The sequence below is a fragment of the Littorina saxatilis genome, linkage group LG5 (genome assembly GCF_037325665.1).
Source record: "Littorina saxatilis isolate snail1 linkage group LG5, US_GU_Lsax_2.0, whole genome shotgun sequence".
Taxonomy (NCBI): Eukaryota; Metazoa; Mollusca; class Gastropoda; order Littorinimorpha; family Littorinidae; genus Littorina; species Littorina saxatilis.
The window spans coordinates 9,867,232-9,939,320 of record NC_090249.1 but is presented as its reverse complement, the minus strand read 5'-3'; the positions used below and the strand labels follow the sequence as shown (position 1 = coordinate 9,939,320).

General features: G+C 41.8%; 3 protein-coding genes across 7 annotated transcripts in view; all 3 read left to right on the top strand.

Moving 5' to 3' along the window:
- The window catches only part of LOC138966263 (microtubule-associated serine/threonine-protein kinase 3-like), a 211,480-nt gene extending 203,292 nt beyond the window's left edge, over positions 1 to 8,188 (top strand). For all 4 annotated transcript variants that reach the window (XM_070338411.1, XM_070338412.1, XM_070338410.1 and 1 more), the window contains one exon: positions 1 to 8,188. This exon is cut by the window's left edge and continues 882 nt beyond it. In XM_070338411.1, the coding sequence (XP_070194512.1) occupies positions 1 to 180 (180 nt within the window). In that variant the 3' untranslated portion in view covers positions 181 to 8,188.
- Positions 8,189 to 15,312: 7,124 nt separating this feature from the next.
- On the top strand, positions 15,313 to 17,702 carry LOC138965995 (uncharacterized). The gene is made up of 2 exons (XM_070338080.1): positions 15,313 to 15,645; positions 16,193 to 17,702. Exons 1-2 carry the CDS (start codon positions 15,313 to 15,315, stop codon positions 17,699 to 17,701), a joined length of 1,842 nt encoding a protein of 613 aa, XP_070194181.1. The 3' UTR covers position 17,702.
- Positions 17,703 to 19,929: 2,227 nt separating this feature from the next.
- On the top strand, positions 19,930 to 70,578 carry LOC138966262 (putative ferric-chelate reductase 1). Of its 2 annotated transcripts, none has more exons than XM_070338408.1 (16): positions 19,930 to 20,078; positions 42,802 to 43,036; positions 44,873 to 45,039; positions 48,873 to 48,961; positions 50,650 to 50,758; positions 57,102 to 57,302; positions 57,756 to 57,863; positions 58,442 to 58,610; positions 59,242 to 59,364; positions 59,956 to 60,071; positions 60,745 to 60,831; positions 62,940 to 63,008; positions 65,021 to 65,120; positions 65,756 to 65,902; positions 66,289 to 66,359; positions 67,067 to 70,578. In XM_070338408.1, the coding sequence occupies exons 2-16, from the start codon at positions 42,826 to 42,828 to the stop codon at positions 67,157 to 67,159; spliced, it is 1,860 nt and encodes a 619-aa protein (XP_070194509.1). In that variant the 5' UTR covers positions 19,930 to 20,078; positions 42,802 to 42,825; the 3' UTR covers positions 67,160 to 70,578. The 2 variants fall into 2 exon arrangements, with proteins under 2 accessions (XP_070194509.1, XP_070194510.1); XM_070338409.1 differs by lacking the exon at positions 19,930 to 20,078 and adding an exon at positions 31,741 to 32,045.
- Positions 70,579 to 72,089: the final 1,511 nt, after the last annotated feature.

Sequence of the window (72,089 nt, the reverse complement as noted above, 5' to 3'; positions counted from 1 at the left end):
CCCAACTCTCCGCTGCTTCGCCGAGCGTTGTCGCCCGAGTTGCTCCATCCCAGCTCAGCGGAGAAACCCCCCATCACCCACACCCTCTCTGCTCCCACGGACAAACCACCACCGCAAAAAATGCTCACTTCGCGAAAAGCGTCACTACAGGAAGGGAAAAGCCAGGGAGATCCGCCATAGAGGGTGGGGGATGATGGGGATGTTTTGTGTGCGTGTGTACAGACTAGCCAGGGAGATCCGCCATAGAGGGTGGGGGATGATGGGGATGTTTTTTGTGCGTGTGTACATACTAGCCAGGGAGATCCGCCATAGAGGGTGGGGGATGATGGGGATGTTTTTTGTGCGTGTGTACAGACTTTTTGATGTTCAGTGTTTTCGTGAAGAAGAAAAAATCTCATCGTGCCACAGCTTTTGTTGAAAATTATTGAATTCAACCATGACACAACATGAGTGTTTATTCAAAACTTAAACAAAATGTCAAATCTGAGTGTGTTGTACTAGTTCATGACAAGCCTTGGGTTAAGTTGAAAGGACAGTGGGCGTAAGACTGAAACCCCCAAACTATAAAAGAGAACTATACTGTAGGAGTATAAGTGTAGTCTACAACCAGCACTCTGTGGCCCTGCACAAGTGTGACAACACTAACTTGACGGTTTCACAAACAGTCATGCTTGGAGAGACATCAAGCACACAGGAGTGAGGCAACATTCAGTGATAGAAATCTCCAGTGTTATCCTGGACCATGGATTCTTTCATCCACACTTCTGGCGCTGAATGTTGTTGTGCTCGGGAGAATTTGGCGTGGTTATTCTTTTGTTCTGGCAGGCTCGTGTGATGCTTTTGATGTGCTGGTGTTGTCACAGTGAACTTTCGTCATTGCATCGCCATCTTCCATAGAAATGTCACATGTCTTGGTCATAAATATATGTTGTTTGGCAGCTGCTTGGTGCTGCTTTTTCTGATGCTCCAAAGCCAAACCCGCTCTCACATTGTAAAGAAAACATGGTGAAGAAAGGCGTACTCACTCCCAGGAGGGCCAGGAGGAAGCTCTCGTCATAATGGCTCTCATCATTATCGTGTCATGCGCATCCCTCATCCACCCATCGCGATCAGCATAAGAAGTGAACTTTGCAGGGCAAAGCACAACATTGAGTGCAATACAGACTTGGAACTAAGGCTCTGGTGGGGATTTCATGGTGCAACGCTCACACTGGTGTCTACTCTTAGTCTTGTACAGTCCCACAACTAGGTCAGTCTATTTCACTGTGTTGCTCCTCAGTGAACGGAGTATTGTATATCTTTCATTAACACAATCTGTTAGTGTTGTACAGCAGCCCATTCACACAACTAGGTCAGTCTATTTTTCTGTGTTGCCCCTCGGAGTATTGTAGATCTAGCATTAACACAATCGGAAGGGGTCAGTGTTACAACAGTGGTACCTGCTGTGAAAGTACTTTTTTGGTATAAGTCACAAGTGTGCTACATTGCAGGTGCCCTGGCATAGTCCTAAATGAACCCCATGAAAGAGACGTCACATCCTGAAAGGAGAGTGACCCTTCCAGATTCACTCATTGAGACGGTAAACACGGGCTAAATCGGGATATTGCCGGTGCCCTTTCATGTAGGTATGTTTCGGTCAAGTTTATAGACAACAGAAAGTGTCCTTTAGTGGGAGTTGTCCTGTCATGAGAAGGAACTCATACTGCAGGCACTACTGTAAAATCTACAAGAGTATGATGGAAGGAACAAAATTCTGGTTGATTTTTTAACAGATAGAGGAAAATTTGAGAGGAAAGTTTGGACTAGACGTTGAGATCAGTAGTAGTGTCAAAGAAGTGGTTCTGGTGCTGTACGGTGCTTCAATTATAGTGTTGTGTGGCGTCACACTCATTGTTTGTGTCAGGAAAAATATGGTTGGAATTAAGAAGTGATTTTGTCAATGATAAGTTATATTGAACGGTTTTGTTCAAAACATCACAGGAATCTTGTAAAAATGTAGAGCAAATAAATGTAAGTAATTTCATATGGAAATGTGCTGAAAATTTGAAGTTAGTACATGTGTTGTGAAAATGTTTTTTGCACGAAACTAATAGCTTGCAGATTTTGATTTGGAACACCCTCACTAGAGCCATTCATCAGTGTGACCGTCAAACTAAAGTTACACAATATTTACGGAGTTTGAAAGTTAGTTTAATCAAGAGGAACTTATACCAAGAAACGGATCTTCTTTACTAATCATTGTTGAGGATTTCTGAACATGTATGTTTTAATGCAGAATGTGTGTTTTCTGGGTGAGATAAAGAGTGGATTGTTGTGGAGTGAGTGATGTGGAAAGAGTCGGTCATGTGATGTGATGGTGTAGAAGGAAGGTCTTTCCAACATGGATGATCACAAGCATGAGGTTATGTTCTTTATCTTGCTACAGGTTTTTACGTGTTGCAATCACTATGTAGTCTGGACCTGTTATGTACAGAGAGACGTGTTAACAAGGAATTCAGTAACAACAAATGTATTAGGGTTTGTATATATATATTTACTGCTCACCTTGAAGAAAAGTTCTATTATAGTGTGTAGCGACAAAGAACTTAGGCGTGAACTTGTTTGGAAAGACAGTTCAAAGACATGTTGGATCAAATGAAAACAGTTCTTCTTCTTCTTCTGCGTTCGATGAAATGAAAACAGTAAGGCAGATCTCTCCAGATCAGCAAATATCCTTCAGTGTTCCACCAAGGTGCTAAACTGGCATCATGCTACAGTGGACGCCGCTTAATAAAACCGCGGTTAATAGAGCCAGCCGCTTATAAAAGACAATTTCAGACGGTCCGGATTTATCACTATATCTTATGTATTAGAAAAAGCCGGTTAATAAAACCAACCCGCCGCTTATTAAAGCCAGTTTTCTCAGAGAAATCACGTAGTTTGTGACTAAAACTCACATTGTTCTGATGTGGAAGACGACCAACAAACAAACACTCATAAAATCGTTCTTCTCTGCCGAGTAATGATTCGTGACAGTGAAATTATTGATGTACCGAAGTGATCAAAGTACATGTACATGTACATAATTAAAACAAAAGTTCAACATCCTTCGTGAAGTCTTGTTAAGATTCAAACAAGTGTAAATGACGAAAGAAAGTGACTGAGTGACGTAAACAAAAGAGAAGATTTTTTTTTCTTCTCGAAAATGACGTATTCCTGGACCGCCGGTTAATAAATCCGCCGCTTATTAAAGCCATTTTTCGTCAGTCCAGAAGTGGCTTTATTAAGCGGCGACCACTGTATCATGTAATTTTTTTAATTAACTGGGATAGATGGCATTATATGTATAGAAGATGAGAGATGTACATGGATTCATGTAAATACTACAGATGAATATATATAAATATATACAGGTGTATATTTTTATGTAAATTGTGACTTGTACATTTCACTAATAGAAATGGACCCGGAAGTGTATGATGGTTACACAATGTAAAGTTGATATGAAAGAACGGCATGGAACACTGAGATGATGGTTTTACATCGTACGGTTGATATGAAATCGATAGAACCGTATGGAATGTGAATGTCTGCAAGGAGACCGTGACAGAGTAACAGAAAAGGTCAATTGAAGAAACAATATTAATCCACAAAAGAAATGCAGAGCACAATTATTCTTGCAGATGAGAAGGATTTTGAGTGTAACAATCATGTAAACTACTTGAAATCAGAACAAACCCCAAATTTGGACTCACACAAGCAATCTGCAGCCTCGCTGCTAACTGTGTGGTGAGAGATTTTAATTTGTTTTCTGAATTAATTTTGCAGATTAACAATGCGCACACAGGTGTCGGTGACAAAACATTTCCACCATAATATTCTCACTGTCAGTAGAAAGTCCAGCAGTTCATTTGTGGTATGGAGGGATGCTCTTAATACAAATGTATCATGTAAAAGCCTGGACAAGCATGTGGTGGCTTTCATGATGAATTACACGAGAAGGAAGTTACCTTAAAGACAACCTCCCGCGGGTTAGGGGGAAGAATTTACCAGATGCTCGTAAGAGGCGACTAACGGATTCTGTTTCTCCTTTTACCCTTGTTAAGTGTTTCTTGTATAGAATATAGTCAATTTGTGTAAAGATTTTAGTCAAGCAGTATGTAAGAAATGTTAAGTCCTTTGTACTGGAAACTTGCATTCTCCCAGTAAGGTCATATATTGTACTACGTTGCAAGCCCCTGGAGCAAATTTTTGATTAGTGCTTTTGTGAACAAGAAACAATTGACAAGTGGCTCTATCCCCTCTCCCCCCTTTCCCCGTCGCGATATAACCTTCGTGGTTGAAAACGACGTTAAACACCAAATAAAGAAAGACCTTAAAGACACACTCTTTCCCGTGTAAACAGTTACACTGACCAGATGTGGCCAGGCTTTTACATGGGATAAGACCATCACTCCACTTGGTCACATACCTTTTACATGGGATAAGACCATCCCTCCACTTGGTCACATACCTTTTACATGGGATAAGACCATCACTCCACTTGGTCACATACTTTTTACATGGGATAAGACCATCCCTCCACTTGGTCACATACCAACAATAAACAGCATGTGTGCTTTCTTTGCACAAGGGGGATTTTTTTTAACCTTGGCCAGGCCGGGTTATCGACTACACACGGAAGACATCGTGGGGCCGTGCGGACCCATGCTTCTTAAAGAAGAAAAAATATGCATACCCTTCCGTAGACCCATGCTTTCCAAAGAAGCAAAAACGTGCATCCCCTTCCGTAGACGCCGTGGTTAAATTTCAGCGAAAAGTAATTAAATTAAATTATTAATTTAATTATTACCGTGCGGACTAAAGCTTCTCAAAAAAGGAAAAACGTGAATACCCTTCTGTAGACGTCATGGGGCCGTGTGGACCCACATTGTTATGTATTAATTTCGCTCCACGCGACTTGCTTATTAACTCCAAATTGAACAGATCGTAGAAAATGATGTTTAGAGCCAATACCTGAAGGTTTGTGACTTCTCTCCCTAGTTTTTATGTAAGTTCCTTCAGTTTGAGAAGCATGGCCCCACGATGTCTTCCGTGTGTAGTCTAAATTTGACCTTTGTTTTTTTAATTACTTCTCGCTGAAATTTAATGATCTTTTAGGACATAAGAGCTTTTTAGGTGTCTGAGGCATTCTTAAAAGCTCATTAAAAAAATTCCAACTGGTTTAAGAGATATTTGCAATTAAACACCCTTCTGGGTCCACATGGACCCACGACGACCGGCGAAGGTTAAGGAATTAATTTTGTTATACCACTAGTGGCTTTTTAAGAATTTACTTCATAACAAAATCCAACTCACCTCCGCAAGTGTGTTAATGTGCCCAGGTGTCTTATCTCATGTAAATTCTGGACAGATCTGAGATGGTGAGCCGAATCATTCACACGGGAAGGAGTGAGTTGGATTGTGCTCTAGCAAAAAGATGATAAGTGCAATGTTATTAAGTATTGTAATTCAATCAAGTTGACGTTTTAATGAACCTGAGATCCTGTGATTGGTCAGAATGCCCCAACTCATTAAAAATTACCGGTCATTAATTGTCGATAACCACTCGCTAAAAAAGCCATTAACCACAAGGCGAGGCGCCTTGATACAACCTCAACTAGTCTTGGTTAGCTTTGAGGGTCATTTTACAAGTAGGAAATATGAAGGCCAACGAAATACCGAGACCATAAGGTATGCGAAGTGATGACGTCAAATACGTGACGTCAGTTGATGCATGAATTCTTCCGGACTACGTCAGTCAATTCCAAAGATCGCTTTTGTGATGAAAAGAATGTGTTTTAGAGTTTGCTGTCCAGAAACCCGTCAAAAAAGAAGGGAAAATGTATGTGAAAGAAAACAAAACAGGAGCAGAGTGATAAGATAGGAATACAGAGACATATTTCTTGGGACTTGACCCTTGCAGGTAGGTGGACAGAAAGTAGTGTGTGAACAGAACAGAACCAATTCTGTCTGTTTACCATCACATGAAAGCAGGAAAGAGATGGTCGTCAGATTGAATTACAATAACATTAACATGCTTCCATTTGAAACTTCTCGGTCATCATCGTGGATTGACGCCCGACCAAAGTCTGATTGAAGCCCTCCGTCGCTTCGCTCCATCGGGCTTCAATTAGCTTTGGTCGGGCGTCAATCCCCGATTTTGATCTCGAAGTTTCAAATGGAAGCATGTTAATGTGTAATTGTTATTGCTTCCGTTTCTGATTTTGAGTTGGAATGATATAACCTGCCTTTCTTTTGTGGATGAATATATATATAGCAAGAGCCAAGTTGTTGGTGAAAGTGATGAAAAAAGGAAGGTAGAAACTTAATGGAAGAGGGCAGAACTGTTGCAGCAACTTGCGATTGAAATGAAGTCTTTCAGAGTGCCGGTGGTGCAGAATTCTGCAGGCGCAGGGAAAGCTCACCGATCCTCATCATCATAATTTATTCTTGTCTGTGATTTCTGTGTCAGTCAATTTATTTTCCTTGTGTACAGAACTGGAATAATCTCTGTTTTACGATACTTGTAATATGTGTAACTTGTGTCTCTTGTCTTTTGTACATAAATTGTGTCTACAAATTCCGTCTTTGCTTTATGGTGTACTATGCTTTTTGCTTTAGTGTGTAAACTGAAAGAATCTGTGTCTGTGTCATTCTATGTGTGTGTGTGAGTGGACATACATGAACACATTATGTGTTTTTGAGTGTCTGTGTGCATTTTAGCTTTTGTGTGCGTTTGTATACTTTTGTTTGTATTGTGGTGTCTTGTTCTGGAATGTGTACTTTACGTCAAATGCTCTTAATGTTCAAGAATTTTAGATCAATCTCCTTTTCAAGAATTTTAAATCAATCTCCTTCACCCCCCCTCTCTCTCTCCCTCTCTCATGGAGTTTTTGCGTTGTGTTCATATTTTCTCTCAAGTGTCATTGTCAACAAGCTGCTGCTAAAATTCTCAGTAGCAAAGAGTTCATATTGTTTGAGTGCAGTACTGTGACGTGCCAAACTTGGTATTTACTGTCATTTTCTTTTATTGTGGCTTGGGAAAAGGAGAAAACAGGGAGGCATAGTGTGAAAATTCTCCCAAAGAATCTGTTGTGTTGGGTGTTATATATTGCATAAAAAGAAACCCACGTTGAATCATAAAAAGTGCGATCAGTATATATTTTGCATCAGAGCACAGATTTGTAGTTTTGTTTAAATGAAAAAATGCTCTGGGTTTGGACAATATTGGCCTGGAATATTCATAATTGTGGTTGACTTGTATGTTTAAAAAAAATGGTCAAAATGGAAACAAAAGATAAGTGACAATATCCTGTTGACAACGTACATTTTCTGTAAGCTTTACATAAAAGTCAGCTACAAGCTCATAAAATTGTAATTTTTCATATTCTGGAAAGTACTGGTCATTTTGGTGTTTATTGTTTAAAAACAATCAAGATTACTTCATTCGCTGTGTAGAAGTTTAATTTAATTTTGATAAGACTATAACAATGAGGAATTTGACACTGAAACGAAGACATTCATTGAAGCTCAATTGTGTGTGTGTGAGCGTCAACCTTGCAAGGCATTATTGTGCAAATAAGATATTGAAAAGGATCATTTGAACCTCACTGTATTATGTTATTCTCATTCTTTCTCCCTTTATCTCCTTCATTCTATTGTTGTGTTACCTTCAAGTTGTTCTTGTTCTGGTCTTGGATAGATTGATTTATGTACATTCTGCTATTACGGTATTCAATGTACATTTATCAGTTTCAAAATTCCATTGAATTTGATAACGTGATGTCTTGCTGTCTTTGTGTAACGATGTCAAATGTCGCGCGCCGTTAATTGTGAGTTTTACCTTAGTATGTGACATTCGTTCAGTGTTGTTCTGTCATGATGGTCGTCTTAGACATGAGTGTGAATGGAGTTTTCCAACAAAAACATTAGGGTCAGCATAGAGTCAGAAAGATGTTTCAGTATCACTGACAAAAAGTTTACTCTCAATCTCACATAATAATGGATATTGAAATTCAGGATACATTTTTTCTTGATCCTTCTCCTTCGGATATTTTTCATTGTTCTCAATGTCTTTTTTCACAAGTACGAGCTTTTGATGCGATCATTATGTTTATTCGTTTGGTTCTTGCTACCATCAGTGGAATAAACTACAGTGAAAATTGCAGTACTGTAATGTGTGTACATGTGTGTGTGTGTTCTTACTGATTTTCTTGAGTGTGTGCCTGTGTGATCTTGCTGATTTTCTTGCAAATTGTAGGCACACAGACAGACAAGCATCACACAGAATGGAGGTTTACACAATACAAAAATAAGCTATGTTTTTTTCTTCTTTTTATTTGTGTTCCCAAGAAACAGTGCAACTCTGAACTCGGCACAGCATGTTATTATCAATAATGTCAGAAAAATGATGCGTAGGCTTAATCCCATTCAAGCAATGCGACAATGAAATATAATATGAACTGGAAAAACAAACATCAGAAGGCAATAAAAGGAGCAGCAATTAAGAACATCAATTACAACATGGTGGTATGGGTGCATCAAGATAATTACCAGAGAGCTTTGCAAAATCAATATATAAAGTGATAACTGTCTGACAAAATCAGAGATGAAAAAAAGAAAAAAGATTTACCACCAAGAAATCATTGTATACATAGAAGAATTTAAATATCATAGCACTGAAATTGAAAGAAAGCTTACTCATGTGAGTATAATTACCAGAGAGCTTTTCGAAATCAGTATTGACAGCAACAACTATGACAAAAACAGTGATGAAAATAATACAAAGTATTTGCGCAAGCAGTGTTGATTAATTAATTATCTGTATGACAAATTAGCAATGAGAACATTAACAATTATCTACTGCCCAGACATCAGGTTACACAGAGTAATGAAAATACCACAGCCTTTTAAAACATTTCTTTTAAAATTAAAATGTCCAGAAAAATGACCTTGAAAAAATAAGTATCAATACTGTTTCAAATTTGAATTAAGCTCTCAAACACTCATTCTAAAGCATTCATGTTGATCTGGAATCAATCAAACATTCACATTTAGATAATAATCAAATAGTCTAACAAATCAGTTTAAAAATATGCCCTCACCAACAATGCATTTCAGGAATTTGTGACAATGAAAAATAATTTATCATGTCTTATAGCAGCAAAGACTGGAACTTTTTTTTGCTGCAATTTGTCAATGTTTTAAACACAACAACCAACATTTGTCAATGTTTTAAACACAACAACCAACATTTGTCAATGTTTTAAACACAACAACCAACATTTGTCAATGTTTTAAACACAACAACCAACATTTGTCAATGTTTTAAACACAACAACCAACATTTGTCAATGTTTTAAACACAACCAACATTTGTCAATGTTTTAAACACAACAACCAACATTTGTCAATGTTTTAAACACAACAACCAACATTTGTCAAACAATTAACCTTCAGTTTAGTTCAAATTCAATGTTGTTGTGGTGACTTGAAAAGAATCAATGAAATGTGGTTACACCTTATATACACAAATTGAGCTCAATGCCAGCAATTTGACCTTGTCACTGAAGGATTATAATTGAGTTTTACTGAATACAGACCAAAAAAAGTTAAGCAATATACATGACAAGCTTCCCTCTAGTTCATTACACATTTCAACACCTACACATATGTCATATAACATCAAAGTGATATTGCATAATTATGTCAGTAAAGTTTTAAAAGTAGCACCAATCAAAAACGTTTAGAATAATACATGTGTAACCAGATTTGAGGAACGCTTTGGAAACAAAATCAATTTACATGTACTGATCAGCCATTTGTGACCCAGTTCCAAAAAGATGGAAACTTTAATCGATGATCATTATTTTGTTGTTATGATGGGAATGTGTTAAAGCCGGACTCACTGGACTATCACTCAGAACACGTCTTTCTCTCTCCAGTCCGCCAACAACAAATGTGACAACAGCAGAAGATATTACTGGCATGGTATTCTTTATTCCTGTGTCTATCTTCCCTCCTCTCCGCCGACCCAGCCGAAGCCGGGTGGCCACAAGCCACTTTACAATGCAAAGTTACTACATGTACATCTTCTTGTAATGTAGAGCTCACTACAAAAGACGTCCACTCTCTCTCGTGTCTCCCAAAGTTCTCCTTCACACTCTGGCATGTACACACATCATCCAACTTTAGCTAGGGTAACAAAAATCATTTCAAACAACCAATCACAATCTAAGTAACCACCCGCAACCACGACAGGTTCCGTGTTTCATTGATTAAACTAAAGACAAGAGGAAAGGGGGGGGGGGGGGGTAAACGACTCAAACAATCGATCCCAGCTGGCAGCTCTATGATCTACCCGTATCAAATTCAAAGAAACTAACACCGGAGCGCGTCAAAAGACATGGCAAGAGCATCCTCCGGGAAGCTACTCCATATAATAAAAGTTACGCAACTGACCACCTGCTGGTTCAAAGGATCAAAGACTAGTCAGAACATGGATGCAGACGACTAAGCGCGCTTAGCATATTCCGGTGACTGGACATGTGCATCTCAAAATTTAATTGAGAACAGACAATGACATTGCACAAAACATAAATCGATCGGCAACACAGTGAACTACAAACACTAGACTGGACAATACCAACCGAGTTAGAACTGCTTTACTCTTATTTACCAAAACGAAATGCAAATTAAGATTCCAAGTTCTGTTCTACTTCCCTTCAACACAAAACTTACACTAGTGACAGTCTACCCTGTCACACATGCACAAAGTGAGTATATATGACACCAATTACATCACATGAACGCGGGAAAACTGAATTTTATTGAAACTATTGAAAGTTCATGCACATCATAAATTATTTACACATGAATACAATGTATAGGTCAATCATTTGTAGATGACAATGATTGAAAGCAATGACATGGCATAACAAATAGCAATTGAGATTAGCAAGCACATATTATCGCAATCAAAATTGGAATGTCACACACAATATCCACATCTTCCCCAACCCCCTCACTGTTCCCTAACCAAACCCCCACCTCTCCTGTTATCCAAATTAACGACCACCTACCCCCGTTCTAACCCAACCTGCATAAAGCACAGATCATAATAGTGCCACCACGATTGCTGTGAAGCTGACTGAACAGGCATTTACCATGTAGGTACAAAATCAAGTAGCAATTCATTTTGTAGTGAAGAGAACATGCATCACTATTTCAATAGGTTGCAAGTCTTAAATAGCTATACAAAAATAAAACAAATAAAAAACAGAGTTATTTCCCAAAATCATCTAAACTTGGTAAAAAAATTATTGCAACAAATTTCAAGCCGAAATTAAACCATTAATCCCCGTGTCATTTCATTAAAACGGTATATGCCAGTTAAGGCCGTTCACTTAACCTTCAGGATCACTTTTTGGATTAAATATTTCTTTTACAGGGATCACGTGACCGCCGCTCAAGTAAGGGTACCCTCAAAATTGACCAGACAAAAACGGAAAACTTTGCAACTTTGACATACGAGAAGAAATTCAAACCAATTATCTACCCTGAACAGATTGTTTTGTTTCTCTACCTTGCGTATTTCGTTAGCTATGCTATTCCTACTGATGCAGGTGTCAATCGCAAGAGCGGTCAAAAACGGGACTTTTTGCATCATTTTTTAGGGGTGTCATGACAAAAAAGGCTGTATTTTCGCAATGACTTGGTGGATTGCTTTGAAACTTTCAGACTATTTTACCAACACACTACAGATACTTCGAGCGAAATGTTGTACATATTTATAATTTTTCCAACCCAGTCCCATAACTACTCTATTGTTCACTTATCTGAACTGATAAGGGTCCTCGTCACTGGCCGAGGCTGTGCCTGGGTTTGCCTTTACAGCTTCTAAAACATGACCCCCCCCCCCCCCAAAAAAAAAAAAAAAAATCAATTTCAAGCCAGTAGATTGTCATTTCCCCTTATAAAAATAACCTAAAATCTTGAATATTTTCGTAATGTATAATAATACATATAGTCAGGTCTATATATGAAGCCCTAAAAAGTATTAATTGTGAGTCTCTAAAAGACAAATACAGATAATTTGCAACGCCCATACACCTCTGTTGCAATATTTACAATTCGTCTGAGAGAACCTAAACATTTTGTGTCAAAATGTGTGTGTCGTGTTTGTGTGTGTGTGTGTGTGTGTGTGTGTGTGTGTGTGTGTGTGTGTGTGTGTGACTGTTAGTAAAGGAACGTCCCATTTTGGTAAATAATACACAATGAAACTTCCTCTTTAGGTTATTGTGACTTAATAATGACCTCCTCTCTTTAAAGATTCTCTTTTGGTTAGATTTTATTGGTGTTTAATTGAGTCTATGCTAAATGAAATATTGTTTAAACCTCGAGACTCTAGTCTGTATACATCTTCAAACTATGTATAAGCTGTAGCCTCGAATTTTAAACAAATGACTACATAAACTGAGCAAAAAAATTATTGCACCCATTTTCGTACCTCAACTTCAACATTCATTCACGTGTGATGTTATTCAAACTGTATATGCCATGAAAGGCCCTTCACTTGGTTACCTTGCACACTTTTCGGATCAAAGATCTCTGTTATAAGTATCACGTGACCGCCGCCGAAGTAAGGGTACCCCCAAAATCGAGCTGACAAAAATGAAAGGTACCAATTAAAAAATCGACAAAAATTCAGAATAGGCGCAGCTTGGGAACTTTTACATACGAGAAGAAAGAACAATTATTTATCTATCCAGAATAGGTTGTTTTGTTTTGCTATCTTGCGTATCTCTTGTGTTATGTCATTTCTACTGATGCCCGTGTGTAACGAATGAGCGGTAGAAAACGAGTGGATTTTGCGTCCATTTTGAGGGGTACCATGACAAAAAGCGCTGTATTCCAACAATGTCTTAATGGTTTTTAAACCCGTCACAGGTTTGTGAATTTACATCCCAAAAATTCATGACTTTGCATTCATACACATAAATGGTTGTTACAAGAACTGCCAAAGTTTCATTTGAGTATGACCACTGACGGACATTTGCTGGCCATGTAAACGCATGAGAAAAAATGAAACGTTCAGGCTGCTTGCTATTGACAGCGGTTATTGCTGATTGCCTCTCAAAACATGCTGCGGTCACGGATGACTGGACATGGCTGTCGCACTGCAATCCTCCCAAAATATTTGATCGTATTTACATGACTATGAAACGTAAACTAGTGATTGTATTTAAATGACAATTAGGCAGTATTTGTAACATTTATTTGTCTGTATGCATGCAAAGTCATGATTTTTTTGGATGTAAACCTTTAAACCTATGACACGTTTTAAAACATTTTCCGGACGATTGCTTATCATCTAAACCAATACCTGTAAGGATGCGAAATTTTACCGAACGTACGTCTCGTATATAGACTTGAGATCCTAAAAGTTTCAAATCAATCCATTCAGGCGTTTCTGAAATAAAGCGCTTTTTGTCATGGTATCCCTCAAAATGGACGCAAAAACCTCTCGTTTTGTACTGCTCATGTGCTCCACACCTGCATCAGTAAGAAATGACATAACACACGAGATACGCAAGATAGCAAAACAAAACAACCTGTTCTGAAAAGATAAATAATTTGGCTTTCTCCACGTATGTTAACAGTGCCAAATTAAGCCTATTCTGATTTTGTGTCGATTTTTTATTTGGTACCTTACATTTTTGTCAGGTCGATTTTGGGGGTATCCTTACTTCGGCGGCGGTCACGTGATACTTATAACAGAATTCGTTGATCCGAACCGTGTGCCAGATAGCCCAGTGAAGGGCCTTTCATGGCATATTAAGTTTCAATTAAATGACACGGGAATGAACGTCTTAGTTGGGGTACGAAAATGGGTGCAATAATTTTTGTGGCTATTTTCAGTTGTCATGATTATATCTTTTTCTACAAACTTTTTCATTTTCTATTGACAAAAAAGATGCACACTTGTCTTGTCTGAAAGTCATAGAAACTACAAGTGTATGAAATTTGGATTAAAAAACAATAGTGAAGAAAGTCGCTTACTCATAACGATGGAGCAATTTAAAGCGTAGTCCTTAAAAAAGGTCTCTTCAGTGAATTCTTCCCTTTCCAGTTGAACAGTTTTGAATATTCACGACTTGTGGGACCCCGTGACCCAGCATAATTGTCAGACCCAAGGTGAAGGGCATACGGTTTGTGGGGGGGGGGGGGTAGGAGGGGAGGGGGGGGGGGTGTGGAACCAGAACTTCCGGTTAGAGAACCGGGACGTGGAAAAAACACGTGGGAAACTTGACTTGGATTACTTTGAAAGATTGATAAGCAAACAGAACCCCTGTACACTGTAACCCAGCTGCAGCCACTCACTTTGCAAAATCATTTCCTCCGTGAAACATCCTCGCATATAATTCTCACATTCTAAGTTCAAATAACCAAAGGGAAGTAAGCGCTCTAAAGTGCATACGACATGTGTAATGGAGTAAGCGAGAGTTATACGGAACCAATCTCCTGGCACCTGTGGGAATAACAAGCATAGAAATGAACAAGCGACTTTCATACTCATTTGTTTAAGATTATCACATTCTAAACCGCGTGGGAAACATGCTTCATTCTTTCCGATTCTTTTTCCCGCAGAGACAGCGACAGATTCCCAGTGTCAGTGACTTTCAGCTTGGGAAAAAACGAGAAGGGATTACGTCCCTTTGTTTAAAAACATGACGTAATGTTACATTTGACGCGACTGTGACGACACTTTTCTTAATTCTCGTCTGAAAGTGGGTTTTTTTTCACGTCAGTGTTTTCTAACCGGAAGTTTGAGCTCCCCCCACAAAATGAGAAGGACGAGACTAATAATGGCGGCCACCATGTGCTAAGTCCCAAACTGACCCCACTACAAGTCGTAAATACAGACACGCTGGTCTGAGAGAACGTTGAGCTTCAATAGTCAAGTCTCGCCCTCTCTTTTCCATGCTGTGAAATGAGTCATAAGTCATAATACTCAATGGGCACAGTACGTCATATAGCCTATGTGAAATTCAAAAAGAATGTCACGTCCAGACCAAATCTGACCCAGTTATCACGTCATCATAACATACCGTGACCAAAATGACGTCACTACCACACTTCGGCTTCTCTCGGCGCCCATCGTTCGAACAAGTTGTTTTTTTCCAAAATGAAAAGAGCAGGGTGTTGACCATGTAAGAAGAGAGCAGAGTAGTGGTGCGTCCACCAGGAAGGAGGCGCGGTCAGGGAAGGGAGGTGACCGAAGCATCAGACATGGCAGGACAACAGTCAGATCTTTCTTCAGTGCCGCCGAAGACGAACCATCTAGGTGCCACAAAGTCCGATACAACTCGACCTGGCCGCAGTTTTGTTGAGGCTGCGTGGGAGAAGTTCCACGGGGAAATGGCCGCCGACGACTGCCTCGGTATCTACATGCCCAAGAAAGGCCCTGCCAAGATTACAGACTCCGGTCACCTGATTCTGCCGTGGCGGGTGCACCTGACCGATTGTGGGATCACGGTGGCCGGTCGTCATTCGGACGTGGCCGGTATGTGCTGCAACGTGACGGAGCTTGACCTGACCCACAACGATATCACGTCTCTGGAGGTACGTGACTGTGTGTCATTTGTTTCCTCCTCTCTATTCTACTTTGTCCCTTGAAGGGTTCATTTGCCCTGCGTTCTGCTTGTTTATTTCAGTAGTAACTGAGATCTGGTACAGGTTGGTCTTTTACAATTCTACCAGTCAAAAGAGGAAGCGATTTAAATCTGTTCTACTGTTGGCGAGGGGTGGGAGGATGAAGGGGGCTCCAGAACTGATTTGACGGCTTATTGTGTTACCGTCGTTTTTTCAGACTGTCTTGCTTCACGTTATGCTCCCAGACATGCCCTAGTTCTGTATAGTGAGTGGGTGCTTAGTTGTTGTTGTTGTTGTTGTTGTTGTTGTTGTTGTTGTTGTTGTTGTTGTTGTTGTTGTTGTTGTTGTTGTTTGTCTTTTTGTTCGTTGGGTTGGTGGCTGCTTTGTTTACGATTTTCCTGTCCACCGCCACGGTTCTTCTATATATCTGGCATAGTAAAGATTCAAGTGGAAGGGAGAGATAGCTAAAGGCTGTGTTTACGAACTAAAGACACATGTCCGCGTGTTGACTTTGCAGGAGGTGTTGCATGTGATCCGCTGCATGCCTCAGCTCACCTTCCTCAACCTGACCAAGAACCCCCTCCGCGCCTCCACCGTCGCCATGGCAACGCACAACATCTCCACCACCACCGAGGACACATCCGGCTCCCCACCGGCTTGCCGCTGTTCCAACGTCACGCCCAGCGGTACGAGCCCTCGAGCCAGCCAAAGAGAAGCTGTAGCACATACATCACTAGCTTTGAACAATGCTTCAGTGACAAGCGGCCAAGTCAGAACAGAAGAGGTCGTTGAAAACGGTAACAAGGTCAGGCATAACTTTGCAGCAGACTTTGAGGATGGGAAAACGGTTACCATAACAACCACAACAGTGATAACAACGGTCAGCACCTATAGACAAAGCCAGGAAAAGAACGGGGCGTTTGAAAGCGCCAGACCAAACGCAGAGTGTGCTCAGGGTAGAACGGTCACAACCACCACCACCACCACCACCACAACCGTAGCAGCATCCACATCAATCGCCTCAAGCAACGAAGACCTTGCATCCGAAAACCTATACTCAAGTAAGCACAATACGATGAGAGAACCAGAAACAGACAAGGAGCATGTAAATAAAGAAACAAAAACAGAGCATTCCAGTTTTTGCACAGTAAATCAACTGGTTCTGAACGACACAGGCATAGCGTGGAAAGGCATTGCATGTCTTCTTCGCCTCTTCCCCAACATCGAGGAGCTCCACCTCAGCCTCAACAACTACACCTCCGTGGACCTGCCACCTGACTTCGTCCATCCGTCCCTCGCACGCCTCTTCTTTAACGGGAACCCGGTGAACGACTGGTCTCACGTCAGGAGCCTGGGTCTGGCCTTTCCCAACATGAAGCAGCTTTTCTTGGCCGACACAGATATCTCTTCTCTGGAAGACGACGTGGAACACCTGGCACAAGCGTTCCCTTCTCTGGAGATGCTAAGCCTCAACAAAAGCCTGCTCGAGGGTTGGGAGGAGGTAGAACAGCTCCGCCTCTTCCCCACTCTCACTGACGTCCGTGTGTTGGGCATCCCGTTCTTGGAAGAGCAGGGGAGTTCTGCTCGGCGTAAACAGGTGGTTGCCAGGCTCCCCAACATCACCAAACTCAACGGCAGCGGCGTCACGGAGGAGGAGAGGGAGGATGCGGAGAGAGCTTTCCTTCGTCTCTACATGGACAGCGAGGACAAACCCGAGCGCTACTTTGAGCTGGAGAAAGTATACGGTAAGCTCGACCCGTTGGCCAACGTCAGTCTGTCCAAATACAACGTGGATGTTGTGATGGGAGAGCGGAGAGAACACTTGGAGATCAACGTTGAGCAGACAGTGAGAGATCTGAAGAAATCCTTAGCGGACTTCGCTGGTTTGCCAACGGCCAAGTTCGTTGTATATTACCGTGACGTCAAGGCGGACCGAGAGCCGGTTAAACTGAAATTTCCGGACAAAACGCTAGTCAGTCTTCGTTTGTCTGATGAGGATGAGTTCATCATAGAACCAAAAGAGTAAAGGGTTGTGTGTGTGTGTGTGTGTGTGTGTGTGTGTGTGTGTGTGTGTGTGTGTCACGGTCTGTGTGTGTGTGTCACGGTCTGTGTGTGTGTGTCAGTGTGCGTGCGTGCGAACGTGCGTGGGTGCGCGTGTTTGTGTGTGTGTGTTTGTGGGTGTGTGCAGTGTTTTGAAAGTTGCGCGCGCGCGCGCGCGTGTGTGTGTGTGTGTGTGTGTGTGTGTGTGTGTGTGTGTGAATGTGTAATGAGACATCCAGCAATACTCCAGGAGACGAACAAGAAGGGAAAACAACAATTAAGCGCGCACACGGCACACACTGACTCACACACTGGCACGCACACCGTACCACACACGGCACACACACACACTCGGCACACACACACCGTGGCACACACACACATACACATACATTGACACACGCATGCGCACACACACACACACTGACATACACACTGACGGTGACACACATACACACACACACACACACATGATCTCGTCTCAGTTCTTTCTCTTCTCAGTTAGTCACTGGCACATCCACTGACCGTAAAAACCACACACACACACACACACACACACCGGGCCGTGACGGCACACTCCACACACACGGCACACACACACTCAGTCGAACACACATACGCACGCCGCGTGTTCAAGTAGTCAAGTTATGTATTTGTCAACCAACCGGCTCTATGTCTGCCCCCACCTGAACAACAAAACAAAAGTCTCAGTGGTTGTTAAATCATTGTCACTCAGTCTCTCGTTTAATTTTGATCACGACCTTGAGGGTGTTCAGTTATGGGTGCGGTATTTGTTAACAGAATGTTTTCTTGATCAGAACCGTCTATTTCGTTTATTTGACTGACTTCATGTACTTTTGTCAGTCTCGGTGCCCATGCACCTGTGCCGTGATCATACTGACTGACTTGACTTGGCCCGACTGAGAAACATTATAAGATGTTTGGTGTCATCAGGGCCGGACCCAGGGGGGGGTTCCAGGGGTTCCGGAACCCCACCCCTGTAAAAAGCATGTACCTTGCTTTGACTTTTTCTTGTTTTAGCACCAAAACAATGCTGCTCTTAACCCTCAAAACAAGGCCCAGAATGCACCAGATTGCACAGATTTTAACCGTTTTTCAAAAATGTTCCGGGGGAGCATGCCCCCGGACCCCCCTAGTTCGCAGGCGCGCGCTTGTGGCTTCGCCACTTCGCTGATTTGCCCCCCCCAAAAAAGAGGAACCCCCCCCCTTACACTGAACTCATTTGGTCCGGCCTTGGTCATTATTGTCATTGTTGTCATTATTTTCTCGAGTTTTCATTCATAAATGATACTGTTTCCCATTACCACACATTATAAGAGGCAGGTCATATAATGTGCGTGCACACAGTGCACAGGTATATACGCGCTTGCGGTGCGCGCCAATTTCAAATCTCTTGCAAACCTCACGTGTAGGCCGCTACGGACTTTAAAAAAGCCCCGCTTCGCCGGTGTCGCGATTTCATCTTTCGCCTGTGTACATATTTCCCCCTCGACATATACTCAAGACTGAAATGTTGTTTCCTGGTAAAATTAAGAAGTGAAATTATTTAAGGACGAAAAGCATGTCAGTTTCTTGCATGTGAAGAAAATTGGTGGTAAAATGTAATAGATTTCAACCCCAAAATCGAATTCTTCGAAAACGTGTACTGAGTGGTTACTTCCCTTGAGTAAGAAGGAAACATTTTAGGATGAATCAAATTTCTAAGTTAAATAAAACAAATTGGTTGGACAAATTTGGCCCCATGAATGTAAGGTACACAAGGTCGCTCATCAGTACTATCGAAGGGTGTTTTTTTGTTCAGTGTAGAGTTTATACTAGATCAACGAGGCCGAGAAGCGAAATATCAACACGGCGAAAGATGAAAACGTCACACCGGACCTGTCATGATTGACCATACAACTCTTGCAGTTGGGAATGTTGGAAAGACAGAACCAACCAGCCAACTACTGAACAAACAAGAAGATCCACAACAACAACAACTAGAATAAACGTAAAAACAATAGGACTTGAAACGCAGTAAGACGGAGTCACTGACTGGCAGGACTCGGAAACCGTGAGGAGAACGGCGTTGTGGGCCCCAGACCCCGCAAAATTAATTGACGTCGAGCAGAGCAAAAACAACCATTTGTGATAACAACAACAACAACAACACCTACGTCACATGGATGGTGACTATTCTTTTCATTTTTTAGTTTATTTTTATTTTTCTCAGTTTGGCGCAGAAGAGCAGTGCGACGCGGTGGTAGTCTTTACAGACTGTTTTTTCTTTTACATTGCGAAACCTAACTCTTCGCCAGGAGAGTTCCACTGGAATGCTCTTGCTGCGCTGAAGTTGTTGATTGGTGAGTTAAAACAAATCTTTTCTAATAGATTTAGTGATCAATATCGCCCATAGTTGAGACGTTTTGGCTTTTAATCTGTTTTTAAGAATGCAATGCTGATTAGAACTAATAATTCGCAGTACGAGGGACATACTTTGATTATCGTCTTCATGCAAAGTGCCCGTGTGCTCGCAAGTCCATCACTCGCCGTGACCGAACAGTTCTTGGCGAACTCTAAGTCTAAGAAAGGGGTTCCAAAATCTGTTCGCTAATGTCTGTCTAAAAGTAAAACAATATCGCTTGTTAGTATGAATACAGGAATACTTTCTTTTGCATGTTGATTTGTGAACATTTATGAAACAGTATGCAAATTAAAGATCAGATTAGGATTAAAAATAAAATATCCATGAATTAAAATTTTTGAAATGTGTCAGTTGTCTCCCACTCCCAGTCCCAGACACGATATAGTTTAGATGCTTTATGAACCTATGTTAACTCATTGTCTCCCAGGTAGATCTACGTATATATCCCTACCCACACATATGGCTCTATCTGACCAGGTACGGAAATTATATATATGGGTCATTCTCAGAAATGGTGGTCCAGTGAGAGTGAGTAGGGGTGACACATTTGAAATCATGAAAAAGTAAATTAAAATTATTTCTACCACGACCTTTTTCATCTGAATCTATTCCTGAGACATTAAAGCATTGTTGTATGTCAATAAAAATGGTTTCTATACGTTGGTGTTGTTTTTGTGTGCTTTTCAATTGCGAAGTTCGGCCGTTTCCGGATCGCCGAAGCGTTACACGACTTTCGTGATCAACAATATGTTCAGTCTCATGGCTAAATGCAAACATGCAAACACCAACAAATTACTGCAATCGACAGTCAGGAGTTCAGTCTTGGACGTAGCAACACATCTTTGCAAAAACTCACGCTGAATTTGAAGTTACGGGCTTCGAACAAAAAATTCTGAATGTCGTAACGCATCGTATCCCGACTCGACGCGCGAACATCGGACAGCAATGTGCTCCATGACTTTGCCACATCACGGCTATTTTTAGCTCTTTGGCGCACAGGAAGTTCGAACAAGAAAATAGTCCTTTGAATCACAGCCAAATATTCACAGAAAACACCAGAATCATATCATTTGCTGAAACTCATGGCGTCGTTTCCCGACCTACGTTACGACTGAAGATAGTTTTTACTTAATTGTCGAGCCTGCAAAGCTTTGTCACAAACTTACACACCGCGGATGGCGACAATGTAGTGTCGGAAGGATATCGAGTGCAAACAGTCTCTCAAAGCGCGAAGTTTAGCGGAACAAAGCAGCCAAGAAGTTTTCGTATCCTCTGATTGTCGATGTTCGACATTCATCAAGTACTTAAAATGGGTAATCTGAACGCAACAGGAACTTTCAACAAATACAGCAAACTCTGACGAATTGTGTTTTGTGTAGTTATTTTGGGTCAGACGGGTTTTGCCGGCAGGAAAGGCCAAACAGTGCAGATTCATGTCTGTCGCACAGGAACCGAAAGTGGTTCAAGCATTTCGTTTCTGTGTTACGACATTCACCTTAGTCAGTTCCAAATGTCATTTTTTTTACCAATATTAGTTGAAGTCCTTACCTTTCATAACTAGAATGTGTTGGGTAGAACACAAAAATACTGCAGAACTGATAAAAAATGCACAAAGGATTGAAGGCTTAGCTGGTTTAAAGTTGGAATTTGGTTTCCATGTTACAACATTCATCACGTAAATACAACACTTTAAAACGTCTCTTATTCAGCAACCAATTACTCTTTTTGTCTAATTTTTGCATTATTATGTATAGCAAACAATAGACTTTATAGTAAAAACAATTATTTTGTATTTCTTGACACTTTATTTTTTACTTTGTATATAACACTTTGGACCACCATTTCTGAGAATGACCCATATACCAGCTCAGACTGTTAGCTTCAGTCGCTTCCTGTAACGTGGATCTAATGCCTGCGTTCCAGCCTGTTGATACACAGTTCCTACACAGTTACTACTATTCTGAGTGACCTGCAGCAGCACAGCTGGTCTCGGCTATAAAAAAAATTGTCAACGTAGGTGGGGTAGAAAGTGTTAAGAACCACAATCTTACTGATTGCACATAAAACCATTCATATTTTGTGTAAGAGTAGGCAAAAACTAGCTAATAAACAGAAGAAACTAATGAAAAATAAAGTAGTAAAGTTTGTTAACAATTACATGTCCATAAAAGGTGCACACAAATATTAATCACCAACATCTGAATTGTTGTTGTTTTGTTGCCTTTTTTGTGGAGCAGGACAGTTTGACTTTGAGTAATGCTTTAAGCATGCAAACTCTTACAAAAGCTCCACTTTCTCTACCTGTCCAACTCTTATTCATAATTTGTGAAGTTAATACTGTAATACTTAATACTGTTAATATTCTTGCACTGTCAACTGTTTTGTTCATCAACATTAGAGCCAGAGGGGTATGCAGACCTGTTAACCCTTACTATTTTGGAGTAATTTATTACTATTTTTTAGGATTTTGGGGGGAAAATACTCTATTTCAGTTCAGTCTACGATTTGCAAATGTGCTTCAACTAAGGTTTGTGTTACTAATGTTGTTGTTTGTAACCACTGGGTTACTATTTTGGTCATCAGATTACTATATTTTTACTTGACTTAACAAGTTTTGGGGGTAAACAGGTCTGGGTATGATATATATGAGTATGACTGATGTGCTTGGACAGTATAGAACTGGATCACATCTTTCAGTTACAGGTGCATGTTAACATACTTTACCGCATTATTTTTCTTTTGTTTATTTGCTTTCCACACAAGAAAACAGTCCAATAATAATTAATATGGCATTGGCAATGGCATACTTAAGAGATAGTTTTATGTGTCACACATAAAACTATCACAGTGTATGGATTTTAAAGTGATGACTTATGTGATCTTTGCATACTTTATGATTTAAACAAGAACGCTGAAGCATGATTCACTGATTCATTTACGCACAGGACCAGACACACCAACAGCAAAGGGATGACACAGGCATGGGAATTGTCCGCCGAAAGGCAAATTTCCGCCGAATGTTTATTTTGTTCCGTCGTAAAAGCTAAAGTGTCCGCCGAAAAAATAAATGGGGGAGGCAAAAATGGTTCTAAAACTGAATTCAATCACATATTCTTACCTCAACTCACATAAATGGCATTAACTTCAGTTCATTGCTAAGATATTGAAGTAGTACTCGACCCTGGTAAGGGGGGAAGTAACTCCCAAAGAAAACAAAGTCCGTAGTCAAGGACGGGAGTCACCTCCCCTACCGGTAACCCGCGCATGCGCAGTCCTACTACCGGCCGTCATTCCACCCACTTCAACACTCGAGCACAGACGTGTTGTGGTACTCCGGCATCTTTTTTGCCTTGGCCATTTGTGGAAGGCCATTTGACCCTGGTATTTGCGTTGCTATCTTTAGGTAAGATCGTTTCACTTCTCTTCGCTGCGCGTTGCGTTTGTTTGAGTATTTCGCTGTTGTAATTCGTCTCCACGTGCGCGTGTTCGAAATTGCAAATGGCGGACAAAAGCTCTAAAAGCAAGGGCAATCTTGTTTCTCTGCTCTCTTCACCGGGGAAAGAGAAAGATAAGGACAAGTCTAAGTCTAAATCAAAGACGCGTGCCTCTGTAACTTCGTCACAGGCTACGTCTTTAGTTCTGGTTACTGACCCGGTGACTAAGAAGTCAGAACGGGTTTCGATTGACTCCACGTCACCGTCACCGGTTTTTCTTACGCAGGAACGCGCTACTTCTCCTCTCTCGCGCTCGCAGGCGCCTCGGCCTAGCGAGTCCGTGTCTCGGGAAGAAATCTTGGCAATGTTTGCTACTTTGAAGCATGATTTGGTTGCCTTGCATTCTGCGGAAAGGCCTGTCGCTCCCCTCCCGCCTGGCGTGGGGGGGGTGGCTTCACTTTCTAGGCTGCGGCCTTCAGCGACGATCACTTCGGCTGATCTCGGACCGGATTTTTCCGGTTCGGTAGCGGATCCCCCTGCCTTTTCAGGGGGGTTCGCGTCCATAGCGCCGCCCGGTTCTAGCGCTTCGGCGTTGGGCGGCGTTTGTGGGAGTCCCCATCTTTTTGGGGGCTCACACTTGCCTGCGTTCCCTGGTTACGCTCTTGCGTCTCCTTCGGGTTCACAGACGGCTCCTCCCCGGCAGTACACCGTCCATCACGTGGCGGGTGCGCTAGGGAGCGGCGAAGCGCGCCAGCTTGCCCCCCTGGGATCAGTTTCGGCTGTCCCGGCCTCTGGGGGACAGGCAGCAGCGTCTTGCTTGTCCAGCTCTGGCCTGCAAGATTCTGTCGGCGGTCATCGTCCTGTAGCTCTTGGTTCGGCTGCCGCCGTTCCTGTTTCGAGCTCGCAGGGGGTAGGCTCCTCTGGTTTCCCCTCGGGGCTTCCGGTCGGGCCTACCCGCGGGTTGTCGTCCTCGACTTCCGGTTGTGCTGTGGCAGGCACTTCCGGTGGAGGACAGCGGGCTAGCGGTTCCGGTGGCAGTGTCCCTGCTATCCCGTCCCTGGTCACGCATCGACATCCGGCCCTGACTTCCGGTTCCGCCGCGGCGGTTCCGGTTGTCGGCGGTGCTGTTGGTGGACAGTTTGCGGCGCTTCCGTCTACTGTTCAACCGACGTTAGCCACTTCCTCTTCCGTGGATGGGTGGGTTTCCGGTTTGCCGGACCCTCCTTTCGATGGGGATCAGGAAGGTTTTGCAGAGGAACAGGAAGGGGATGAGGATCGTTCCGGATCCGTTACCCCCTTACGGATTCCCAATAAGCTGGGCCCTACTCTGGAGTTGGCTGCGGAGATAACCTCACGGTACTTCCCTGAGGGTGTCTCCGCCGACTCTACTGTTGTCGCACCCCCTCCTTCTGCTTTGGCAGACTTTGCGGGCGCGGGGGACACGAGGGCGAAGTTCCGTTTCATGGAATCTCCTTCCGTCCCGTTTGTGATGGCTCAGGTGTTGGCGGACGCTAACACACCCTACCCTCTTTTGGCTGCTCATGGGGAAGCCCCCCCTTCTGCCCAGCCTTGGTTAACCTCGGCTCAGGCAGGCGGCGGCCTCCCAGCCAACTCAAGAAGATCGCGGCTGCCTAGCAGGCCACATTCTCTTCTCTCCTCTTTTTCGCTGCCCACAGCTCCACTTCCGGTGACTCCGGAACTGGCTCGCTTGCGGCAGGATGGTTATAGCCGAGATAGGACTTCCGTTTGTACAGAACAGAGTCTACTCGGGCTGGAGGAAAGCGGGCGTTCTTCCCTTGTACTGACCTCTTTAGCGGAAACGCTCATCCGGTCTCTCACGAGAGCCATCGCTTCGTCCATCGAGCCTTTTAGGTTTCGTGACGATGCTATTGAGGCTGATGCTGCCATGCTCCTGGCGGCGCTTGCGAAGGTCACTGACAGTCAGATGACGCTTGCTGCTCGGCTCTACTCTCAGGTGGTGTTCTGGAGGCGCGAGGCTTTTCTTAACGGCTCTCGCCTGACGGATAAGGCCACCATAGACTCTTTGAGAGTCTCTCCCTTTTCAGAGGGTGCGTTGCTGGGGTCACGCTCTTTGGATGCCCTTCGGCAGCAAACTGAGGAAACTCGTGACCAACATGTGGTGCAACTGACGGAACTCGCTCTTAAGCAGCACAGCAACAAACCACGGAGTTCTGCGTCAGCGCCAGACAGCTCTTCTGGGCAGCAGTCGTCTCGCGCAGGTAGGGGTGGGTCACGGTCCCGTCCTTACCAGCGTAAACCTTCCTTCGGGAAGCGGGGGTCTGGGCGCAAGCCCAACCCCCAATGAGCCACCCCCGATCCAGTCACCCCCCCCCCCCCAGCCTCTACCCTTTTGGTAGCAGGCGGCCTCTTCCGGGTTCTTCCAGCTTGGCTGTCTCGGTCGAGCAGCCTATGGAGCATGGGGGTGATTCGATCGGGGTTCCGCCTTCCTTGGCAGGAAGGCAAAGCCCCTTCGTCCAGGGCGCCGGCCAACTTCCGGTTTCCGGTCAGCCCAGACGCTCAGGAGACTTTACAGGCGGAAATCCTTCTCTTTCTGCGGAAGCAGGCTATAGAGGAGTTTCTCGGCCACCCCTTCTTGGGACTTTACGGCAGAATTTTGGTCGTCCCCGGGGTGTTGCACCAAGGCATGGTGTTCGATTCACGGGAGTGGGCAGTCCGTCCCACTCAACGTCGTTTTTACAAACTGCAGGCGCGCCCTTTTCAGGCGGCGCTCAGTTCAGTCTGGAATCCGACGTCACACGGCTGGGACGTCTCAGTTCCGTTTCGGGGTCTGGTTGCAGCAGACCACGCCTCAGTGGATGAACACTCCTTGGCTTCTGCAGGGAGTGCCCATAGCGCTTCCTCCTCCTTACACGCATCTCTTTGCGGGCGCAGCACAGAAGGGCTGCGGGGCTCACTTGGACACGCACACGACTTCCGGTCGGTGGTCACAAGAGCAGCGGTCTATGGCACAACATTCGCCTCGAGCTCGAGGCGGTCTTTCTGGGTTTTCATCACTTTCTCTCCGCTTTCCAAGGCACCCATGTGTTGTTTCTTTACGACAACACGGCGGTCTCTGCTTATTCCAACAAACAGGGCGGGTCCCGATCTCGGCTGTGGTCCAGCCGAGCATGCGAGACTCTTTCTTAGATCCTGATCTCGGCTCGCTATCTGCCCGGCTGCCTGAACGTCCTTGCCGACGTCATCAGCCGTTCCTTCCAGATCCTCCACACGGAGTGGACCATCACCCATCAGGCGCTCCTCCTTCTTTGGGCGCAGGTAGAGCGTCCGATGGTCGTCCTTTTCGCCACGAGATTTTCACGTCGCCTCCCGATCGTTGTGTCTGTTTCCGGGCCCGGAAGCTTGGCAGATCGACGCGATGACGATCAGCTGGACAGGGCTAGAGGCTTACGCCTTCCCTCCCACTCCACTCATCGGAAGGGTTCAGCCTAAAGCCGACTTAGAGCGGCTTCATCTCCTTCTCGTGGCACCGCGCTGGCCCAGTCAGCATTAGTTCCCGGACCCCATGCGGCTCGCCAGCGGCCCGCCAATCCCGCTCGGCCGCCGGCGAGGGGAGCTTTTCCAGCCCAGAACGGGGACTCTGCACAATCGCCCCGAGGGCCTGGATCCTCACGCCTGGAGAGGGTTCGGAGATCACTGGGGTGCTCAGGCGCCTCCGTTTTCGCTTTTGGACTTAGGCCAGAAGGCTCACAGGCCACCCCCTCTGTCTACTAGTCACACTGGCTGGCTTGGACTCGATGGTTTGCGGCTAACAATGTTGTCCCGGTCGCCCTGCGATCAATGCAGGTCGCAAACCATCTGGCATGGCTCTCCGCTCGGGGACGCGCCGCGTCCGCTTTGCGCGCTCGCCGCTCAGCCATCTCTGTTACTTTTAAGCAACTTGGACGCTCCATCTCCCTCGGGGGAGTTATCGCGAGTGTGCTAAAGGGCGCGGCCCTCAGTTCTGCAACGGAGAGAACTTCTGTCCCGGCTTGGGACGTTCTTCTAGTACTCGAATTTCTCCGTTCTAGTGCTTTTGAACCTTTACAAGACGCTAGTCTCTCTGACCTTACGCGCAAACTCTCATGCTCATACTGCTCGCTTCCACGCGGAGGGGCAGTGAGATCCACGGCCTCTCAGGCCTAGACCGGGATATCACTTTCGAAAGAGACGGCTCGGTTTCACTGCGTGTCCGTCCCGATTTTCTCGCCAAGAATCAAAAACCTGGTCAACTTTCACCGATCATTTCCATTCGGCCTCTCCGGGACATTTTTAGCCCCCGGCGATCCGGATCTTTCTAACTGTCCGGTACGCGCGCTTAAGGCTTACTTGTCGCGCACCGCTCCGTTTCGAGCATCAGCTCCGAAGTTGTTGTTTATTTCGATCATTTCAGCCCGAAATAAAGACTTTGCAAAAACCACGCTTTCCAGATGGTCTTCCACACTTATAAGGCATGCTTATCAGTGGTGGCAGACACAAAAGGGGGGGGGGCAGTCAGTCCTTCCTCCTCGATCACCTCGTACGCACGAGGCTTGAGCGTGGGCAACTTCCTTAGCTGTCCTCAAGTCTGGAAGGATGTCAGACGTCCTCAAAGCTGCATACTGGACGACTCATGATGTCTTCCTCAGCTACTACCTCCGGGGCATTGCCAGCACTCATCCGGACGGTACCAACTGCCTCCCAGCTATGGTTGCCGCAGGCCAGATACTTCCAAGAGATTAATGTGAGTATCCCACCGCCTTTATGTGCAATCTGCCATTTATGTGAGTTGAGGTAAGAATATGTGATTGAATCGAAAATTTCAAAACTAAATTTTCATTTAATTAATATACTTACTCAACTCACATCGTTTATACCCTCCCATCCATCCCCGCTAACATTATAAGTGTTACAGGTGTGTGTTTCCGTGGGGGAATGACGGCCGGTAGTAGGACTGCGCATGCGCGGGTTACCGGTAGGGGAGGTGACTCCCGTCCTTGACTACGGACTTTGTTTTCTTTGGGAGTTACTTCCCCCCTTACCAGGGTCGAGTACTACTTCAATATCTTAGCAATGAACTGAAGTTAATGCCATTTATGTGAGTTGAGTAAGTATATTAATTAAATGAAAATTTAGTTTTGAAATTTTCGATTTAATGGCAAACTTTGGAGCTCAGATGACACCAAATTGCACAATTTGGGTTCTTTGGAGAACATTTTTACCGTGGGAGTATGCCCCCGGACCCCCCTAGTAAGGCTAGGCGCTTTGTGCCGTCGACTTTGAGCTTACTTACAAATGTTCAGCCTATTTTACTTTTTTCAATTCCCATGCCTGATCTCTGACAGTTGAGCACTGAGAGTGGAAAACGTACATTTCGCTCTCACCTTCGGAACACACACACATTCACACACACTCAAACCTGCACACACACACACGTGCGCGTGAAGGGGAGAGAGAGATACATTTATATTGAAACTTAAAAGGATAGAAGGCGAGCCTAATTTTTTCAACCTCCCCTTTTAACAGGTAGCAAGTTTTTGTGTCCTTCCTGAAAATAATTAGAGAGAGGGAGGAGTTGTTTTTAACAATTGTTCAAATTATTTGGGACCCAGAGAGATAGAGAGAGGATTTTTGTGTGCTTGGGAGAAAGAACATCGCCAGGTGAAGTCATAATCTCTTGCCCATCAATATGACCTTCTGTTAGAGTCGACTGAAGGCAAAAGTTTGAAGCCTGTTATCTTTCAACAAATTTCTTCAATTTGAGCATATTTTTGATCCCATTTTTAATGAAACAAAATCTGTCGGGAAGTTTTTCAGATATATATAATTATATATACAGTATATATGCTTTGTACAGACACACACACACACACATACAAACCTTGCTGTCTGCCCTCGTTAAAACTTTCAGTCTATACTTTACAGCATGAATATAAAAAGCTCTATTTTGTCTTCAATGAAGATACTATACTTCGGACAAGATACTCCAGAAAAATACTGAAAAGAATCTTGTAATCAGACTACTCAGAAAAGATAAAGAAGCATGTAAATCTGTTTACAACCAAAGAATTGATAATAGTTTTCCCTCGTTTGTTGCAATCTATGTATTATTTTCTCGATAAGTATTTGTTGAATCTATGGAAAGGACATGTCTCACGCCAGCACAGAAGGGCTAAACAATACACCAACCTGACCAAACTTAGAGCAATATTTATACTTATTCTGTTACTTTAGTTTAACCCATTTGCACTGGGAACAGACCTGCGGGCCATGTTTACAGAAGCATGTAGGCCCATCAGCATTGCATAAAGTGACAGCAATCACTATTTCCTGAAGTGCTCCAAGTCCAAGGTTTCTTGGTGCCTTGTGAATTTGTGGGTCAGCATCTGAAGTACTCGAGACTGTACAGTGAACACTGTTAGTTTATGAGTAGGCGTTCTAGAGGAGTGCAACTAAACCCTCTTTCTTTGTGCCAGGTAAAACTAAAAGGTGCGGGGTTGGTGTGTATTTGACACTGTGCAGTGGGTTGAAAAGCCGCTCCTGTTTGCAGTTCTATTTATATGTCTATGTTGCAGATGAAGAGAGTAAACTTTTGACAGTACATACTGTTGCATTATTTGTTTATATGTCTCACCCACACTATCACTGTATCAGTCCTTGTCATTAGAATGTCTTGTAATTTTGTATTTCATTGTCAAAATACGATTTCTTCACTGAAAGGCTTTTCTCTTTTCTTTGTGTTTGATCTCTTTGTTGTGGAGTGTGATAATGTCTGAAAACTTTGAAACTGTATTTGTTTCATACCATAACAAATCTTTCGTTACTATTATTTATGTTTAACATTTCAAGCGCTATATTATATTTCAGTCTTCAGGACTAAGTTATAATGCATTGAGAAAGTAGAACAGTGACAATCGTATGACTGGTCATGCTTATCATCATAATAGTGACATAGATCTGTGCCGAGTGCAAGTCGGCTGTTATGAATAGCATTGCCAGCTGAACAAAGAACAACAAGCCCAAAGACTCCCACAGACAGAGTGTGAACACTGAACCAGTTCTGTGGGGTTGAGGAAAGGCTGGAGGCCCAGTCACCAAACTTGTAAGGCCTGTTTGTTGAGGAGTGAAGAGGTCGGGGAAAGGAGTGTTTTTGCTTTTTGTGATCCTACCAATGTACGTCGTCAACATGTCAGTGGGCTTTGCAAGATTGTTTTGCTCTTTGTTTGTCATAACTCTTTTATTGCTTAAATATATATTGAATAGTAAAGATTCACCTATATTTGTATGAATTTTGTCACATTATTATTTTCAGAAGTATTGTATACCCTTAAAATGATAGTGTTTACATGCAAGTTACTGGGCCGGGGGAAAAGACACACTTATTCATTATGTGTTATTTTAGAGAGGAGGGAATGGTGTAGGTTTGAAAAAAAAGAAGATTGGTATGAGGGGTTGAATGGGATGGTTATCACTTTGTCATACTGTGGCTTTTTTCACAAGTTATTTTGTTATCACAACTTTGCAAACCTCCTGAGTCAATTGATTTCCTGAATTATTTTTACTTCTGATTTTGTGTGTGTGGGGAAGAGTGGATGCCATGGATGCCACATGTTGAGTCATATATATATATGCTGAAATGCACAGAAGTCAGGTCTCTAGAGTATAGCATCTGGGTTGATTGGGGGGCGAAATACAGGGTTGTTAAGACTCACACTGTCATGGTTGTCAGACACCTGGGATGGTGACTGATGCATAAGAAAGAACACATGTGTATATATCCTCAACTTTGCTACTGTTGGCATTGTGTGCTATTTACAGTCTACACATGCAACTCTGCCAAGGTTTGCCTCTTGTTTGGCCCTGACAGGGATGAAAAACACGCTTTAGCGGAGCGTTGAAGAACTCCCAAGAGGCTGTAACACTGCTTCGTGATACTCTTTCTACTTTAATCAAGCAAATCTGTAGGAACTGAAGGGATTTTTGTTCCTTTTTGTAATCTCTGATCTGTGCTCAAAGAAAGATAGGCCAGCAGGCATGCGTTCTGCATTCGTGTAGCATCCCTTGCAGGGCCTCAGGTAGGTGAGGCCGCCCCCACTTGCATGATTCAGTTTGACCTCAGGAGGGGTTCAGGGGTGCCCTATTTGGGGATAGAAATCCTAGCCCTACCACTGTGTGTGTGCTGCGCTGACTACACACTGGATGCTGTGTGTTTGTGTTATCTAGCGGCCTGTAGAACTGGAAATCTGTGTTGATGAGAATTTCTTCTTCCCTCCGATCTCTTTCAGGCTTTTGGGATGTTTGTGTTTGAGTACCAGGGAGTTTGACTTTGCAAACACTTTCAATAAGCTTTTTAAAGGATTGAAAGTTGTGGATTTTCTGTGCTGGAATGTGATTAAGAGTGGAGGATACGGTTTTCACCTGTTTTGGATTTTATTTTGGTGCCAGGAGTGAACTAGCACTGCTGAGTGTTGCTGGTAAGTTGACTGTCAGACAGGTTGTTTTTTGGCCCTTGAGAGAATATAAACACCTTTCAAAGCTCGATCTGTCATAACTTCAAAACTTCTCTACGGGCAGATACCTAACACTGAACAGCGGCAGAGTTTGCATTGTAGTCTGTGGAACAAGTGCCCTAGATTTCCAGAGCCATGTTGCAGAACCAATCAATGAAAATCCATTCAGGCGTAGCTGTAGGAAGGATGGGCCAGTGCAGGATCGAGGTTACTGTTAATAGGGAACTTTATTGATTTGTTTTTGAAATGTCTGGAACAACTGACATCCTGTCTCCCTTTCTCATAAAAAATAGGATTAGGTGCATATATATAATATATATATATAATATTTGGTCAAGCGCATGTAGTTTTTTTTAATGATATGGGCTGTGTGTGTTCGTATGTGTGTGCACATGTGTGTGTGTGTGTGTGTGTGTGTGTGAATAAGAAATGTGTATGGTACAATGTAAGATAAGATTTATTTAGAACAGAAATAATGTAAGAAATTGCTTTTTTGTGTTTTTTGTGTGGGTCTCATTCAAGTAGTCCTCCTCCAGGGGAAATTCTAAAGGTAACAAGTGTGACCATTCACAAAATGGTGCCTGTTAATGTACATTACAAAACACTTGTATTGCCATTAAACATAGCAATCAAGGAAAGAATCAGCTTTGAAGTAAACTTCATTACTAACTTTAAAATAATCCATGATTGAATTTTGAAGCCTTTATCACACAGAGAGTGTGTAGTACATGTAGTGTATTTACATGCATGTGTTAGTACTGTTACTGTTACTATTAGAAAGAGAGAAAAGGTGCAACAAAAGTTCAGGAAGATATTCAAACACAGCCACTAGGAATGTCTGGAATCTCAAATAAGCCACCTGATCTCGTTGAAATGAAATAAGAATTACATTCTTCAATAGAGTAGCTGACGGTCGCAGTGGCGTGGTGGTAAGACGTCGGCCTCCTAATCGGGAGGTCGTGAGTTCGAATCCCGGTCGCTGCCGCCTGGTGGGTTAAGAATGGAGATTTTTCCGATCTCCCAGGTCAACTTATGTGCAGACCTGCTTGTGACTTAACCCCCTTCGTGTGTACACGCAAGCACGAGACCAAGTGCGCACGGAAAAGATCCTGTAATCCATGTCAGAGTCCGGTGGGTTATAGAAACACAAAAATACCCAGCATGCCTCCCCCAAAATCGGCGTATGGCTGCCTGAATGGCGGGGTAAAAAAACGGTCATACACGTAAAAATCCACTCGTGCTAAAAACATGAGTGAACGTGGGAGTCTAAGCCCATGAACGAAGAAGAAGAAGAAGAAATAGAGTAGCTGATTTGAAGGTATTTTTTCTGGTCTCCAGTTCATCACGCTTTCTGTCAGTGTCACAAAATGTCATGGATGAAACAGGCCATAGCCTGGCATCAATTTGTAGGCAAGCTGCAAATGTCAGTTTCTGGCATTTTCACAACAGTGTACACATCACTTAGTCTCTCTCTCTCTCTCTCTCTCTCTCTCTCTCTCTCTCTCTCTCTCTCTCTCTCTCTCTCTCTCTCTCTCTCTCTCTCTGTCTCTCTCTCTCTTTCTCTCTGTCTCTCTCTCTCTCTCCCTGTGTGTAATTCGTTTCTAATTTCTGAAGATTTGTTGGTCAGTGACCCTGTCCTTCTGATACACACACACACACACACCCACACACACATACATTTGTTTGATTTGAACATATCATATGTATCAGTTAGCATTACCAAGTAAAAGCTGTTTTCACACTCCCAATTATTCAAGCTTAGTAACATACTGAAGCACTCTCTGTGCATGTGTTTAGGATGGTGTATCACTGTGTGTATTGTATAATTTAAACTTGTGTTAAACCTCTTCATAACCTCTGTCAATTTTTAACCTGACTTTTTCTCTCCAGGTTTTTGAAGCATGTAAAAGGGGGGGGGGGGGGGGGGGGGTACACTGTATCTGTTTCCTAATCAGACAAAGTTTTGATTTCATTGTACCACTACCAGTGGGACACCTTGCTTCCTGGTAGTCAGTCTAGGTGTGAGTAGTTGAAGTAGTTAATACTCATGATTGTATCGAAGTAAATGATACTCATAGATGTATCACACTGTTAGTCATCAGTTATACTGACAAGCAAGATGATTCCACTCAAGCATCTAGTACAGACAGTACAATCCCCCTTTCAAGACCTCCCTCATTTTAACATCCTCATTTGTCAGATGTTTTGTTACTAAATCTGTAAATTTGCTTCATTTTAAGACAATCTCCCTTTTAAGAACTGATATTTTTTTTACTCAAAGGGGAGTTCCGGTGTATGATTCTAATTCTGTGAACATCTGCATAGCTGTGGCAATGTCTGTGAGTGTGGCAGTGTCTTACTAACTCTCTGGGAATGCAGGAAACGCTTAATCTTCACTCCCTCCTATAATCGTAGTGAAAACCAGAAGTCAGTTATTTTGGGCCTGCCAGAAAATAAGTGTAACATTTATCTTGGCACAGTTTACATCAGCATATATATATATATATATATATATATATATAACAAAATCAAGGAAAAGAAAAGCCAAACAAAGAATGTCAAGTGGCAGCCCAAATTTTCGACCTGTTGCCAGGCCTTCCTCAGGGGCGTGTAATTCTGCGAGACGCCAATTCATGCATCAATTACTAAGCAACACAATACCATGGTTATTTTAGTTACGAATCACAAAGCAAATATTTCAAAAATAAAATTTACATTCAAGCTTAGATCTACTTTCGTTTTGATTGTAATCAAAACAAATGTACACGTGCGAATTCCAAAGTTATTACGTCAAAGGTATACGTATCTTGTAGTGACGTATTCGTCGCTGATGACGTAATTTCAAAGTTCGAACAAAATGGATACTTATTCTTGCCGTGAACAGGCAAAAGTATCATTCTGATGTCTCTTCAATTAAATGCGTAAGTACTTTAACACATTTGTTTATGCCAAAGGTTTGCATAAAGATACAACACTTAACCCTTCGGACAGAATACATAAACAATATGTATCTCAACTATATGAATTCGAAGATCAATAGAGAAGATACACTAAGATTTAGACATCTTCATGCTCATGAACTTTTGGTAACATTCCGACAAAACATTCTTCGACGACAAATTTTTACTCTCTCTCTCTCTCTCTCTCTCTCTCTCTCTCTCTCTCTCTCTCTCTCTCTCTCTCTCTCTCTCTCTCTCTCTCTCTCTCTATCTCTCTAATTCACACACACACACACACATACACACACACACACACACACACACACACACACACACACACACACACTCACACACACACATTGCATGGTCTAAACGAAAGCTGTAATAGAGTGTTTACGGATCAGAATTGAGTCCACTCGGCACCAAAGTTTTTAATTTTGCAATCCAGAAAGACTCTCTTTTCCACCTCTCATCCCGGGTCGAACAAAAGACTCTTTCGATCACAATGCACTCCATATCACCGAGAGAATGGTCGGGCTGGTTGAAGTGCACTGTGAGAAGAGTACCTGTGTTCTTCCCAATGTGTGAGCGGTGGAGATAGAACCTTTCTCTGAGACTGTTTTGAGTCTGCCCCACGTACTGGGCACTGTGGCATTTTTTACACGAAATGAGATAGATAATGTTTTTGGTGTCACAAGAGAAGTGTTCTCTGAGAGTGAAAGTTTCACCTGTTTTACATGAATTGAATGTGGTGGACTCAATCAAGTGTTTTTCACAGATGACACATTTTTTACGCTCACACCTGAAACACCCAGGGTTGTTGTCGTGTTTAGGAGGAAGAACTGTCGGCATTAGGATATTGCGTATGCTCTTACAGTTTCTCTCCCCACAAATGGGCGTTTCAGGCAGAACGTTTTTCATGTGTTCACTCTCGCTGATCAAGCTTTCCTGCAAACCATGCAACCACTGGCCGAGGGGAGGGTTGAGTGGGTTATGATTGATGACGAAAGGGACTCTGTTTGTGGGAGTTTTTTTGCAATATGAAAGAGTCTCCTTTCTGATTTTAGCTGTAGCTTTCCTCCTGCCATCTTTAACAGTCTTTTTGCTGTACCCCCTGGCAAAAAACTGTCTCTCCATCTCATCGCACCTTTGTTGAAATTGCTCCTCTTCTGAGCAGAGTCTTCTGAGTCTCAGAAATTGTGAGTATGGCAAATTTCTTTTTACGTGAGCTGGGTGACACGAGTTTTGGCACAGGTAGGCATGGCTGTCGGTAGGTTTAGAGTACAGGTCAGTCTGAAGGTATCCATCCTTCAGACTGACTGAAATGTCTAGAAAGGAGACTCTTTCTAACGATGAGTGGTGAGTGAATTTAATGGTAGGATGAAGGGAGTTGATGTGTTTTAGGAATGTGTCTAGGTCATCATCTGTTCCTGTCCAAAGCATAAAGATGTCATCAATGTATCTTCTCCATAGTTCAGAGTTAACAGGTACTGGACTTTGTTGGAATAGTTTTCTTTCCAGTGCGGCCATGAACAGGTTAGCCACAGATGGTGCCATTGGTGTCCCCATCGCTGTTCCGTGAATCTGTTGGTACACTTCTTCCTCAAATGTGAAGACATTGTTAGTTAGTACGTGATCAACAACTTTCACAATAGTCTCTGTTGGTGGCCGATCACCCTGTGGTCTGGAATCTAGCTCTTCCTTGATAGCTGTCTTCATGTCCGAGTGAGGAATGTTAGTATACAATCCAACAACATCAACCGTGACTAGTTTAGTGTTTTCCGGAAAGGGTCCGTGCTGGTTATTCCACTGGTCTATAGTGTTCAACATGTCTGTGGTGTCCTGGATGTAGCTAGGGACGCTTTTCACACAATCTTGCAACCAGTGGTCAACCAACTTTGATAGCTTTTCTGTTGGTCCGTTCACACCGCTCACTATTGGCCTACCCGGAGTGTTCGTAAGGGACTTATATATATACTTACAAGGCAAGTATATATATACGACTTGTGTCTGTGTGTGTGTGTGTGTGTGTGTGTTTGATCGCCATGCACGGCCAAAGTTCTCGATGGATCTGCTTCAAATTTGGTGTCCATATATTCAGATACACCCGAAACAAAATCTGGTCGATGAGATATTTCAATACGTGCTCTCAGCGCGCAGCGCTGAACCGATTTTGGTTCCACCTGAGCTACCCGGGCCCCAATACCGACACACCAAAGCCAAAGTTCTCGGTGGATCTTTTTCAAATTTGGACACCGTATTCAGCTACACCCCGGACACAATATCATCGATGAGATATTTTAACACGTGCTCTCAGCGTGCAGCGCTGAACCGATTTTGGTTTTTGTGTTCATTTCACCATTAAAAGTAACTCTTCCTTATCTTCTCCAGTGTTTTGCGTTTATCTCCCTTCCTTCGTGTGGCTTCAATCCATATTTCCGTTTCTAAGTTACTATTTTTAGAATGTCACTGCGCTGTCCAGAACGCTTCCCTTGCACCCGTAAGTTGTTCTTACTGTCAAAGTGAAAAGGTCGAATCAATTTATAGCCACGCGAAAAATACACTCTCACCTATCTCTATATATTTATAGATATAGATATACATATATACGGCTTCTCTGTGTGTTTGTGTGTGTGTGTGGGCAAAAACCTGTGTATTGTAGAGTTCTGTTTGTGATGTGGTCTAGCGGCTTTAATCTGTCTGTATGTTCTGGCATTTGAAAAGCCACAACAGATAATATGGGGCTAAGAAATAAGCTCTAAAATTCTCAATCCCGTTTGACAGGACTTCGCCTGCAAAGGTGATTGTGATGAACCGCCACGCTCTCTGTCTCCTCTAGCCGCGATTATCTCCCTTCCTCCGTGTGGCAATGCCGGGTCCCAGGCTGCGGTATTCGGCTCTACTTCTTCCCGGTGAAGCCGGTACCCGGCGAAGCGGGTAATCATCTAGTATATATATATGTATAGGTTACAACACGAGTGGTTTTTTATATGGCTTGTATTTCAGTCAAGACCCAGCGGATGAATATCATCGGGAGACACGAGCCTTTGGCGAGTGGCTCTCGATTGATATTCCCGCTGGGTCTTGACTGAAATACAAGCCATATAAAAAACCACGAGTGTTGTAATCTGTATATCCCATTCTACCATCAAACACAAAGTGTAGACTACTAGCGGCACTGTTGCGATCTGTGGAGTTTGAAACAGTGTTTTCAGCGAGACTTGGCCTTTTTGCAACCTTAAACTAAGTGACCGTCGCTGAAAAAATAAAACGAATGAGTGCATCTATAAGTACGCGGTAACACTACTTTCAGACCGTTTAAAAGCTTTAAGTAAAGGTTCATAAGTTGCAAGAAAGTAATGAAGTCGTATAGAAATCCATTTAGTTGAAGCGCACAATTCTTTTGCGTTTCAGGTCGGCGGAACGGGGAAACCGGTTTGGCCCCCATTTGGCTTACTCGACTCGATTCAGAATCGATTCCACGTTGTTTTTTTCGAACGCATTATTATACAATTAGTCTTATTGACAGAGAAGCAAATTTTAGGGAACACATATGTAGATTTAACCATTTGCTCCCTATTTGAAATGTATCTACATGTTTTGCGAGTGTGTTTGCATGAACCTAAACTGGTATGGGTGCGAGGAAAACAGGACCCAAGTCTGTCACCGCCGCTTGATTGCATTTTGAAAGAATATGACTGGATTACGGAAAAATACACACATGTTAAGTTCTTAGATACCTTCATCGCCAATGTGGACTTACTGCAGAGCCAGGCAAAAGAGTAGACTTGCTCGCAAAACACGTGAAACAGCTGATGATAGCGAAGCCCAACCGTGCCAGGTAAGGACGGTCTGACAGATTCTCAAAAGTCGTCTGCTAACGAAGCAAGGGGAGGGTACTCGTGTTTTTGTTTTGGTTCGCTAGCATCTGGTTATCTTGTAAGTTGAATGTTCGTTTTTTCCCACCTGCATTGCTTTCATAATGAAAGAAACGTTTGCTTATTGCATCTCATACATCAGATCAGTTCTGAGATTCATTTTTGCGTGCAACTGATATGGTTTTCTGAGCCGTGCAATACGATTTTGGAACTTCATACAAATGTGTCACATTGTTCGGCGCGAGGTCAAAGGTCGGGAGCAAAGTAGTTCTTCGCCCAAATCGGAATCTGCACTATCATATATTTTTTTGAGTCCATGATGTATTTATTGAGCTATAAAAATACAACATATATACCCATACTGAATTAACAGAGACAAAGAAGGGAGGTCATGGGATATATATATATATCCCATGACCTCCCTTCTTTGTCTCTGTTACTTCAGTATGGGTATATATGTTGTATTTTTATAGCTCAATAAATACATCATGGACTCCAAAAAATATATGATAGTGCAGATTCCGATTTGGGCAAAGGACTACTTTCCTCCCGACCTTTGACCTCGCGCCGAACAATGTGACACATTTGTATGAAGTTCTAAAATCGTATTGCACGGCTCAGAAAACCATATCAGTTGCACGCAAAAATGAATCTCAGAACTGATCTGATGTATGAGATGCAATAAGCAAAAGTTTCTTTCATTATGAAAGCAATGCAGGTCGAAAAAAACGAACATTCAACTTACAAGATAACCAGATGCTAGCGAACCAAAACAAAAACACGAGTACCCTCCCCTTGCATCGTTAGCAGACGACTTTTGAGAATCTTTCGGTAGTGTGTTTTGGTGTGCGCCTTCAGCTATCAAACATCGGCTGTTTCACGTGTTTTGCGAGCAAGTCTACTCTTTTGCCTGGCTCTGCAGTAAGTCCACATATTTTTCCGTAATCCAGTCATATTCCTTCAAAATGCAATCAATCGGCGGTGACAGACGTGTCGGTCGCGTTTTCCTGACACCCATACCAGTTTAAGTTCATCCATGCAAACACACTCGCAAAACAGTTTATCACGTAGATACATTTCAAATAGGGAGCAAATGGTTAAATCTAAACCTACATATTTGTTCCCTAAAATTTGCTTCTCTGTCAATAAGCCTAATTACACACGTTCGAGAAAAACAACGTGGAATCGATTCTGAATCGAGTAAGCCAAATGGGTCCCAAACCCGTTTCGCCCGTTCTGCCGACCTGAAACGCAAAACAAAAGAATTGTGCGCTTCAACTAAATTAATTTCTATTCGACTTCATTACTTTCTTGCAACTTATGAACCTTTACTTAAAGCTTTTAAATGGTCTGAAAGTAGTGTTACCGCGTACTTATCGATGCACTCATTCGTTTTATTTTTTCAGCGACGGTCACTTAGTTTAAGGTTGCAAAAGGGCTAAGTCTCGCTGGCAACAGTTTTACCCTGCACAGATCGCAACAGTGCCGCTAGTAGTCTACACTTTGTGTTTGATGGTAGAATGGGATATACAGATTACAACACTCGTGGTTTTTTATATGGCTTGTATTTCAGTCAAGACCCAGCGGGAATATCAATCGAGAGCCACTCGCCAGAGGCTCGTGTCTCCCGATGATATTCATCCGCTGGGTCTTGACTGAAATACAAGCCATATAAAAAACCACTCGTGTTGTAACCTATACATATATATACTAGCAGTCGGGCCCGGCTTCGCCCGGGTGTTTCTGCTCTCCCCTCTCTCAGAAACCTCTCCAATCTTATTCCAATGTGGATAAGAAAAATGACAGTGTGAGCTCATACATTTGGATGTATAGGCAAGGCAAGTTTCTATTTGGTTCAACGTGTTCTTCGTGATTTGTTTACCCCTTCTCACACCCACTGAAGTTACCGTCTGATCAAAGCACGCATACCTCATGAGTGAGCGCGTCATACCTTTTTGAACAGGGGAGAGAAATCTGTAAATTCTCGTGATCTTTCACTGAGGCGATTGTTTCGTAAACATTATTCGCGATGATCTGGAAGGCAGGGAGGGGGAGCAGGGGGCAGGGTTAGTGTGTGTGTGTGTGGGGGGGGGGGGGGGGGGGGCGGCGGGATGATAGCGGGCGGGGGGTAACCCTTAAGAATGACACGGTATACTGGTTTGATGAGAGTTACCTCCCTTCCGTGGGTGACAAAGCATGACTTACCTCCCTTGCACTAGACTGTATTGATAAATGGGGAGGGGAATTATCCAGGAAGGAAACAATGTCTGGAGAAACTAAAACCCAGGTGCACATTTGTGGGTCCAGGGCAGTGTGCATGCAAAATATCTTGTGCTTATCTTTTGCCATCTCTGAGGTATGGCGACCACAGACAGACAGACACACACACACACACACAGACAGACAGACACTCTCTTTTATTTATATGTATAGATTCAAGTTCCAAAACGTTCTGATGATAACTGTGTGGTTGTGAGTTGTAAGTTGTTGCATATATTTTATGTGGGGATGCAGCAGTTAATTAATTCTGATGATGCTGGTAATCAAATGCGTGCACACTGTTTTAAGACTTGAGTTACCAAGTCACTTCTAGGTCAGATTTGTTATAAAAGGTTGGTTCCTGAACTTGGAAAAAAACCCACTTAGGTGCAGGTGAAATACCCAGCTCTCTCAATTTCTCCCTCTCTCTCTCTCACACATGCACAGTGACACACACACACACACAGTGTCTCTCTCTCTCTCTCCAATTACAATACAAAGATGCTGTGTTACTGTATAATCAGCCCCTTTGACCTCATGCAGACACACATTTCAACAAGTTTCCCCTCACAGCAACAGTCCAAACCAGCATCCAGACAACACCTGAGAGAGGTAGCAAATTAACCAGGCCTTTTCAGTTGCCTACTGCCCAGAAATGCTGGCAAACCTGACTGTTTGCTTTAGCAGAGAACAACATCATCACACATTTTATGACTGTTTCTTGAAATGCAGCTTGACTAGTAGTAGTAGGAGTACATGATACAGTTTAACTGTTCCAAGTTACAGTCAAACCTGCCCTGGTGACCACCTCTCGTTATCGAACACCTGTCTATTAAGACTACCCCTCCCCCCTGAAGGATACCTGTATAATATTTCTTTTTGTGTAAATTCACCCGTCCATAGCGACCACCTGGCTAGAATGACCACTTTTGGTCGGTCCCTTTGATGACCGTTATACTTATGGACAGGTGTGACTACCTGAGTTCACTATAGGTGTGGTCCCATAATCATCAATAATGTTACTTAGTTAGTGTTACATGAATTATCAAGCAAATAATGTGACAGTACATGTAACTGTTTATTATTGCCAAGCAGATAATATTGCCAGTTATCAAGATGAAATCTTTCATAACATTTCATTTTAATACCATTTAGAAGCCTTTCCATTTTAAATATTTTCTGGGACATTCTGTTTCAAAGGTTCAAGATCTGCAGGTGGTGATGGACATTGAAAACAAAGCTACTTCTCATGTTGGGGCCTTGGGGTTGCGGTTATGAATGTTGAATACTCTGGCTTCTCTCAAAGCATTTGAAGGCCCACTGTTATAACTTAAAACTTCATTTGCATGTTTGGCAGGTATAATGACTATGCTTCATGCTGGCTGTCACTTTGTGTAGCATGACTATTTGTACAGCTATGTGACTCATTGGGGCTTTCCTGGTCAGAGAATGTGTGTGCATTAAAAACCTCAGCTGGGTAAAGATGAAGTTTAGGTGGCTGGATTTTTTTCTTCAGGTAAGTAGGGGAAGCAGGGAAGGGACACCAATAATCAGAAGGGGGGAAGTCTTAAATTAGGGGGTCTTAAACAGGTAACCATGGTATGTCACTGTTATTGTTAAACTCAACCCAATAAACTGTTTCAGGTGCCAAGCAAGAGACGGTGCAGTATGACGACAGCAGCCATGCTGTGGGTGGGGGCAGCTTTGCTGGGCGTGACCCTAGCGGCCTTTGACCCCACCCAGGACTACACCAAATGCTGCGTGTGCACCGACCTCATGCCCATCAACCCCGTCCCCGGCTCCTCCCCACAGGTCATGCCATCCCCCTTCAAGGTCAAGGTCAACAGCGAGTCCTATTCACTGGACAAAGAAGTGATAGGTGAGTCAACCGTTTTTTGTATCCTTCTTTCTGAGTGGTAGGATGTAGACTATATTGATTTGAAGGATTACTGCTGGCAAATTACATTCCCTGGCGGGCGGGGATGTAGCTCAGTCAGTAGCGCGCTGGATTTGTATCCAGTTGGCCGCTGTCAGCGTGAGTTCGTTCGGCGAAAGATTTATTTCTCAGAGTCAACTTTGTGTGCAGACTCTCCTCGGTGTCCGAACACCCCCGTGTGTACACGCAAGCACAAGACCAAGTGCGCACGAAAAAGATCCTGTAATCCATGTCAGAGTTCGTGGGTTATAGAAACACAAAAATACCCAGCATGCTTCCTCCGAAAACGGCGTATGGCTGCCTAAATGGCGAGGTAAAAACGGTCATACACGTAAAAGCCGTGGGAGTTTCAGCCCATGAACGAACAAACAAACAAACATTCCCTGGCGGTGTGGCTCAGGGGCCATTTTATTATCTATGGGAGTTTTGTAAGAGATTTTATTATTTAGTTCCTGTCTCATACTCTGAAACACTGGAGTGTCCCATCTGAGCGTGTTTTCTCTACTGCTGGGGACATTTTGAAAGATCAAAGATCGGAGAACATCACTGAAGAGTGAAGGCAGAATATTTAAACCGCCTGATTTTATCAAGAAAGAAAAAATAATTCAGCAGTCTGGTGCTATGATACATGGCCTCATTGCTTTGGTGGAAAAACATCATGCTGAAATGTTGGTATACCAGTACAAAATACCAGTACCACACAAGAAAACCAAAGTAAAGCCAGTATAGAAATATGTACCAGTACACAGCTCTAGTGCAGAGGAGCTGGTTAGTGAAGGAGAGCATGACTTGAGAGATTCTATACTGGTGGCCTGGCCCATATAGTTATGAGACCAAGGGTTGCGAGGATGGTGAAGAGAGAGGTGATGGGAGGGGTAATGTTTACAGTGCCGTGCGCAGGGCTTTGAACAGTACCCACAAATGTTTAGCTCAGGCTGACGTGCCTTGGTTCTATTTATCACGCTATTCTGGCCACCTGTCCAACTTTCGTCTTCATCCCAAAGGCAAAACTGATTAGAAGAGGTGTATGTCACACGCTTTCCTTCTTTGCCACTACTAAAGCAAACATGTGCAAGGTTGTATGTTACATGCTTTGGAGCATGACAAGAACAGATTCAAACTCGAAATCGTCCATCCAAAAGCCCAAAAATGCACACACAACTTTAATTTCTCCTGCTGTTATCGTTTCTACTCTTTACAAATTCTTCAACGCTGAGAATACTTAAAACGGCATCCCAGATGACAGTACTGTTTCCATATATGCGAATTTAGGTGCCCTTGGTCTGAATCTAGAAGGACAGAGTTGTGAACATGAATGCGATGCTTCAAAAGAATCAGACCGTGACGATGACTGTGACGTCATTCACACATACCGAGACGTCATTCATAGTTGTTCGGTCACTTCTGTCAAAAAGTAGATCTCTCCACAATGGTTGCTCCTGTGTTTAGGTTTGTCAAGCGTGAGTACGCAAAACGTGTTTGTTCTCTCCTCTGTTGAAGCTGTGAGACATAAATGCTCTTCAGACTTGGTCGTGTGACAGAGTTTTCTTCCACACTCGATTAGCTGATGTCTAACTCGGCCTGACGGCTTCGTTAGACAATCAACGTAATCTCGTGTGGAAGAAAACGTCTGTCACACGACCAAGTCTGAATAGCAGGCAATGTTACACCGGCCCTTCAGGGTTAAGGCATTTCCAAATGCTGGACACATGGGCAAAACTAGATGTACAATGATGCCTGAGTCATGTGTGCCTTGTTAAAGTGACGCTCTGTGTGCAGTGGAGCTGGTGAGTGAAGGAGAACACAGCTTCAGGGACTTCATCTTGGTGGCCTGGCCCACAGACAACCGCCCCAAGCTGGCCGTGGGTACCATCCGACTCATCCAGGACGACAACAACAAGGAGTACGTCCCCAAGTACTCATGCTACTCCAGTGAGGCCAACTCTGTGAGTTGATACACTACAGCTTTAATGTCTCTCACACACTACAGCTTTGATGTCTCTCACAGACCTGTTAACCCATACGATTTCGCCGTATTTTGTACGCAAAGTTGCCAAGGATACGACCAATACGTTTGGAGAGAAAAAATATGACGATCGTAAAAAAAAATCAAGTTTGCTCATGATCACAAAATGGAAGAAGAAGAAATCGAAAGTAGGTTGCCAAACCTGTTCTCGCGATAGCCCAGTGGATAAAATCCAGCTTTGACGATTGGTCAATGTAATCACGTGAGACGTGATATGACGAGATTTTATCTGCTGCCATTGTTGTCGTCTGTTTTTGGAGACCTAGCTGTGGCATATGTGGACACGTTCAGTCTGTTAACCACAGGGATGCAAAATAGCCGCCAAACGACGAAAAAATCGCCGTTTTTACTTTTTGAAATCGCCGTTTTTCATGCACAATCGCCGAAAAGAGCTTGCCTCTCGGTGTTTATTCTCAAGCAGGCGAATCCGAAAGCCGTATTCTTAAACGGGCGAAGCTGTAAACCGTTTGTCATTTCCAAACACGTGAGCGCGGGCGCGTTAACTTGTGCCTTCCCGAAAAATGGCTTCGTGCATGAAGTTCGTTGAACGGGGGTTTGAAAAGAAAATCAAGGAAAACGCAAAGAACGAGTGGAAATCACTGTGCCCGTCTTGAATGAAGAATCGATCAGAGATATCTTTCGCAAAGAAGTATGTGCAGCCACGGTTCCGGGGTTATATATGGGCATATGGCAACTGCGTGCAGTGGCCAGCATTTTAAGAAGACCGCTGTTCTCAATCTACCCACAAAATGTTGGGCACAGTGTCAGGGAAGATTTGCACAGGTGTCTTCAGCCAAGAACTGTGGACATGGGAGCAGAAACCAGGCCTGCGGTCATGTGGACCAGATTGGGCAGTGATCTCTCCGGGGATATTTGGACCCCAAACCACTTTGTTTCTTGTCTTCCCAAAGATCTGGTTGAAGAAACAAAAAATACTTCCACAAAAGGCTCCGAAAAAGGCTCTGACGTCTCTTCTTCCCAAAGGGCTGCCCCAGAGGCATTCTCAGCAAATACAAAGAAGCCAGAGAAGAGAAGGAATACTGATATCAGAAATTTCTTTTGGCAAAAAAACAAAGATGTCAGACAATAACTAATTGTGGACACACACATTATCACTTGCAATGCCAGAGATTGAGTGAGAATTTTTGGCTTCTTCAAAGACAATAAGATTAAGGATCTTGTCTTCATTTTGTGCCAGGTGTTGAGTGACAAGCCTTCTTTATGTGCAAGGTGTTGAGTGACAATGTTTAGATTTTTCACAGACAATAAGTCCAGATGCCTTCAAGTTCATTTGTGCCAAGAGTTTAGAGAAGGTGTTTAGTGGCTTCAGTGACAGTAAGGATATAAGATCTGCATTGTGTGCCAGGGATTTGAGACTATGACTGCTAAGACACAACCATTTTTTTAATTGTCTGTCGGAGACAAAGTTTTAAAGTTTCAAATACATCCAAAGCAAAGGGATTTTTACAGTTGCCATTACAGACTTTGTGACTTGCCAATGCCTTCTTGTCAGTGCCATGGATTGATACAGCTTGCAGAAACGAGTGAGTCAACATATCTGTCTCCCTGTCCCTCTCTCTCCAAGTAATGTCATGTGGCTGCTTTGTACAAGTATATGATTGTCCATATTTTCAATGATCAGAAGACAGAACACTCTAGTCTAATGACTGTTCATTTGGTAAAAATATTAGTGGTACTAAACTCTATAGTCTATAAGCAGTAATTTTTCCAAAGTAAATTTAGTAAAACAGTAAGTATTGTACATTATTTTAGACACTGTGAATATAAGGTTTTTTTTAGGGTAATATTGCCGTTTATGCAAGCTTTTGGTCATTAATTTGTTCATAATGCTTCAGCTTCAAGGGGGCGCTGCCCCCTGAACCCCCGCCAGGGCGTTGCCCCTCGACCCCACTGGTGGCCTTCGGCGGCCCCCAGACCCCCGCCACTTTTCCTCTTTTTTGTTTTTTTTTGTTTGCATCCCTGAACCAGGTAAGGAATATCATTATGCACTGCCGACATTTTTTTTGTTCCGCCGAAAAAGCAAAAGTGTCCGCCAAAAAAATAAATGGGGGAGGCAAAAATGGTTCTGAAAACTGAATTTATAATGGCAAACTTGGAGCTCAGATGACACCAAATTGCACAATTTGGGTTCTTTGGAGAAAACAAAATCCGGGGGAGCATGCCCCCTAGTATGACTAGTCGCTTCGCGCCGTCGACTTTGATATTACTTATAAATTTTCAGCCTCTTTCACTGTTTTCAATTCCCATGCCTGGCACTGGTACATAGACCTCGGAAATGAAAATGTTATTGCTGCCCTTGAAGCAATAGTTCATGAACGTTTCTTGTGAGTTGCAAAATACGCTCAATATTTTGAAAATACACTGAATCTCGATGAAAGGTACACCAAAGTCAAAGTGTGGGTAAACAGGTCTGCTCTCAGAAACAGAAATGTGTTTTTGTGTTTTAATAAACATAGGAACACTGCTAAATCACAGCAGAATAATATATATATGCTCACAGTCCAATACCTGGGAATCATGGTCAATTATGAAAGGATTGTGCTTGATGTTCTTATGTGTATATTCTGGTGTAGTGTTTGTACAGTCTACTCCAGGCACTTAGAAATATACTCGTTTGAGTTGTGGTTTTGAACAGAGTGGAAGGGGGTAACACAACACATGATCGTGTCTGCAACAGTGCAGCTGTAAGTGTGTGTGCATGGCTGTGAGGGTGTCAGTGTGTGAACGTGTGTGGCTAAAGAAATGGATTTTGAAGCTGTACTTTACTGTCAGTACTCCTTTAAAATGAATATATATATATTTTTGAGAGTAGGATCGATTGTCATGCTGTTTATCACAGTCTAGTGACATGCTTTTTACATTAAATTTAGTCATAACATGACTAAATGTTTTAACATAGAGGGGGAATCGAGACGAGGGTCGTGGTGTATGTGTGTGTGTGTGTGTGTCTGTCTGTCTGTGCGTGTGTGTGTGTAGAGTGATTCAGAGTAAACTACTGGACCGATCTTTAGGAAATTTTACATGAGAGTTCCTGGGTATGATATCCCCGGACGTTTTTTTCATTTTTTCGATAAATGTCTGATGACGTCATATCCGGCTTTTTGTAAAAGTTGAGGCGGCACTGTCACACCCTCATTTTTCAATCAAATTGATTGAAATTTTGGCCAAGCAATCTTCGACGAAGGCTGGAGTTCAGTATTGCATTTCAGCTTGGAGGCTTAAAAATTAATTGATGACTTTGGTCATTAAAAATCTGAAAATTGTAATTAAAATTATTTTTTTATAAAATGATCCAAAATTACGTTCATCTTATTCATCATCATTTTCTGATTCCAAAAACATATAAATATGTTATATTCGGATTAAAAACAAGCTCTGAAAATTAAAAATATAAAAATTATGATTAAAATAAAATTTCCAAAATCGATTTACAAACAATTTCATCTTTTTCCTTGTCGGTTCCTGGTTCCAAAAACATATAGATATGATAAGTTTGGATTAAAAACACGCTCAGAAAGTTAAAATGGAGAGAGGTACAGAAAAGCGTGCTATGCAGCACAGCGAAACCACTACCGCGCTAAACAGGCTCGTTAATTTCACTGCCTTTTGCACGAGCGGCGGACTACGGTCACTGTGAAAAAATGCAGTGCGCTTAGTTTCATTCTGTGAGTTCCACAGCTTGACTAAATGTAGTAATTTCGCCTTACGCGACTTGTTTTTCTTGTGTTTTAGTATGCCATAATGACAGCTGACCTGAAACCCAAGCGAACACTTCGCTTTGCGTGGGAGACAAAGAAGTTTGTCGGACACGTTGAGTTCAGGTCAGTATCCCATCAATTGAATAAGAAGGTGTTTTTGTGTGACAGTATTGTTTGAGGTACTCTGTTTGACCCTGCCTTTTGCAAGATAGTGATTTTGGAATGACTGTGTGTGTGTGTGTGTGTATGTGTGTCTTCATCTATATATATACACTAGATGAATACCCGCTTCGCCGGGTACCCGGCTTTGCCGGGAAGAAGTAGAGCCGAATACCCGGCTTCGCCGGGGACCAGGCTTAGCCGGGTGTACGCCGGCTTCGCTGGCGCACCGTACGAAGGAAGGGAGATAAACGCGCAAAACACTGCAGAAGATAAGGAAGAGTTACTGGGAATAGATGTACAGAAATACCAAAATCGGTTCAGCGCTGCGCGCTGAGAGCACGTGTTGAAAATTTTCATCTACCAGATTGTGTTTTGGGTCTACCTGAATATGCCCACCAAATTTGAAGCAGATCCATCGAGAACTTTAGCCATGCATCGCGAAGTGACCGACAGACAGACAGACACAGACAAGCCGTACATAGATATAGATGTCTGTGTGTGGTTGTGTGTATGTCTCTGGTTGGTGTGTGTGTGTTTAACTATATAATTATGTGTATGGTTGTGTGTATGCAGGGTTTCATCTACTAGTGCGCCATGCGCCATTGGCGCATAACATCTCAAAATGTCCCATTGGAGTTCCCTTCAGTGCGTCAAAAGACGCACTGAGATATGTACCACTGCGCCACCCTATGCACACTTTTCACGGGAGTACAGTGGTCGAAAAGACGTAAGCAAAACCGCGCGCCAAGCCGAATAACTTGCGAGTTTGTAAAACGCGCTGTGATTGGCTTTTAGAATGTAATTCATTAGTATAATAGTATTCAACCAATCCTGTGAACTATCTGTGCGGGACCAATCAGGCTGTGCTGGCGCGTTTACCTCTGTGGAAACTGTCAACACAAGCGATATCGATCGAAACGCAGACCCACGTAAGAAAGCAATGCCTCCAAAGAAAAAAGTAATGTTACTTCCCGGTCAAGAAAAGATATCCTTTCAACTGCCTCGCCAATCAACCTCAGGTGATGTTCGCATTGAAACAACAAACAGAAGAAGATGGCAGCGAAAGTTTCGAACAACTTGCTTCTATTTTCTCTCTCTCTCTCTCTCTCTCTCTCTCTCTCTCTCTCTCTCTCTCTCTCTCTCTCTCTCTCTCTCTCTCTCTCCCTCCTTCTCTCTCTCCTTCTCTCTCTCTCTCTTTCTCTCTCTTTCTCTCTCTCTCTCTCTCTCTCTCTCTCTCTCTCTCTCTCTCTCTCTCTCTCTCTCTCTCTCTCTCTCTCTCTCTCTCTCTCTCAAGGACCTAAGTAAGGACCGGTTGTAAGAAAAGGTGTCGCCTTAAACCTCTATCCTTGAAAAATAAAGTTTCATCATCATCTCTCTCTCTCTCTCACACACACACACACTGGCACATATCATATGGCACCAAATAGAACTATTTTGCATCTTTCGAAAAAATCATTTTTGGACCGCCTAGCCTGCTTTGTGCTTTTTGCCTTTGATTATGTAATGTCCCATCAGAATTTGGTTGAAGGGGACAAATGTCCCATTGTCTTTTTCTTTTAGGCTAAACCCTGTGTATGTATATGGTTGTCTGTGTTTGCGTGCTGTGTAGCATAACATGAACATAAGGAGTAGACCATGTGTGTGTGCAGGGCAACATTTATTGTGGACGATGACACTTACTGGGTGGGGGAGAAATCCATGTTGCTGCTGGATTCCAGTCCTAACGCCCCGCCAGTGCCAAGATCTGTCCAACCTAGGGTGAGTGTGCCTTCTGCTTAAAATGATAGCGGTCTGAGGTACAGTTGATAATATCATCTGTGATGAAAGATTGGATGTTGCAAATAATATAGAGTTGAACCCGCTCTGGCGACCTTCTCTTGAGAACCACCATCAACTCGCTACAACCACCCCAATCAATCCTCATCGAGCTTTTTTCTATCTAATACACCTTTCCATAGCAACTACAGTGGAGTCCGGGTACAACGAATCTCAAGGGAGATACATTTTAGTTTGTTATATCAGTAATTCGCTGTAGAGTTTTCAACCCTAAATGGCCTCAAGACAAGTTTTCCCACTCACCTTCAAATGATCGTCCCATTGATCTTTCCTTGGAGAGTACAATCTCTGCATGTTTTCAACAGCTTCATAATATAATCCATAGAGAGGCATAGTTCAAATGTTCACTTTACTGTAATTTTAGAAGTAAAATTTAAAAAGTCGTGTAAAAGCATGTACCGTATTTTCCGGGTCATGAGGCACAACTTTTTTCCTCGAGTGTATCAAAATACGAAAAAAATCAAAGAGACCGCCTGAGTACCAGTCAAACAACTTGTGATAATGCATGTTTCAGCTACTAGGTACTACCCTGGCCATGTTTCCTCTCAAGACATCAAAGAGACCGCCCTATAGGTTAAACTGGTCACTGACCCAGGTGCAGGAAGTGTTTCCTCTCTCAGATATGGTCATGGCTCAGAAAAGGTGTCGAATTTGTGGGACACTTGAGTCACAAATACAAACTCTTGGATTACTTTCCATTTTGGGGTCCAGCAAAACTGTTTATGTGTTTAGTTGTGTCTGGGCAGTAACAATGTATTTTCATCAATTACTGCGGAATGAATTGCATTTTAAATTTTAACTGGAGTGTGTTACATAACACCGTGTCACACATTGTTTTCTAATATACAGTTAACAGTAAACCTATTACACAATAAAAGTTAACTGCATTAGTTAGTATCTACCTTGATCTTCATTTGTGAAAAGTGGCATTCCCCGACAGCAATAATCTGCATATCTAGGTACCCTAGGAATGTGTGTATGTTACATGAACACCAATAAACAAAACAACGATCAAACAAGTACTCAAAGAACTGAAAAGATTACTGTTTCAGCAGTCAATCAATTCTTAGTTCCACACACTTCATACGGACAGTCTGCAAAAAAAATCAAATCAGAACAAGATGTGAAAATGTATTCAAACAAAAATCAACTTTCTGTGTCTCACAACACAGACATTCAAAACTGCTAAATTCCTATTTATTTTACACACAAAACCTTAGAAATACATGTAATGGGAAGAGAAACAAGTACATAATAGTAAAGAGTTGAAATGCATCAATGATACCGGACCCGTTATTCCCATTATCAGTTATCTGTCAAGTCATTCCTAAAAGTTTCCAATGAGTGTGTTACATTTCACCAAAAAAATCAAACTTTAGGACACTGTCAAGATATTCACATGAAAAATGCATGCAAAAGAATGAAAAATGAAAGAGCAAAACCATAACAACCTAACAATGATGTCTTATGACTTCTACCATGCTCCAATTCACAATACAGAGAAGATGTTCTCACTTTTGACACTGAGTGTGTTACATTTCACCAAAAAAGTCTTACTTCACATTATTTTGTAAGGTATAAAGCATATATCCATCCACTTGGTAATGAAAACAATACACTGTACAACAAAACTTGATAAACCCCCCAAAAAATCTTCAGGTTAAAGGCGGATTTTGAAGCTATCAAGAAAAATGCTGTTTATTCGCCAATGAGTGTGTTACAAAACACTGTCATAACATGAACAAAACGTTGTTCATATTCAGTGCATTCAGTTAATTGTGAAATTAATTGTAAGAATGACACCATGGTTGCTACACAACTATTGAAACTATTGTTGACACATTCCGACAGCAATAATCTGCATATCTAGGTACCCTAGGCAAGTGTGTGTGTTACATGAACACCAATAAACAAAACAACGATCAAACAAGTACTCAAAGAACTGAAAATTACCAATCCTTCAAAGTAAATTGTAACAAGAAGGGCAAAGCCCATACGACTCACATGCTTGACCTTGACCTTTACATGACCTTGACCTTCAGGGTCAAGGTCAAATAACTAAACCTAGCAATGACATCATATACTAAGAACTGCTTTACACATTTTTCCTACCAAAATACATGTGACCTTGACCCAAGGTCAAGGTCATCCAAGGTCATGCAACACAAAGCTGTTAATTCAAGACATAGGAAGTACAATGGTGCTTATTGGCTCTTTCTACCATGAGATATGGTCACTTTTAGTGGTTCACTACCTTATTTTGGTCACATTTCATAAGGGTCAAAGTGACCTTGACCTTGATCATATGTGACCAAATGTGTCTCATGAGGAAAGCATAACATGTGCTTTTAAGTTTGAAACAGTTATCTTCCATAGTTCAGGGTCAAGGTCACTTCAAAATATGTATACAATCCAACTTTGAAGAGCTCCTGTGACCTTGACCTTGAGGCAAGGTAAACCAAACTGGTATCAAAAGATGGGGCTTACTTTGCCCTATATATCATATATAGGTGAGGTATTGAATCTCAAAAACTTCAGAAAAAATGGGAAAAATGAGAAAAAGAGCTGTTTTTTAGACAACATCTATGGCCCCTGCGACCTTGACCTTGAAGCAAGGTCAAGATGCTATGTATGTTTTTTGGGGCCTTGTCATCATACACCATCTTGCCAAATTTGGTACTGATAGACTGAATAGTGTCCAAGAAATATCCAACGTTAAAGTTTTCCGGACGGACGGACGGACGGACGGACGACTCGGGTGAGTACATAGACTCACTTTTGCTTCGCATGTGAGTCAAAAAAACACTCTAATTCAAAACAATAAACGCAGACATCCTTTTCTGTTTACTTGATTCATTCCTTACTTTGTTCCAGCAAGATTTAAATAATTTTCAAGATAACTGTACAAACTATTGGAGTGTGTTACCTCTCACGATGTGCGAGTGGTGTGAGTAACACACTCAACACTGTTCCTAAAAAAACCCACTCTAATTCAAAACAATAAACGCAGACATCATTTTCTGTTTACTTGATTCATTCCTTACTTTGTTCCAGCAAGATTTAATTAATTTTCAAGATAACTCTACAAACGATTGGAGTGTGTTACCTCTCACGATGTGCGAGTGGTGTGAGTAACACACTCAACACTGTTCCTAAAAAAACCACCTCTAATTCAAAACAATAAAGGCAGACATCATTTTCTGTTTACTTGATTCATTCCTTACTTTGTTCCAGCAAGATTTAAATAATTTTCAAGATAACTCTACAAACGATTGGAGTGTGTTACCTCTCACAATGTGCGAGTGGTGTGAGTAACACACTCAACACTGTTCCTAAAAAAAACCACTCTAATTCAAAACAATAAACGCAGACATCATTTTCTGTTTACTTGATTCATTCCTTACTTTGTTCCAGCAAGATTTAAATAATTTTCAAGATAACTCTACAAACGATTGGAGTGTGTTACCTCTCACGATGTGCGAGTGGTGTGAGTAACACACTCAACACTGTTCCAAAAAAACCCCACTCTAATTCAAAACAATAAACGCAGACATCATTTTCTGTTTACTTGATTCATTCCTTACTTTGTTCCAGCAAGATTTAAATAATTTTCAAGATAACTCTACAAACGATTGGAGTGTGTTACCTCTCACGATGTGCGAGTGGTGTGAGTAACGCACTCAATGTAAAAAAACATATATTTCTTTTTCCTGTAATTTATTTCATTAAATTGGCATGAAAACAAAGCACAAGGTGAACTGTATGGAAAGATTATAGAAAAGGCCAGAAAAAACACATGCAATGACATGAACGCTGAATAACTTGGGAAATTGGTTGAATCGTCTCAAACATATGTCTTTAAAAATCAAAATAAAGAAAAATCTTTGTCCTAAAAAATGCAAATTTTATCAAAACAAATCACAATAACACTTCTAACTTTCAGATGAAAAAAAAAGGAAGTAAGTTGTTATTTAGTGAAAATAACAGTGTTTCAAACTGCAGGTGAGTACGTTACATACAACGAAAAACCAGTGGTTCTTACTTTGGCCGTTTACGTCTATGTCCTCCATGCCACACTGAGTTCTGAGTTCGAGACAGTCAATGCAACTTTGTAGCAGACGATAGAACAGTTGTTTCCACCGTTGGAAGTCAGGAACATGTCGATAAACAACTTTGATTTACGTTGTTACTTTTCGCGGTAACACGAAAGTACACAACAACGAACTTAAGACTTATTTTCATTGCTTTGTCTTCTGTGTTTGTGCATATTTTTTTTTTAAGTAGTAGATTGTTCTTTCTTGTCCAAGTTTATCGCTTAGTTCAACGTCTGTCATCATTATTAAAAGCGCGGCAAAAGCTAAAACTGCCTACGTGACTCCAAACACGAAAAGTAACATACTCACCGTTGGATCTAAACTTGATCTCAGCCGACTGTTGGGGTGAGGTACTGGTTATCGTGCAGTATGTAAACAATAACTAACACCTTCTCTTTCCATCTCCATCAAGTTCTTATCCAAGCAGTGTGTGTAGTACGCGCAAATACGACGTTTCGACACCAAGTAAAAAAAGTGTCCCAACTTCCGGCCCAAAAATCGACGTAAATTCACTCTACTATTGCGCCTTGCTCGAAAACAAAGTCATCAAACCTTTCGGTTTCTACCAGAATAGTAACTGTATTCATATCTGCACCCCGTGTCAGTACTTTCAAAGGTAGAATAAACCATAACTGAGCGTGTGGGGCGTTTGAATGGGGCAAGGGTGGAGTTCGACGCCATTTCTGAGCCGTGACCATATGACAGGGGAACCACCTCTCATAGCTAAAACTGGGTCATTGACCCCTGGGAAGAAGGTCAGTGTCTTATAAACAAGGCATCACAATGAACCTGCCTTTGATCTCACTGCACACACAGAGCACACATATTTCCACTCTGTATCCTTCCTTTGATGTGCGGCTTATTTTCATTCTTCCACCGTTTGTTACCGTTTACTTGTGTTTGTGTATTTTTGTGTATTTTTGTCTTTGGAGACAATTATTGACATCAGTTCGTTGTAGCCTTGTGACTTTTAGAGACAAAACATCTCTGGGGCGATGAAAACGTGTTTGTTATAAGAGGGGTTCGTTATGCAAATGAGTTCAAAAGGTTCGTTGTAGCCGGAAAGTAACAAGTAAGAAATAGAAGGCTGTCTGCCGGGAAATCAATGGCAGTTCGTTAAAAGCGGGATTTCGTTATACCCAGGTTCGTTATAGCTGGACTCCACTGTACCTGTTTATAACTGCCACTTCCAGTCAGTATCTTGGTTGGTTGTTATAGCAGCGCTGAAAGTCCACAGAATGGTGCACTGCCTTTGGCTAGTACTTCTCATAATTTGCTAGCCAGAGAGCAAATTTTACTCGCCAAACCAACCATTTGTTTCAGCAACTTGACTCGCATTTGGCGAGTAGATTAACATTTCTACTCGCCATTTGCATGTTTCTACTAACATTTCTACTCGCCATTTACATGTTTCTACATGTAAAATACTCGCCACTTTCAGGCTTGTATAGACAGGTTGTCGTTATGGAAAGGTGTTTATACTAAGGACCACTTTTGGTCAGTCCCTTGCTCGTTCGTTGTAGACAGGTTCAACTGTTTTTGTGTCGGGCCAGGTTGGTTGTTGAGCACTTAGTGAATTGGGCTACAGTGTCTTAGGCACATGGTTCAATCACAAATGGAGAGAAAGTAACAGTATTTCCAAGTTAATTTTACATGGTCTGATTTGTATATATATTTTAAAAGTTCTCCTCGGATAAAAACAAACCCCACCTACATTTTCTTAGAAATACGTAGCATGAAAAAATCAATATTAAACAACTAGGGCCTGACTTTTCCTTGTTTCTTCTCAGATATTTGCCAGTTTCATGTGCACCCTGCTATAAAGGTTGACTGCGAGACGATCATATTATCTTCCTGTATTCTCATCCACCTGATAGTCAACTTTACATTTATGTTTTAAGTTTTGTCATTTGAAGTTATTTTGTAACACAAGCCAAGTGTTGTTCCCAGACTCAAAAGACAATAGGTCAGTTGAACCTGGATTGGAAATAAGTATAGATTCAAATGTCCTGGCTATAAACGAAAAAGATGTACATGTCAAAGTATGGGCCAGACGACCAGACATGCATCAGAACAACGTAGCGGATCCAAAAAGTAGGCGTCGGTGACCAAAGTTTACGGCCCGGGACGAACACTGACAAACCACTTTATACACAAACTCTCATTTTCAGGTGACGCCTCCAATCAACGTTGACGACTGTGGCGTGACCAAGGGATGTTACCGCGAGCCCGAGGGCTGCTGGGAGCCGCAGTGTGAGTACATCGTCACCTGGCAGGGTCAGACCGACCGGATCCGCTTCGAGCTGGGCGGTCTCATGGACACCTCCAAGGATCGCTTTGTGGCTGTCGGCCTGTCCAACGATACCTACATGGTGAGGGGAGCGCATAGTGTGCTTTGTTTCTTCTGCAAGATGTGTAAGATTTGCAAAGGAGTAGGTGAATTTGTTTATGCTGTAATGTACTGTGTAGGGGGTGTGTGTGAGGGAAGTCAAGTGGGAGTATGCTGATAAAAACAGTGACAGGACAAGTGGAAAATAAAGCAACAACAAAAAGAGAGAGAGAGAGATAGAGTTCACTCATTCCAGGAGTTATATTTTTGAAGTTCTTAAGATTTTGAGGCAGTTGCCTCATGTCTTGTACATGTTGGTAATTCAGCATACATACCAGAGATCTGGTTTTAGATTAACTTTTGCTCATTGAAATCTTCGTCTTTCGCAAGGCTAGTAGAAGTTGTACTGATCATGTTCCTGCTGTAAAATGAAAAAGACGTCGGCCAGGTGTGTTTTGATGACAGTCACAATGATGCTGTGTTGTGTGTCTTGCAGGGTTCTGACACAGTGTTTGCCTGTGCACACGACTCGTCTGACGAAAGTACACGTGTCCACCTGTCCTACAACGAAGGCAACAGGAACATCCCTCTTGACAGAGAGAACGTCAGTGATTTACTTTTCATCTGTTCAATTCTTTGCTTTTTATGTGTTGTCATTCTTGGCCCATCTTTGAAAAAGCAAAATACAAATAAACAAACTCAAAACCAACCTATTTCAGTTCCTGAGATGTAGCTGTGGTTTACGGAATTGCAGTTATGAGCTGTTTTTCTGGTTCCATAGGTTACACTTTTTCTTTTCTATTTATTTCAAGAATATGTTGGAAATTTTGGTTACATTCTTTTGAACTTCTTGATGTCGGGCAACATATTGTTTATTATTGAATGATTCAGGTCTTCATGTTGCCAGTCAAAGATTGATAAGAGCCCACTTATTTCCTTTTGGGAGTTATGCTTTAGAAATCTTGCGCAGGGATTTTCTATCATTTGTTAAAATCTACAACATGAAGAACTTGCATTTTTCACTGGTGTAGTTTCACATTATGATAAAAGAAAGTTGTCTGTGGGTGTTTTGAGTGGTTTTTGTTGTTGTTTGTTTTGTTTTTGTTTGTGTACAGAATTAGTGAATCCTGCTGAAACTTTTGCTTAGAATAGTTAATTATCATAGTTTATTGTTATTCACAGCTCCGATTTGGAGAGCGTGCAATCATGAATGAAGAAGGGTCGTACCACAACGGTCGCCTGCGTTGTCGTTTCACCGTGGACCGTGACCTGGACAGAATCTACCCTGAGCTGTCGTACATCAGTGGCTCCCCTTACCATCTGCTGATGAGTCGTGGATTCGCCAACAGAGGTGAAAACTTGTGAACAAAAAAGGGAAATAAGAATTAAAGAAAGGAAGGAAATAGCGGAAAAGGAAGGACCTGGATTGGACACATTGTTAAAAAGACAAATAGACAGACAAATACAAAATGCAAAAAGAAAGAAATGGAAAAATACAGTTCAAAGGGAAACAAGGACTGTATTTATGAAATGTTTGATTGGTTATGAGTGTGAAAACATAAAATCAGATTCATCAATGAATCATCCATCCGCGGGATTTTTAGTCTTTGGGAGATGTTTTAATTTCGATTTGCTCTGAATCAAGATATGAAAATAGTCTTGGACGTTAAGATACATCTGCTTTTCTCCACATGTTTTGTGTGTGTGTGTGTGTGTGTGTGCCAATAATGGTCAGCTTTAAACTGAAAGGAAGAACAGTGGGGAATTACAGAGTAGATCTTGTGAACAGCTGACTTTGGGTTACAGACTTGTCTTGACATTTAGCAATGCCACAAAAAGTTAAAGTAGAAAGAAAAACTTACTACTTGAAGAACTTGCATTTGGGTGAAAAGCAAAAAATGGAATTTTGCCTTTTGGTGTATGTTCCCAGAGTGTGTGGTATGAAGTTGAAGTGTTGTTAACAAAGAACATGTTGCGTGCAGGTGTGTTGCGGCGTCACGGGCTGGGGGTCAACGAACTGCCCATCGCCAGCCCCAGCATGGTGGACCTCAACGACTACAGCAACATTGGTGACCGCGCACGCTACCCACTGGTCAAGGCTCACGGTCAGATACATCTGTTCTTTTTTCTCTCTCTATTTCCGTCTTTTCCTGTCTTGCTGGCTTTTTTTTTTATCCTGTTTGCTCTGTAGCTTTCTCACTCTGTCTCCCTGATCTTTTATTTTTTGTTGTTGTTGCTTTCATCAATGTTTTTTCCAGTTCCCTTCTTTTCAATCAATCAATCATTATGAGGCTTATATCGCGCGTATTCCGTGGGTACAGTTCTAAGCGCAGGGATTTTTTTTTGTTGATGCAATTTATATTGCGCACATATTCAAGGCGCAGGGATTTATTTATGCCGTGTGAGATGGAATTTTTTTTACACAATACATCACGCATTCACATCGGCCAGCAGATCGCAGCCATTTCGGCGCATATCCTACTTTTCACGGCCTATTATTCCAAGTCACACGGGTATTTTGGTGAACATTTTTATCTATGCCTATACAATTTTGCCAGGAAAGACCCTTTTGTCAATCGTGGGATCTTTAACGTGCACACCCCAATGTAGTGTACACGATTCCTTCAATAGCATTTCTGCACACACACACAAATATCTTAAGACAATTTCTCAAGGTAATATGTGTGCATGTGCAGGGTGTCTGATGATCCTTGCGTGGATTTTCTTTGCCTCCATCGGTCTGATCATGACCAAGTACTACAAGACCATGTGGCCCAACCAGCGCATGTTCGACCAGCGCTATTGGTTTGTGGTATGTCCAAATTCTTTCTTTCTCTGGGATTTCTTGTTCAGGTCTCTCCGATCTTTTAGAATTATTTGACAGTAACTAAAAATTGTGGTGATTTAATTCCCTTTGTGTGTGTGTGTTTTGTCAAGTCAAAATATTGTAGTTATCTCTCTTGGTGTTCTTAGATTAGTGGGCAGAAGTAAAGTGTGTGTATGCCCATTTGTATCTGTGTCTGTGTGCTTATTACTCTTTTGCATATTGTTTAAGAAGATGAAAACAGATGGGAAGCAGTGCTGTGAATGTGTGGTATGTTTATAAACAAAATATACATATTGATTTTAATGGTTACAAAAAATGTCTGTGCAAGAAATAATTCGCTGAAGTGATTCTTCTGTGTGTGTGTGAGAGAGAGAGAGAGAGAGAGAGAGAGAGTGTGTGTGTGTGTGTGTGTGTGTGTGTGTGTGTGTTTGTGTGTGTGTGTGTGTGAGAGTGTGTGTGTGTGTGTGTGTGTGTGTAAGAGAGTGAGTCTGTGTGTCTCTGTGTTAATGGTTCGACAAAGAAAACTGAAGATCACTTGTCTAGATTCAATAGGCAGGTGAGACAAAGGAATAATGTTAGCAGTGCAGCCACAGGTGCAGTGATACTGATAGCCCCCCTTATTGATTCTCACACCTTGTGTTTTCTCTTCCCCCGACAGGCTCATTTCAACTGCATGGCAATGGCTTTCTTGATCACTGTCATCGGTGTCATCCTCATCTTTGTGGAGGCTGATGGATGGAGTCAGGTACGTCATTTAAAATAAGAAATACAAGTATTTACCCAGTTACCTTTGTATGTCTTTGGGACATTTTGACAGTTTTGCGTAAGCAAGTTGTTGACCTTTACCCAGAGACATAAGTCCTCTTAAGCATGATTGCAAGACATGCATGTGAACAGTACTTCTATAATTATTGCATTTGTTCACGAACACTTGAACCCACATGCTAACAAAGGATGTTCTGTGCACTTTTCAACTTCCAGACCTGTAAATAACACTTAACATTGGCAGTAGTATCCAATAACTGTTTTAATATTAACTCTCCAAAAAATGAACAATAGGAAATTTCCCAAGGACAAAATATGAATAATACCAAGTTCAACACCCTTTTAACCCCTTTACTGCCACTGTATAACAGCATTTTGGTATTGCTGTGTGCCAGGGCAAAATTTCGCTTTCTTTGGTAGGTTCACTAATCTGTTCACTGCTCGATCATTTATTGAGATATCTCTTAGATCTTTGGCATGTGTTTTGCTTATACCCTTGGCTATTATAGGATGACATGATCATTGGACTTTGTGATTGTTATAGTAAAAATTGATATAATGACCATTTTGTCAAAAATTACAGTTTCCGGACTTACACACACACACACATTGCAGCACGTAAAACCACACAAAACACTGCTAAAACTGGTGTCAAACATCAGGTACTCACATTACAGCCCATAAAAGTATTCTTCTGTCACTTGAAGATCACTTGTTCCAGAACACTGTATCGCTTGAAAACAGGTCTACGAGTTGAGGTCCGACTTTCGGCCGCCATTGTGAATGCTATTAGATCGGTTCTACATTTCTAACACAGTTTTCAACACGTGGTACTAACTTATCCGAACGGTCTATGGGAAAGAACTGTGTTTAGAACCCCTACAAGTACTTGGACAGTGGTTACCTCCCATTTAGTTTTCAGAAATGTCCTAAAATGTTGCTAACGCAAATCCCACGTACTAGGTACGGTTATGGGCGTACGACAAACCGAAAATGACCACGTACCTAGTACGGGGTGGGCAGTGAAGGGGTTAAGACTTTCCTAATTTTAAGAACCTGTTTTCTCAGATGTTGTGTCAATTTACCTTCACTTTAAGAATGGCTCCTTTTAAGACCTCATTTCTGTCACATGAACGGGTCTTAACAGGGGGATTTCCACACTATACTAGTCTCTACCTGTCACATGAACGGGTCTTAACAGGGGGATTTCCACACTATACTAGTCTCTACCTGTCACATGAACGGGTCTTAACAGGGGGATTTCCACACTATACTAGTCTCTACCTTTCACATGAACGGGTCTTAACAGGGGGATTTCCACACTATACTAGTCTCTACCTTTCACATTAAAGGGGTCTTAACAGGGGGATTTCCACACTATACTAGTCTCTACCTTTCACATTAAGGGGTCTTAACAGGGGGATTTCCACACTATACTAGTCTCTACCTTTCACATGAACGGGTCTTAACGGGTCCACACTATACTAGTCTCTACCATGGCATGTAATCCTCAATTTCTTATATGAGAAAATGTATAATAATTAACTTTCCCATAAGAGGTGTAGAAAGTGTCGAAATGAGAGATTGATGGATACTAAATATGAAAAGTTTATTGATTTTTTATGCCTTATCACTAATTTGTTTGAAACAAAAGGTAGACGGATAAGATCCAGTAAGCATTTGCCTCCTAATTGGAAGGTCGTGAGTTCATATCCCGGCCACGGACGCCTGGTGGGTTAAGGGTGGAGATTTTCGCGATGTCCCAGGTCAACTTATGTGCAAACCTGCTAGTGCCTTATCCCCCTTCGTGTGTACACTTGCGTGTACTTGCACAAGGCCAAATGCACACGGAAAAGATCCTGTTACCCATGTCAGAGTTCGGTGGGTTATAGAAACATGAAAATACTCAGCATGCTTCCCCCGAAATCGGTGTATGCTGCTTGAATGGCAGGGTAAAAACGGTCATACACGTAAAAATCCACTCGTGCAAAAACATGAGTGAAAGTGGGAGTTTCAGCCCATGAACGAAGAAGAAGAAGGAGGAGGAGAGAAACAAGAGGTACTAACACAATATTGTGTTTGTTGCAGGCTCCAGACCTTCCGCAGAAGGCTCACCCTATCCTGGGTATCATCATCTTCGTCTGCATTATCATCAACGTGAGTAGTGGCTTTTCTTTACGCTTGGTGTGTGTGAGCTTGAGAGGAAAGTTATGGAGATAGGTTGCTGAGGAAAGAGGCGAGAAAGAGTGCAACCTGCCTTGGCGACCATCGTTCAATAACCACCACCTGCCCATAATGGCCGTCCAAAAGGGTCCCCAAAGAACTTTGTTGTTGTTGTAGTTCAACTTGTCACAGCGGCCACCTTTCTACTAGAACATATTTGGCCAGTCCTTTTTGGTGTTCATTTATAGACAGGTTTGACTGTATTGGCATGTGTTTGTGTTTTTACAATACAATACAATACAATACAATAAACTTTATTAATCTCTAAAAGAGAAATTGCATTGCTGAGCTTTTGTGTCCGCAACAAAACACACATAAAACATCCAAAAACAAACATTTGTTCTTTGTCATTCATACATTCCCGTGCCCCCACACATCTCCTCAATTCCTACATCAACATTCTATCATAACTATGTACATACATTTATTCTCTTTTAACAGTCTGTCTTCAAACGCATCTCAGAGAGGAAGACTAGAGATTTGTGTTGTGCCATAGGTAAAATCATGTGCTTAGCTATGAAGTAATGTTATCACATGTTATTTAAGGAAAATGAGTAAATATATGTACCAAGCGTATAACATCAGCAAAACTGAGAAAATACAGCACATTGGTTATCACATAAGAAAGTATATTAAAAATAAATTAACATGCATTCACCATCAACAATGCACAAACGAAAGTCAGCACCTTGCCGGTTATCACATATTGTCTAAGAGAGTAGAATAAGAGTATATAATCATGCAAAACAAAATCAACAATACTGAAACAATACAGAACACAGACCCCGTGCATCAGAGCGACAACACCAGCATCTACCGCCCCACCTGAGAATTGAAGATGTGAATTGCAGATGGAATGAACGAATTTCTGTAGCGTGTGGATCTTGCGGTTGGTTGTCTGAATCTGTTGCTCCTGTCTGTCCGTCTACTGTCGAATTCCGGTCTGAGTGGGTGCGAGTCGTCAGCCAAAATCTTCTGTACCTTGTCAGTCAGTCGTCGTTCATGTGTTGATGTGAAATTGTCCTGCTTCCTCCCAACCACCCCACTTGCTTTCCTGATGAATTTATCTAATCTATCCCTGTCTTGCTTGTTGATGTTGCCACCCCAACACACGGAGCCAAAGTACAACACACTATTGCACGTTGAAGTGTAAAACATCTGAAGGATTTCTTGTCTGATGTTAAAAGACCTGAGTTTTCTCAAAAAGTACAGGCGAGAGTGGAGTTTCTTCACAAGGGCATCAGAGTTTGGTTTCCATGTCAACTTATTGTCTATAATCACCCCCAAATACTTATACTGCTCTACCTTCTCTACGACCACCCCCTTGATCACTATCTCCCTGTGTACATGTTCCCCCCTCCTGTTGTCCATTATCATTTCCTTTGTCTTCCCCACATTAAGCTCTAAATAGTTGTTTTCACACCACCCCACAGAACAACCCTTGTTTGTTGTGATGGTTGGATAGTGGTACCTGCAAAGCGAGGACCCTCCCGTGAGAGGACACCTTGTCTGTTGTCCCCTTGTCTATTGTCCTCATCTGTTCGCTGCCAGGAAACATTTGTATTCAAGCAATACCTGTATTTACCTGAATTTACAACTTTCAGTGTGCCCTTGATTTATAAATGAATACACCACACGCACACACACACACACACACACACACACACACACACACACACACACACACACACACACACACACACACACACACACACACACACACATTGTGTACACATATGTTAGTTGTTTGTTGTTTTTCTTCTTCTTCTGTTGTTGTTTATTGAGCGGTTTGTTGCCCGTTAAAGCCAGTCCTACAGGCAGTGAAAGGGTTAGCCAAAATGTAGGTGTCATGACGGGCCTACTGCAATGTTTGACTGGTCCTTGCATGGCAGGTACCACTGTATGGCGACGATGTTTTGTGATGTGCTGTTTTATGATGTTGACAGCCTATCCTGGCCCTGCTGCGTCCCAACCCAGACAACAAGTGTCGCCCCGTCTTCAACTGGTTCCACTGGGCCTTTGGCACCATTGCCAACGTTCTGGCCAGTAAGTCACAATTCTTCTCTCCGTCTGACTAACTTTTCTCTGCTCTGTATATATATGTGTTTGTGTGGGGTGTGGGCAGCTTGTGGGCTGCTCTGTCAAGTGTCATTTGGTTAGCTAGTGCCATGGCATCATAGTGAGTGGCTGCTCTGTCAAGTGTCATTTGGTTAACTAGTGCCATGGCATCATAGTGAGTGGCTGCTCTGTCAAGTGTCATTTGGTTAGCTAGTGCCATGGCATCATAGTGAGTGGCTGCTCTGTCAAGTGTCATTTGGTTAGCTAGTGCCATGGCATCATAGTGAGTGGCTGCTCTGTCAAGTGTCATTTGGTTAGCTAGTGCCATGGCATCATAGTGAGTGGCCCGGGAATATTGATATTCATCATCCAAACAATTAGGGGCTGTATTAAATGAAAGTTTATAAGATAAAACTTGGCTTGTGAAAGAAATGAATGTACTTTGTAGTGTACTTAATCTGCATTTAATCTTTCCAGGTCAAGTTCAGTTACCAAAACATATTTCTGGTCAGCGCAAAACACTCCCTCTAAGTCTGTTGGAATTTGTCATATTAGAGTCTTATAAGCCAAGTTGTTGTGAGTCAATTTGCCAGCTTTATTCACTTAGTTCACTATTTCTTCAGTCCCCACGATCTTCATCGGCATGGACTTTGGCAAGGCCAACGTTCCCTGGTGGGCCACTTGGATCCTGGTGGTGTGGGTCATCTTCCACATTGTCATCGAGCTCAGCCTGGAGGTCCACCAGTGCTGCACCTACAAGAAAAATAAAGGTCCGTCTTGTCACTGTGTGTGTGGGGGAGGGGGGGTCATCTTTCACACAATCATCGAGCTCGGCCTAGAGGTATACCAGGGGTTCGTGGTCGGCTGGGCGTTAAGCAAGCAAACAAACAAACAAAAAGGTATACCAGGGCTGTTTTAAGGAAAGCTTGAGCCTGTAAGTACAGAATCAAATAACAAGAACGGTTAGTTATGAAAGTGTTTTTTCTTATTTGAGGCAAACGAAACATTGACTAGAACCTCTTCATCAATCCATAAAGTTATCATGAAAGGGTGAAAGCTCAATGTTTTCTCCTTTTAAAATGCCAGGAAGCAATGTGTGTGTGTGTGAAATATCTCTTGAAATAGAGTTTTATGTGACGGTGCTTGCTTGTTGCAGAGCGAAGGAGGAAGTACGAGCAGCAGAAGCGTGAGAACCCCAAGAACACCTTTGACGAACCCGAGCCTGCCGTAAGTAGACAATTGTGCATTTTAGTCCCAAGAAATGGATACCACGTATTGATTTCTTTCTAAATCTCATTCTTACATGTTTCACACAGTCTTGTTCGCAGACTCTGAGGACTATAAGTCAGGTTTACCTGGATTGGAAATAGGTCCAGCTGCTCTGGCTTAGTCCACTTGGTAGGAAAACTGATGGTCAGAAGACCTACATGTCAAAACTATCAGACAATCGACGGCCAGGGGTCAGACCAATGCGTCAGATAAAGGAAAGTACTGACCGAAGACCAAGCCCTGAGGGCACACTTTGAGGGCACATCCACACTTAATATACTTTCTTTGTCAATCTAAACACATGAAATAAGCCAGTTTTGATGTCCAATCGGAAGACATTTTTCCACCAGTACTAAGCTTCTTCCTTTCTACCGCAGTCCATGAACGAAGAAGAAGTTTCACTATACACAGCTAGGGTCTTTACATCTTTACACCTTCACAGTAGGAAAAGAAAGAAAGACAGCCGGATTCATCAGCTTGATATTTACAGCATATCATGCATATATGTAAAAAGCAGGATTGATATATGTGTTATGATTTCTTCTGAACGTGGTTTCTCTGATTGACATCTCCGTCGCGATATAACCTTGAATGGTTGAAAACGACGTTAAACACCAAAGAAAGAAAGAAAGAAAGATTGACATCTGCTCATGTTGTGTTTTCAGGGCCGTCGCTTCAAGCGTTTCATGCTGTTCCTGCATTTGACTGTGACCACGATCATCACTCTCATCATGATCATCATCATTGCTGTCTGCTGATTGGCCCTTACAGAGTCAGCCTTGCCCGAGCTTACAGCTGATTTCACACTGCATCACCCAGGCCTTCTACCTATTTGTTTAGTTAAAGCTACAACATGGAGTCATCCTTGCTTACATCTGCTTTGTCTGAACAAAATGACTGTGACGTGTGGACCATTGTACAGGCTGACATTGGACAAGTGGAACAGCTCTTCCTCACCTTTTATTCTAGCCTGATCAAATCAACATTCGCTTTACAAGGTTGAAAGCTGAGTTAAAAATACAGGCAAAATTCATTTATTTGTATTGCAGTCACTTTGAATCTACTGGATGTTAAACCACTGACTGGTGTCTCTGAGATCTGTGAGAACATGCAGAACCCAGCCATAAAAGAAAGAACTGACGAGGTTAATAGTGGCTTTTAAGTGTACAGTAAATGAACAACCAATTACAAATACTGTAAATAGGGCTATTTCTGGTGATGCAATGAATGCCATTACAGTGAAGGTTTGTTTTACCAACTATGGCCAGCCGTTCGAAATATAGTGCATGATACTTAATTAAGGCATGGTTTGCGGCAGTATTTCATTTTGCTTAACTCTTTCATACCAGGCTACAAAATTTTAAGCTTTTGGAAATGCAAAGATTTACATTTTCAAGTGAATAAGTTTATGCCCAAGTTACATTCAAACATCAAATGGCAGGCTTTTTTTTATCACCATATAAACAAAGTCTCAAATAATTATAAATGTTTGTATGTTACGAACAGATTTGGTTGATAGCTACATCTAGATGGAGATAAGACCATTTACAAATTGGGAGTTCTGGGTTTTACTTTTGTGAGTGGTTGTTGCGTGTTTTTGTTTTTGATTTTGCTGGTGTCTTTCTGTGCATTTTTTTGTCCTGTAGGCATTCATGATTTAACATGTCTCATTGCAAACACATTTAAGCACTTTTGCATTAGTTGTAATGAAGGATGACCTGCCATTCTTCATCACAAACCAATTAAGAAAGATACACAATGAATAAAGAGCAACATTGCCGTACAGTGGATGCTCAATGCAAAATTGTGTGATGTTAAATGAGATTACTTCAATGCAACATTCAGTAGTTTACATGCTGATGGTGCATTTTAATGAAACTTCCATGAACTATACTATGATATTAATTGCTTTTTAGCTGGAGCTGTTTAAAACAAGATGTTTGAATATGTATTTTCATAACAGCGCTTATGAAAAAATTTGTTTAGCTTCTACATCATGTTTTAGATTTCAGAAACATGCAGGCTCTGATGTGTACACGCAGGCACAACACACACACACAGACTTACAAAGCATCAAAAATAAAACAAAACCTTCACTCTTCAAATAATTATTTGTGATGTATGTGAGTTGTTTTCAAATAAAGTGATACAAATTTTTTTTCTTTTTGTTTTTCATTTGTGTTTTTACAGATTTTAGGTTTTAGTACTGGTTTTATTTTATTGTTAATTTCTACTTTTGTCACTGTTTATCTGTGTTGCAGACTTTGGCAATTATTTGTTGTCTCAAAATGAGAGTACATGTAGTCATGTGTGAATATGTCGGGCCTGTTGTGAATACTCTGGTTTTTTTTATTGGGTTAGCAATATTGTATTTATATTGCCATGTCAAGTTGTGTAAATGCCTTTCTCATTTGAACATATACAACATGTGACTATTTTCTCTCTGTAGCTATTTATTATTAATTGTAATAAATTGATTTTTGTAGAAAAAGCTTATAATTTGTAAGTCATGTTAGAAATGTTTTTAATACATTTTGTGACACTGCATAGAAAGCTATGGGTGAATCATGTGATAAGAATCATCTGATTTGGAGTAGATTTTTTTAATTTCAAGCCAGTTTATGTGTTAGACTGCACATTATAGTTTTTTTAGTGTGACATGTCTCTTTAGTGTATATCTGTAATAATAAATAATTACAATTGTTTTGGTAACATCCATTTGTGAGTGTTTAGCTGAAGTATTGTTGCTTAAAAATTTCGTACTGCTTTAATGTTTTGCTTTGGTGCATAATATTTGTTTGTGAACAAAGACAGATGTTGCATTTTTACCTTGTTACTTGGGCAAGGGTTGAGAATTATGTAAACAAATTATATTAAAACAAAAAATCTGTCAGTGTCACTCATTGCTGTGGACATTGCTGAATGTAATTTGCTGTTTTTTTCCCATTATTGGTCAGTTTTTTAGAAGAAAACCCCCCCATATATTTAGGCACTACTACTTGATTCTTACATGGGCACTATAATTAGCTGTAAAATAGATTTATAGAACGCAGAGTGTCGAGTGTTTCAGATGAGGTTAAAGTTATGTCTTTGTTGTCTATGTCTGAAAGCTGCTGTTTATGTTAATGATAATGGTAAATGTTAATTGATAACAGGGTATTACTTGAGCAGTAGGGAACAAACTCAGAAAATTGAATCCCTGAATATGAATTCCAATGAGAAATGCTAATTCCATTAATTAACTGCACAGTTTCTGCATTTCATGCATACTTGCTGTCTGTTTCTGTCCGCATATGCATATAACACCTTGCTTTGACTTACACTCAGGGAGTTCGAACTGATTTGATAAATACATTTTAAAAAGGACATGTTTTGTTGAAATTCTGAGATATGATGAAAAAAAAGAAGAAAATGTTTGATTTGAAGGAAACTCAAAGGATGTTTTTTGTGTGTATTGGTCACTCAAAAAGTTTTTGTTCACTGTTTATCAAAAAAATTATTTTTTGTTTAGCTTTGATGGAAACCTTTTTGAATTGTGTACCCAACAAAGGCCTGTACATTTAGGTAAACCAATTTAATATTCTGTTGCTTAAGTTCGAATGAGTTGGAAAGGCTTTGTAATCTCATGGTTTGCTGTTTTTGCATGATTGAAGCCAAGGTCATAATTTGATTTTTATGATACATGTACTTTTAAACTATAGCAATTTAGTCTGCAGTCAGATGTTTTAAGATTCTGCTAGTGTCCTTTATCTTTATACTATGTTATGTCCAGTTGGTGCTACAGTTTTGGATATTTTCTTTGAAATCTGTCTTACATTATCTTTCTTCGAGAATTGTAGATTTGAAGTCTCTTTTTTGTGTGTGTGTACGTATATGATTTTCTCACTGTCTCGATTTTTGTTTCTTCCTCTACCTTTTCATAATTTTTTACTTTTTTTTTCATTTATTTTATTTTATTACATGTTAAGAAACATGTTTTTGTACCTTTCAAGCAATTTCAACACCGGGTTGTTTCCTTTTTGCCTACAAATAATTATATTTACACTGCTTGAAAAAACAAATCGTGTGCATAAATGTGTGCACTGGAACGAAACTCTATTGCTGCTATATGCTGTTTTGTAGGCTGCAAATGTAATTATAAATTATCAATAAAAAGTTGCAGTACACAAAATATAAAGTTCTGGAATGTTTGCAGTGCGTGTGTGTATGGTTGAGATAGTGTGTGTGTGCATGTATGTGTTTGTGTTCGAATGTGTGTATATCTTTGTGTGAAAGACGACCACCATAGCACATCAAAACCAAAAATTAAATGACAACTACCCACTAACGATCCATTTCACCCCCACACAGACAAACACACTCTCTCTCTCTCTCTCTCTCTCTCTCTCTCTCTCTCTCTCTCTCTCTCTCTCTCTCTCTCTCTTTCTCTCACTCTCTCCTTTGCTGATGACAAACGCCTTAGACCTTAGAAATGATACACAACTGTTGTACTGAAGCCTTTGTATGTCCGGCTTTCCTCCCGGTATTCACGACGACCTGTTGATCGTACCAGGTACTCAGAAACAGTCAGTGGTGCGAGTCGAGTTTGCCGCTGGCCAGTAACAAGAATGTAGACACACACACACGCACACAAACACACACACACACACACATGCACGCACGCACGCATGCAATCACACACGCACGCACGCACACACACACACACACACACACACACACATGAGGCATGATTCATGAGTGACATAAAATACGTGAGAGAAGATAGGAAGTACAAATAATAATGTAGCATAATAATGGTGTCACATCACAATGTTTAAGTGAATATCTATAATAGCAAATTAAATGTAGAGACTCATTTAAACTCCCGTATGTCGAATACATTCTTGAACAGTAACAACATGGTAACAGTCTGGTTCACTTTTTGTAGGATGCCTTTCAATAATATTTCGATAAACTTATAATCATCTGACAAGTTATCATTTGACAATAATCTTATATCTCTGTACAAAGGACAATGCAACAAGTAATGTTCAGGAGTCTCTCTGGGGTAACCGCACTCACATTGGGGAAATATCCTTGAGGTGCCGCTTACATAAATCAAAATTCAAATCGCTCATACCAATTCGTAATCTACAACATAATATTGACATGGCAATAATCTTATATCTCTGTACAAAGGACAATGCAACAAGTAATGTTCAGGAGTCTCTCTGGGGGTAACCGCACTCACATTGGGGAAATATCCTTGAGGTGCCGCTTACATAAATCAAAATTCAAATCGCTCATACCAATTCGTAATCTCCAAAATGATATTGACATGGCACTTTAATTAAAAATCAAAATTCAACAAATAATGTCTAAACTCTCTTAAAAGATGTGGTCATTTTAATGTTGTCTGGTGTGTTGTTCCCGAGGACAGTCGTTTTCGGAATAAATGAGGTGCGAAACAATTCCGTTCTATTTGTGCCTACAAATCTTTCTGACGGTCTTTGTCTGTGGTACGGGTTTAACATCAGATACAAGAGGTGGCAATAAGTTCACTAAATACTGGGGGCATTTATTACGTACCATGTTTTGATAAACAATTGCTTTATGTCTTTTTCCTTCATTCTTCAAGGCTGCATAACCCACTTTCCTTTGCAATATTAGTGCCAATTATTATTCGTAAGGCGTCCAAATGTATTTTTT

Excerpts from the sequence above, each read along its gene's own strand:
- LOC138965995 (XM_070338080.1), top strand. The coding sequence starts at position 15,313 with ATGGCAGGACAACAGTCAGATCTTTCTTCAGTGCCGCCGAAGACGAAC. Across the intron at positions 15,646-16,192 it reads ACGATATCACGTCTCTGGAG|GAGGTGTTGCATGTGATCCG; the intron begins GTACGTGACTGT and ends TTGACTTTGCAG.
- LOC138966262 (XM_070338408.1), top strand. The coding sequence starts at position 42,826 with ATGACGACAGCAGCCATGCTGTGGGTGGGGGCAGCTTTGCTGGGCGTG. Across the intron at positions 48,962-50,649 it reads GTCGGACACGTTGAGTTCAG|GGCAACATTTATTGTGGACG; the intron begins GTCAGTATCCCA and ends GTGTGTGTGCAG. Across the intron at positions 60,832-62,939 it reads AGGCTGATGGATGGAGTCAG|GCTCCAGACCTTCCGCAGAA; the intron begins GTACGTCATTTA and ends TGTTTGTTGCAG.